Source organism: Coregonus lavaretus (genome assembly GCF_964263955.1).
Source record: "Coregonus lavaretus genome assembly, chromosome: 28".
Taxonomy (NCBI): domain Eukaryota; kingdom Metazoa; phylum Chordata; class Actinopteri; order Salmoniformes; family Salmonidae; genus Coregonus; species Coregonus lavaretus.
This window is the reverse complement of record NC_140015.1, coordinates 29,278,752-29,350,840: the sequence shown is the minus strand read 5'-3', so window position 1 is coordinate 29,350,840 and position 72,089 is coordinate 29,278,752. Positions and strand designations below refer to the sequence as shown.

Genomic DNA, 72,089 nt, shown 5'->3' with positions numbered 1-72,089 from the left:
TCGCAAACACCATCAAGTGCTATGATTAAACTGGCTCTCATGAGGACCGCCACAGGAATGGAAGTCCCAGAGTTACCTCTGCTGCAGAGGATAAGTTCATTAGAGTTACCAGCCTCAGAAATTGGAGCCCAAATAAATGCTTCACAGAGTTCAAGTAACAGACACATCTCAACATCAACTGTTCAGAGGGGACTGTGTGAATCAGGCCTTCATGGTCGAATTGCTGCAAAGTAACCACTACAAAAGGACACCAATAAGAAGAAGAGACTTGCTTGGGCCAAGAAACACGAGCAATAGACATTAGACCAGCGGAAATGTGACCTTTGGTCTGGAGTCCAAATTTGAGATTTTTGGTTCAAACTGCCGTGGCTTTGTGAGATGCGGTGTGGGTGAACAGATTATCTCTGTATGTGTAGTTCCCACCATAAAGCATGGAGGTGGTGTTATGGTGTTTTGCTGGTGACACGGTCTGTGATTTATTTAGAATTCAAGGCACACTTAACCAGCATGGCTACCACAGCATTCTGCAGCGATACACCATCCCATTTGGTTTGGGCTTAGTGGGACTATCATTTATTTTTCAACAGGACAATGACCCAACACACCTCCAGGCTGTGTAAGGGTTATTTTACCAAGAAGGAGTGATGAGTGCTGCATCAGATGACCTGGCCTCCACAATCCCCCGACCTCAACACAATTGAGATGGTTTGGGATGAGTCGGATGGCAGAGTGAAGTAAAATTAGCCAACAAGTGCTCATCATATGTGGGAACTCTTTCAAGACTGTTGGAAAAGCATTCCAGGTGAAGCTGGTTGAGAGAATGCCAAGAGTGTGCAAAGCTGTCATCAAGGCAAAGGCTGGCTATTTGAAGAATCTCAAATATATCTTGATTTGTTTAACACCTTTTTGGTTACTACATGATTCCATGTGTTATTTCATAGTTTTGAGGTCTTCACTATTATTCTACAATGTAAGAAATAGTAAAAAAGAAAAGAAAAACCCTTGAATGAGCAGGTGTGTCCAAACTTTTGACTGGTACTGTATATTAATGATGATTTTATATTCTACTAATACTTATCATTACACCAATATCTCCAAAACAGTTTCTTACCCATTATTCCACTTCAGTCTACGAGCTCACTGCTGAGTAGGGTCTTGCATGATCAGTCTGAGGAAAATTGTAACTATTAATCATTTGTCATCTTTTATTTTGCAAATCAACCACATGATCTTAAAATAGCACTGCTTGTTTTTCTACTGCGTGTTGCTCAGTTAAACATATTTGACATTTAACATAAACTACAAAAGTAGTACAGCATTTAGTAGGCTGTGAATATAAAACAAACCGTTCTTGTGCTGAGTGTTGCAACAGAGGACAGACCATTTTTATGCGCTACGTGCTTCAGCACTCGGCGGTCCCGTTTAGGGCTCTGGCAGTCATGACATTTCGTCAGCCGAAGATTGTCAATGCAACTAACTGCCGGTCTCACGGTAATTAACAAACACATTTAGCATCTCCTGGCTTCTATGCGTCGCCTACAAGCCACTGACGCAGACCTTTGGAACATCTACATTTTAAAAAGTCTAATAAAACCATAGACTACACCATCACAATAAATCCATTATGTATTTTAGACAGGTCTAAAGAAACATGATATGAAGAAAATGTAGTCTATTTCAGATAAACATTATAGCATACGGAGTTGTGTTAGGTCCTGATCTGGCTATGTCGTATGGCTGTGGGCTACACTAGTTGATTTGGCAGACAAGATTTGCTTCGAATTCTGTGGCATTATTTTATATTATGACGAATACAATTGAACATATAAAATAATAAAATAGAAAGGATGTTTTGTCCAAAAGATTTGAGGGAGTGCGCACATGCGGCTATTCTGTGTTGAGCGCTTAACAAAGAAACAGGTCTTCCTATATGCTTAATTTAGAGTTATTTATGCAGCTTTAGTTGTGATCAAAACATATAGCCCAACGTTTATATTTGTCATATATTCTAAGGCTGCCTGATGCGACTAATGATGAATATAATTTTTTTGCATGAAAGGCATGAGCTCTGCTTTGTTATTTGCGCAGGCTGCACACATTTCATCAGTCTCTCATTCACAATTTGACAAGCACTTGATTGTACCTCAAATTTCCCGGCGGCATCAACTTTGTGCGGCCTTAATGCCCCCTTGCAGCCATTGTGCCCTTGGCCGGAATATAATAATTATAATTCCCTTCTCCTGGCTGCATGCTCCGAAGCACCTCTCTCTCACATGGCTCTCTCAGATAGCTCAATTCTTATTAGCCAATGCCTGTTATGTGATCGGGTCTTTCTCACAGGCTACAAGTGAAGACAGACACATCGGGGACGCAACTGCGCGCGTCCTTATCCAATTCCGAGGCGCACATTGAAGATATTGGAAGAACTGTCCACATTTACTTTTCATCAGCCAACAAGATGAGTAGGCCTAATGAACAGCAAAAGCACTAGCCTATGTCAATCTACTATCCCACATAGTACAAAAGTTGACCTATTCTATTAAGTGCAATAAAAAAATATTCCAAACATAGTTCTGGGACAGTTGTGGGATGCGATAGATCCCAAATTAATACAGCCACTAGCATCAAAAAACCTTTTTTAAGCAATGAGGCTGACACAACAGATCAGAATGTTTAGCTTAAAATGTTAAATAAACCATTAGGCTATTTCTTCACATTAGCATTGCGCACACGGCAGTAGGCTATAAGCGCAAATGTTCCAAAATGCAATCAATTAGCGGGAAAACACCACTCTCAAAAGTGACCGCAAATGCGATTATGCATGTAATGCTGTTATTATAAAGGTGTAACTTTATGGTGAAAATAATCTTCCCCAAACTTGAAACTCATGCATTGCATATGTATGCAAGTTAGGCTCTACACCCGTTGTAAAGTGGATGAATGTGTTTAATTGTAAGAAGTTATTTGGCCACTTTAGTTGTGATAAAACCTTATCAAAACATTTAGAACTATGGGCTAGGCTACGTGAGGTGCGCGACAACGATTTGAAAAAGTCACAAAAAGAAAAGTGCATGCGCTGTTTCTTGCCTTATTGCACACAAGCTAGGCATCATTCACAAGTGATAATATACACTACATGGCCAAAGGTATGTGGCCACCCCTTCAAATTAGTGGATTCAGCTATTTCAGCCACACCCGTTGCTGACAGGTGTATAAAATCGAGCACACCGCCATGCAATCTCCATAGACAAACATTGGCAGTAGAGTGGCCCGTACTGAAGAACACAGTGACTTTCAACGTCATAGGATGCCACCATTCCAACAAATCAGTTCGTCAAATTTCTGCCTTGCTAGAGCTGCCCCTGTCAACTGTAAGTGCTGTTATTGTGAAGTGGAAACATCTAGGAGCAACAACGGCTCAGCCGCGAAGTGGTGGCCACACAAGCTCACAGAATGGGACCGGCAAGTGCTGAAGCGCATAAAAATAGTCTGTCCTCGGTTGCAACACTCACTATCGAGTTCCAAACTGCTTCTGGAAGCAACGTCAGCACAACTACTGTTCATCGGGAGCTTCATGAAATGGGCAGAGCAGCTGCACACAACATCTAGTGGAAAGCTTTCCCAGAAGAGTGGAGGCTGTTATAGCAGCAAAGGGGGGACCAACTCCATATTAATGCCCATGATTTTGGAATTAGATGTTTGACAAGCAGGTCTCCACATACTTTTGACCATGTAGTGTATCCTTCACAATTGATAGGCTAATATTGTCACCCATCCGACTGTTCTTGATTTGATCTTGTCTTTACATATACTAAATAATATATGTGTGAAATTTGTTTTGATTTAGAATGGACCATTATCATGCACCTGTATTAAAACAGGGGCAGGGGGAAAAAATACATGTCATCTATGCACTTAAATAGTGAATGGAGGATGGTTTTTGCCATGGTTAACTTTCATGCCAGCCTGGTAGGCTATACTCCTGTTGTAAATATAAGCAATGTGCTTAATATTAGGAAAGTTGTGAAATAAATATAGTAGGCCTAGCCTATAGAAAGCTGATGGGATCCTCTTTTTAATAGAGGCCATCACTCTGTTTTCTCACGCAATTGCATAGCCTATAGAAATGTTGCGCAACATGAGCTCATGGGCTCTCATTGAGTGTTTGATTACATTTTCGATTAAATTTGCATTGATGTCAGAGTGATTAAAGCGAAAATAGAGTGCTGAGTACCAGGCAGTTAGCAAGTTTGGTAGGCTACTAATGATCAAAAGCAGCATCAGAACTTGGAGAAGCCTAATTACAGTGACTAAACGGTCAAGTGGAATTTGGCTGCTGTCATGACTCGTGACCGCCGGTGTGTCGGTAATACGGTCACCGTAACAGCCCAAGTCCCGTTCTGTGAGCTTGAGTGGCCTACCACTTCACGGCTGAGCCGTTGTTGCTCCTAGATATTTCCACTTTACAATAACAGCACTTACAGTTGACCAGGGCAGCGCTAGCAGGGTAGAAATTTGACAAACTGACTTGTTGGAAAGGTGGCATCCTATGACAGTGCCACGTTGAAAGTCACTGACGCTTCAGTAAGGCCATTCTACTGCCAATGTTTGTCTATGGAGATTGTATGGCTGTGTGTTCGATTTTATACACCTATCAGCAACGGGTGTGGCTGAAATAGCCAAAACCACTGATTTGAAGGGGCGTCCACATACTTTTGTATATATAGTGTAACTAATGCCATTACCGCGATTCATTATTTTAATCGTTTGACAGCCCTGAACAAAAAAAATAAAAGATACGTATTTTTACAGATGTTGAAAATGTATTTTCAATGTCCAGCAGTTGTCTTTTTAACATGTGTAAATTATGTCTTTTAAACTTGAACTTAGAACTGAAAATTAACGTGACTGCTATGTCAGACAGAGAAACCTTTTCAATGTCTTTTCAACATAATCTCTCTCATTGGGGTCGGTCAAAAAATTATAGTAAAAGACAAAAAACTATGCCTATGTTGGTATGAATGGTGCAGATCTCTTGTAAAGGGACACCTTTGCACAGTGCCCAAGACGTTAGCCAAACCTCTGGTGGAATGAGCCCCTCAGACCGTCCGGGGGCTGTAAACCCTTGCTATTATAAGCATATAATAGCCTCCACTATACAATGGGATAGCCGTTGATGAGAGGGGCCAACCTTTGCAAGGGGGCGCCCAGGAAACGAAGAGTAGGTCACTCTTTCGCCATGCGCTCGTTCTATCCACGTAGTAGCGCAACACGTGTACTGGACATAAATGATGGAGACGCCCTTCTTCTGTAGAGTAGACGGGCGGCGGGTGGAAATCAATAAGCTCCAAGGCGATACAATTGTAATTGCCGCTGACCTTAGGCATAAAGGCGTGCTTGGGTAACAACGTTACTTGGCGGAACCCCGGGGTAACTGTAGGTATGAATGGTGGACTGGAGTACATGCAGCTCCCTCACTCGCTATGCGGAGGTAAGGGCAATCAGCAAAGCCATCTTGAAGGAGAGGCTTTGGGTAGTCTAGAAGACTCCGAGAGCCATGTCGCATTCAGATTTTCCTCCTCACAGGCCATGCCTGACGGGCCACGGTTTCCTAGAGGGTGGAAAATCACTCTGCATGCCTGGGTCAAAAGATCCCTGCATAATGGTAGTTACCAGGGATCAGAGTCTGGTCACCGCTATTTTACGATTGAGGGTGCAAAGGCAAATATAGGCAATGGGCCGAAGCCCGATGCCGGAAGTGTCATTCTCAGTGATCCTCTAGGCAGCGATTGGCCACACCTGAGATGGTGGATGTCACCAACCCCAGCATTCAAGAAGGTAAGCATTGAACGTGACCGAGTGCCCCCTGTTGGACAGGGAGAGGTATAGTCTGAACGACATGCGGTCTTCAGATGGTGTAGCCCAGTGGTCACCAACCAGCTTGTGGTTAGCCCACAGCGCCGCTACGCTCATATACATTTCCCGGAATTGCTGACAGTGTTTCATGCAAAACTGACAGACTTAATTCACGCTTTTCTGTCAAAATAGTCTCATTATGGTAACAGGGCAGACAATACGACTGTGGTGGCATACATTAATCGCCAGAGTGGCACTTGCTCTTTACAAGGCATTCCTATTCGATCACCAAACATTCCTGTAGAAAAAACAATGATAAAGGGTTGCTCTCCTTTTCTTTACTGTGTTGTGCTGTTGGCGTTAGGTGCACTTGATTCAGAAGCCCTGCGCACCGGGTAAGCAATGTGTCCCGTTTTTTAACCATTTAATTTATCTGAAAAGACTAAACTCTGCCTACCAGGCGATCTGTGGCTAAATCGAGTGCGTCTACTGCGCTGGCCAATGGGATAACTCAAATCACCTTGCCTTCAGAGCCAAGTTTGATACTAGCCTACGTTAGATTGAATAACTTTTAAAACCATGACCACAGACAGAATACAGCAAAGAGCTGCTGTTTTTGTGAGTTCATGTTTAAGTTATTCAGCACTGTCTTTATTCAACAATATTTCATAAAACGCACTTCTCCCTAGTTCCACTCGCGCTGCAATACATGAGCAGCCAAGTGTATTGATAGACATGCGTTTTATTATTATTAGCGTCGTGTCTATTTTAATATCAAGGAATATTTCACTTCCTCTGGTCTTAGGAACAACATGAATTTGTGCATGAAGAAGATGCAATACTTATCGACTTTCTCTGGTCAGTCTCACCCGAGGAAAGGAAGGGAGCAGGGACCGTGGGAGATCTGACTGGGGGAAAAAAAATTTGAACAGTCATCCAACTCGGAATTCCAAGTCTAAATACCCACATGCAGGAATGCACCGAATTGCGGGCTGTAGTTGCACCCTATGCAGGAGAGGGGCTCGCCTCATTCGCCACTTGACCTGTGTCTCCAACAGACGCTGTGTGATTGGTTACTTTTAAAGAGTGTTGCCATGCCCAGGCGTATCCCAATAGTGAGACATTGAAACTAATATTTGAAAACCTATTTCAAGATAATGAAGCTGTTAAAATGTTTAGTTGATTAGAAAATCACAAGGGAATTAATGCAGGCTGGGCACGGTTCCAACTAAAAGGGCTCAAGCCTATTGGTTATATTTAATAGATAGTATTGTAAAATGTAAGAAATAAATAAAAATGTTAAACATAAATAAATTCCGTTTAATAAATTCCATCTGTAGTCTCCAAGAAAAGTAAATATTGGTCTTACCAATGGGCGGGTGAAGATGAACCAAACGTTGGCGGGGATATTTCCTCTTTGGAAATAAAAAAGAGGTTTGAAACAATGTTAGGTATTCATGCCTCGTTTTTTCCGACAGCAGATAAACTCCAACAAAAGTGTTTCACCTGACAGAAATAAAGGGATAGGAATATATTTTGCACTGTTACAACACTCTCGACAAGCGTAGACTACGGTTGGTATAGTTCTCGTCAGAGTGTACCATTGCGTACAGAAATTATGTTTAGCTCTTAATACGCCTCACATCGTTTGTTTTAGAAGACTCGGTAAGATAGAAAGGTAGCCTAGCGGCTAAGCGCGTTGGGCCAGTAACGAATCCACGAACAAGGTTCTTAATTTAACCCTAATTGCTCCTGTAAATCGCACTAAAATCTATAGAAGCCTCCTCTTTCCACCTGGTAGATTTCTGCTGCTGTACTAGAGATGGGTGGTGTCGAATGCTAGAACGTTCCGTCCTTCCCGGTGGGTGCACCCGATAGCGGAACTGTCTCACATCATAGGAACGACGTCATGAAGGGGCCGCTTATTATGGGTAAGTTTCGTTTAGGAGAAAATGAGTTATCGGTGCCAGCAAGGCAGCCACTGGCAAGGTGGCATGGACCCCCCTCTGGCTTGCAGTGGAAGTCAGTTACATAACAGGCAACACTTGAATTTATTATGTTTGCTTAGTCCCAAGAAGAACTGAAAAATGTAAAGTTCAAAGTCATTTTCACTCAAACAGGAATATTTTGTTGGCAATGCAAAAGGAACATAAACTGAACAAAAATATAAAAGCAACATGCAACAATTTCAACGATTTTACTGAGTTACAGTTCATATATTACAGTTCATATAAGGAAATCAGTCAATTGAAATAAATTCATTAGGCCCTAATCTATGGATTTCACATGACTGGGAATACAGATATGCATCTGTTGGTCACAGATACCTTTAAAAAAAAGTAGCGGTGTGGATCAGAAAACCAGTCAGTATCTGGTGTGACCACCATTTGCCTCATGCAGCACCACATCTCCTTCGCATAGAGTTGATCAGGCTGTTGATTGTGGCCTGTGGAATGTTGTCCCACTCCTCTTCAATGGCTGTGCGAAGTTGCTGGATATTGGCGGAACTGGAATACATCGATCCAGAGCATCCCAAACATGCTCAATGGGTGACATGTCTGGTGAATATGCAGGCCATGGAAGACCTGGGAAGACCATTTTTCAGCTTCCAGGAATTGTATACAGATCCTTTTGACATGGGCCATGCATTATCATCCTGAAACATGATGGGTTTTATTTTTTAATTGGATTTGTATGTGATGAATAGCTTGGAAGGAATGCATTAATGAGGAGCACTGTACTGATATGGATTGTTTCACATAACAGGCTGATAAGAACACTCTCTCTTTGTTGTCTGTGAAACTGTCCTTGAACATGGCTACAGTGGATTTTGTGTATTTTCGGTGCTGACTCCGCAGGTTATTATCATAGCAACTATGCCTGGTAACAAATGGAACGGATTGGCTGAAATGGAGTCTGGACCACACTCAGTCCTTTGCTCTGGTTGGCCAACAGAAGAAGTGGAGGCTTTCTGTCAGAGTATTTGAAGAAGAACTTAGAACAATGGATTAGTTAACTGAGTGCCCTGCGTGGTATTTCAGTGGACCCGTATATACGAACCTTCATACTTATCATACATACATTTTGCATATAATAAATTAAGCTTGGATTGAAGATCTCTTGATTCTTATTCCAATACCAGATTTGAATTACGCAATTTCTAACAATTGGTGACCTCCGACTGTGATCTGGTAGCGGAACTTCCCTTCGCTGGAATTCACCCAGCCTATTGGACATCACTGTCATCGAACCGTGTTTCACAAATTGCCCGGGCTTCTATAAAGGTAAGCAAAACACCTATTGTAATATAACTGAAGTTTTGCACATTGGCTTTATCCAAATTAATTTTGTGAAGCACCTGTTTGATGTAAGTGAACCCTATTCTACTATAAATAACAATTACAGTATACTACTTCGATTTCATAATGTATTATGCAAATGTTTGATAATTGTGATGGTTAAACCCATGGGAATTAGAGGAGGCTGTGTGCCCAAATAGAGGAGGCTGTGTGCCCAAATAGAGGAGGCTGTGTGCCCAAATAGAGGAGGCTGTGTGCCCAAATAGAGGAGGCTGTGTGCCCAAATAGAGGAGGCTGTGTGCCCAAATAGAGGAGGCTGTGTGCCCAAATAGAGGAGGCTGTGTGCCCAAATAGAGGAGGCTGTGTGCCCAAATAGAGGAGGCTGTGTGCCCAAATAGAGGAGGCTGTGTGCCCAAATAGAGGAGGCTGTGTGCCCAAATAGAGGAGGCTGTGTGCCCAAACAGAGGAGGCTGTGTGCCCAAATAGATTGTGTGTCGATTGTAAGTGTGTCATTTATGACTGTGTGACATATTTGACTGTGTGATAGGATTATGACTGTGTATTGTGAGTGAGTGTGATAACTGTATACTACGTTTAACTGTGTAATAACTGTGTACCATTTTGGCTGAGAATACAAACAATCTTTTAAAACAGTAAATAATGAGAATTACAATTAGGAAATAAAGTATAAATTGTACGTTAACAAAAGACACCCATAGGAGGTACTTTAAATAAATAGGCAGTGCGACGCTATGGCACATATCAGTTCAGACTAGATATGACTAGGTTCAAAGGAGACACTTAAAATTCTTTAAGACAGGGGTGACGTATGCATGAGAGTGTGAATGATAAACCTGTATACCTTGATAGAAAACTAATTGTGAATCAAAGACGTCTGTGCCTGTCCAAATTGTATACATTTGGGGATAACTGTTGGGTTTGTGGTTGCTTAAACCATATAACCCGTTAATAACAATTAGGAACATAAAGCTAAAGTGATGAATGACTAGTGTGACTGAACTGAAACGTTTGAGCTGATATGATTGAACTGTGGCGTTTGACCCTGCAAAATACTGGTTAAACAATTAGACTGAAATAATTTGGTTTATCGTTTCAATATAAACATGCACCAACTTTAACTAATTAGGTGGGAATGATTTGATTTAAATAAATAGATTAAAATACTTTAAATAACGGCAGAATATTTGGAACACCAAAATGAAAAACAGCTCTTCAAAAGAGCCTGCTCTCACTGAAAGCTGAAGAGAGAGTTGCGAGGGGAGGGGCTGGAGACAGCGAGAGTGTGGCTTTTGAAGAGTCAGGAGAGAGAGAGAAGGGGGGTGATTTAGATTGATACAAACAATTATTGATGGGTTAGGGCTGGGGATATCTGTATTTTGTTTTATGTGTACTACCATCTTTAGATAGATAAAGTAGAGAGTATTTATATTTGTATTTTTGGTCATTGAGTTAAATTCAGTGGTCTAATAATATTACCTTTACCCATTTGCGTTTTAAACTAAAAATATTAGACCAATAACATTAAAAGCACTTTTTATACAAAATATTGGAGTCAGTAAGGTTTTAAATTACAATTAAGAATAAATAATAAAGTTCTTAAAACAAAAGTATAGATACAACAACATTGGCAAAAATGACAGATAAAGTAATTAAAGTGTTGAAATCCACCCTCGAGATAAATGGGGGAAAAGACGGGAAGGAATGGAAGAGGAGAGGAGAAAAGTTATACAAAGAATGGATAGCAGATGGATGGATAATGGCAATGAATGGAATCCCAGGGGAAGGAGAACCGAGGACAATACTGACGGCCCTGAAGAAGAGAACAGAGAAGGCAGTAAGTGAGTGGAAAGAGGAAGGAGAGCCCCTCAAAGGGAAGTCCAAAGACGCGATGGAGAAAGCCAGGTTAAAGGAGCGGATTGGTTTGGCTATGTTGGAGAAACTAAAGAAAATGTGGGAAGACAAAGCACCACCAAAGATAACAAATCGGTTGTATCCAGCCCTGCCATCGGCCCCACCACCGTATGAAAACCCTCCAAAAACAATGGCACCAGTGATGGAACTGACTGGGCAGGTACAGTATCAGCAGAAAGACGGCGTGCTGCAGGACACATGGGTGGGTGAAGAAGAGGTGAATAGACGAAGAGGTGATATCGAACAGATATTGAAAACTGCACGAGAACTGAAAGAACAGATTTCTCAGCTGAGTAGACTGGATAAAGAGGAAGAAGACTCAGAGAGAAGTACAGAGTACCGGGACTTGTGTCGAACCGGAGCAAGTGAGAGAGAGAATGAGGAAATAGGAGGTAGAAGCACAGCCAGTTCAACCATTTATGACAACAATGCAGAATTAAAAAAGGAACTGAAAGTACTGGAAAAGCAGGTGAGAGAAGACAGAAAGGAGCTGGCACTCACATCACTGCAAAGAACACCAGAGCCAAGGGGGGGCCATTGTATTGATTTGGGAGAAGAAGAGGAAGAGTATGAAGACGTAAAGCAGACAAAAATGCTCAATGGAGCTTTTCAAGGAGATATTTGGGATGAGGAAGGGCCTGCACAACGCACACGGGCCAAAACTCAAGGGAGAGGGGGTAACTGTGGGGGTCAGTATCCTCTGAGAGAAACAACAGTGGGAGCTTCAGTATACAAACCCTGGCCACACAGGGATGTGCAAACTCTGGTTGACAGTTTACCCCAGCCTGAAGAATCAGGACACAGGTGGGTGAAGGCTTTTGAGAGCCTTACTGCAGCAGATGAACTCACCATAGGGGATATGGTGGCAGTGATGAACAGGTGCATGGGAGATCATGAATGCAAAGAGATACTCATACAAGCAGGCCTGAGAGGAATAGTAGGAGCAGCAACTGGTTTTGATCGATACCGAACTGTCATATGGGATGCAGTTAGAAGGAAGTATCCCACTCAGGCAAGGCCAGATCTCATGAGAACACTGACGCCGAATGATGATGAAACCATACCAGCCTACATGAAGAGGGCAAAGTGCCTCTGGAGACAAGCATGGAATGAAGAGCCCACCAAAAATACAATGAGTCACCTCTTCCTTGCAAACTGCCTGGGGGGACTCCCAGACCAGGCCCGGGTAGAGTGTGAAAAGGTTGTGGCACTCACAGCAAAATCCATCCCAGAGTTCACAGAGATAGCCCAACATCATGTGGAGCGATGGAGGGAAGGCAAGAGGAAGGAGGAAGATGAACTAAAGCAGCTACAGAAGAAAGTTTTGAAAAAACAACTAGCTGAAGACAAAACAGGCAAACAGATGGTTGTGACCAGTACCCCGAATCCACAGGGTGTGCCAGGTATTGATCCAGCTGCAGCCGCGGCTGCTGCAGTAGTACAGGCAATGGCTGGGATGATGGCACCCCAGATGATGGCTCCTGTGGGGCCAAATGGGTATTTCTCTGTCGGGATGTACACAGAACCAGATTTACCCCAACATCCTGGCTACGTACCCCATCACAGGAGGTGTTTCAACTGTGGCAAGAACGGACACATGGCTAGAGACTGTTGGTCACAACCCTCAAACTTCAAACGACCAAGAGGACGAGGTTATGGAGGACAGCAAGAAGGGGGTGGGCCCAGATACCCAGGTCAAAGGCCAACCTGGCAAGGCGCCCAACAATTCCAACCACAACCAGCACCCCAATATCCTGGAGGGTCAAATATCCAGCCACAGCAACTACCCAACCCTGAAATGCTGCCAAGTATGTCATGGATGGGAATGCAACACCCCAACCAGGACCCCCAATGAAGCTGCCAAGAAACCCAATCTAACCACACCACCAACATCTACTCATTTCCACCAGGGTTAGAACCGGTAGTGTTATGTTTAATTGGAGGAAGCTATTTGTGGTTGTTTTTCAAATTGGTTTTTCAAACAAAAAACAACACACCTAGTATGATATTTATAAAGCCTTGTTGTTTAAATTTTGGGGGGTTTCAGCAGGTCAAGGGTGATAGGTCTTGGAGGATCACGCACAGTGAATTTTATGGAGTTTTTTAGCTTTTGGCTGAGTTTGGGGTATATATGATTTCTTATGAGAATGAATGTCATGAGGATTTAATGAACACTTGGGATAGCTAACATTTATGAAATATTTAGAATAATGGTAATGTTTAGTATACTATGCGATTAAACAGTTCGTTAAATGATTTCAATGGCCTCTGAACTCTGTTTTAACATTCTGGTGTTATTTTAATCATCCACACTAGTAAATTCTAAAGGCATGAGAGGAGGACTTTAAGATAGTTTATTTTACTAAGTTGAGGGTAATTTAATATTGACACATGGCCAAATCATGTGTCAAAAAGGGGGATGGTTGGATTAAATATTAAATATATACGAAGGAGAGGACAAAATACTTTTTAAAAAAAACAAAAAAACATGTATGATAGTTTATTAACCACACCTGTATGTCAGAGGTTTTGTGCCCCATAGGTGAACTAAAGGAGAAGGTGACCCACTCTATCTAACCAGGAGACTGAAGCAGGCCTGGCGGGAAGGGCCCTACCAAGTACTGCCTTTGCCAGCAGAATAGCTGAGAGATCCATTTGGGTGCATGTCACTCACTGCAAAAAGGTAAACCCAGCTACACCTGACGAACAAACACAGAGTTAGGAGAAAGATCCGATCACCACTAGGGTTCGGGGGTTGGCTCCTTAACGAAGATTCCCTTACCCTGTCTGATCATCCCTGTGTGAGTTCGATAGAAGGTAAAGCAATGGGTTGGCCTCTGGCATCTGACATGTTCTCAGGGCGAGGGTGGGGATTCACAGGTCTCCCGACGGTAGGTAGCTGTCTGATTGTGGGGGCCATATTCCTAACACACACGGACCCTCCTGTTTCAGCCAGAAGTAGTAGTTAACCTAACACAAGTTGAAAAGGCATAGGAGACAACTAGACGTAGGGAAAGGGGAAATACTAGGGACTTTAGGGAAGGACATCACCAATCTCCATACACAGTTTAGGGTTGTGAAAGTAGGGAATTATCAGAAAATGGCAGTGCGACCCATATGAGGGTAGGTACTGTCTGAAAGTCTGAATTATGCTAAAACAGATTACAGACCTGACAAGTGAGATATCTTCTTCAACTGGAGAGTCTTATGGTAACTTGCACTATCTGTTTCCCCCGATAACAAAGTCATCCCGACCTGGGTTGCCTCAGTTTGAAGTCACAGGGGATTCTAATTGTTTTTCTAGGACTAGTAAGACAGGATACAGGGTAGGGCCTCTTAGCTCCTGCTCCCACACAGAGAATGTCACAATTAAAAGAGACCATGACTAATCTCTCTTCTTTGTTGCAGCCAGAGGATTTTAGGAACCAAAACCAGACCCGTGCTGACATCTGATGGATGTGTGGTGATAACTGATTGTGAACTCACCTACATATGTAAACAATCAAATGTGTCAGAGACTGGTGAGTTGTCACGTAGAAAGTAGGACCTCCAGGAATCCTTTGATGAAAGGATATATATTGATGGGATCCACAATCAGATCGCAGCTGGGTTTGAATCAAGTATTTTCTGGTGGTCAACAATTAATAAAAATGTAGATTGGATAAATTATATTTAATATAACCAGCAAAATATTTATAAACCACACTCGTGATGCAATAAAGGGATTGGCTGAGCAGACAGCGGCAACCAGCTTAATGACATGGCAGAATAGAATAGCTTTAGATATGCTTTTGGCTGAGCGGGACGGGGTTTGTGTTCTGTTTGGATATATGTGCTGTACTTTCATCTCCAACAATATAGCACCGGACGGGCCCGTGACCAAAGCGCTTGAGTGACCATCACCACGCTGGCGAACGAACTGGTTGAGAACTCTGGTATTGATAGCTCCATAAACGGTTGGTTTGATAACATATTTGGTAAATGGAAAACTATTGTTGTGACTATTCTGGGTGAAGTTATAGCTTCTATGGGTATACTTGTTCTTTGTGGATGTTGTCTTATTTCCTGGCTGAGTGACTGGTTTGGTGAGTACTCTTCTATGGTGGTTACTGGATTTCTGACCCTAGTAATTGTGTTTTTGCTGTTAATGTGTTGTGCTGCTTGCATCGTCCCCTGTCTCAGGAGGTCAGTGGTAGGAGTGGTGCAGGCGTCAGGTATGATGCTGTTGTTACCGGCCCAGGATGATGCGGGTGACTCTGCTACTGACTCTGAGACCAAGCTGGATGATCCATGGTTTGCCTAGTAAAATACATACACGCATTTATTTTCAGTTCTTGCTCATTTATTACCTTATGTTTTTACTAACCACTGTGATTGTTTATTCTTCCTGATGTGAAGGTAAAGGATAAAGGATATTTTTTATTAACATTAAATGTTGTGATTTAATTTCCATATCCTGTTATTCTTAAGGGTGATTATACTCTGTTTAGAGTGACACCATAAATGGTGTCAAAAGAGGGAATTCTAAAATTTCCCTTTAAAAATCTTTAATCACACCCTAGAGTTTTAATAATCTTGTGTTTTGTGTTCACTCTAGGGATAATCCTGTGTTTTATGCTTTATTAATCAAGTTAACCATGTGAATGTTTGTCTTCCTTTATGTGATGGTTTGAACTTCTTTGATGACTGGTAACAGTTTGCAAGTTGGGTGTCGATGGAAGGACTGAAGGACTTTTATTATCAAATTGTCTATTAATAAAAGTGTTTATTTTTGTTTGTATTGTATTTTAATGAGTGACACCCTAGAGGGTGTCAAAAGGGGGAATTGATGGGTTTTATTTTTTAATTGGATTTGTATGTGATGAATAGCTTGGAAGGAATGCATTAATGAGGAGCACTGTACTGATATGGATTGTTTCACATAACAGGCTGATAAGAACACTCTCTCTTTGTTGTCTGTGAAACTGTCCTTGAACATGGCTACAGTGGATTTTGTGTATTTTCGGTGCTGACTCCGCAGGTTATTATCATAGCAACTATGCCTGGTAACAAATGGAACGGATTGGCTGAAATGGAGTCTGGACCACACTCAGTCCTTTGCTCTGGTTGGCCAACAGAAGAAGTGGAGGCTTTCTGTCAGAGTATTTGAAGAAGAACTTAGAACAATGGATTAGTTAACTGAGTGCCCTGCGTGGTATTTCAGTGGACCCGTATATACGAACCTTCATACTTATCATACATACATTTTGCATATAATAAATTAAGCTTGGATTGAAGATCTCTTGATTCTTATTCCAATACCAGATTTGAATTACGCAATTTCTAACAAACATGAGGTGATGGCGGCGGATGAATGGCAAGACAATGGGCCTCAGGATCTCATCTCTGTGCATTCAAATTGCCATCGATAAAATGCAATTGTGTTCGTTGTCCGTAGGTTATGCCTGCCCATACCATAACCCCAAGGGGCACCCTGTTCACAACATTGTCATCAGCAAACCGCTCGCCCGACAATACCATACAGGTGGTCTACGGTTGGACGTACTGTCAAATTCTCTAAAACATTGGAGGCGGCTTATGGTAGAGAAATGAACATTCAATTCTCTGGCAACAGCTCTGGTGGACATTCCTGCAGTCAGCATGTCAATTGCACGCTCCCTCAAAACATCTGTGGCATTGTGGTGTGTGACAACTGCACATTTTAGTGGTCTTTTATTATCCCCAGCACAAGGTGCACCTGTGTAATGATCATGCGGTTTAATCAGCTTCTTGATATGCCACACGATGGATTATCTTGGCAAAGGAGAAATGCTCACTAACAGGGGTGTAAACAAATTTGTGCACAAAATGTGAGAAATAATACTTTTGTGCATATGGAACATTTCTGGGATCTTTTATTTCAGCTCATGAAACATGGGACCAACAGTTTACATGTTGTGTTTATATTTCTGATCAGTGTAGTATGGACAGTACAAAATATCCACCTTAAAAAATAAATCAAATATTAACAAACTATTACAGTTAATAAATGTAATACATTAAATACCTATTCATCTGTCATTCAACTTACAATGGATATGATTGAATAAAACATGTTGCGTTGGATCATCATTAAGGAATATGGGATGACAGAAAAATATATAATTCCTCCATCAAAGAATGGTAAAAAAAACTCAAGCCCATAACCCAGAATGTAAGGTGAATACTTTCTGTAATCATCCTATCACGACTTCAGGCAGAACAAGTTTTAAATGCCTAGTGTGTCAGAGATCAAGCAAACAAGACTTTGGGTGACGCCCTGCAATAGAAACACAATCAGATCACATATTGCCTTGTGCCCGATGTACAGCACAACGCTAACAGAGACTAGATAAAAGTAGAAAAGATACATACATTATGTTTTTACCAGTGTTCAGTTCAAACACCCTTTGGACTATCTGCCCTCGCCTGCACAGGAAGACAGGCACTGAAATGGTATTGATTCAAGAGAGACAAGCCGTCACTAGCAGCAGCAAGCAAAACTATTTCAGGGGCGTCTACCCTCAGAGCTCACATACATAGCACAGTGTTATTTAAAAAGGCACAATGGCCACATCACAATTATCAAGTCATTATCAAGTCATCTCCTATACAAAAATATACACCTCTTTACAGTGAAAAGGCTCATTAAGAGAAATAACAAGATTCCACAGTAAAACTACCATTGTCAACTTTTCTTCCAACAACATCAACAGAAGAATTCCTCCCTTGCTTTGCCAAGTATTTTGTGCCCAACTATACTTAAATACCTCACAATACTTGACATTAGGAGGGACTCCATTGCAAATAAAACTGATTATCTCTGTACTACACAGTACGGCCCCTCACTAGTTCATTTCCACGCTGGCTTCTTGATGCTTCGAGGGACCTTGGGACTTGGGACGGTTCCATTCGGAGCCATTTTGTCTCAGTTGAGCAGGAAAGGCACTTGGTTTGGGCTGCTTCTCCCCCTGTCGGCAGCTCCCAGGCACTGCAGGCCTGGTCCTCACCAGCACAGGAAAGAGCAACAGAGCCCCAGTATATGTCCACTCATAAGGCAACGCTCCTCTTTGCCGCACCCATCCATCACCCCTCGTTGGCTCTCAGGCAGGCTCCGTGTCCTGTGTGGCTGGATGTGGCTCTGGCAGTACGTGTGGTCCAGGTGGGACAGGATCTGTAAGGGGGGTTTCTGACGGTGTGGGGGGTTCTGAGGTCTGGGTGGGCAATACTGTCTGTGGAGGCAGGTCTGGCAGTGTGGACGAGGGTGGGGGTGATATAGGCAGTACTGGTTGGACTGATAATGATGTGGGTGATACTGGCTCTACTGGTAATGTGATTGACACTGACTGTGTGGGTGTTGTTGTGATTGACACTGACTGTGGGGGTATTGTTATGATTGGCACTGACTGTGGGGGTGTTGTTGTTGTTGTTGTTGTGATTGACATTGACTGTATGGGTGTAGAGTCTGATACGGTCACTGACTGTAGGGGTGCTGTGGATGGGATTGTGTTTGACACCATCATAGGCTGTGAGGGTACGGTGTTTGACGGTGTTGGTTCCTCCGGCTGCAACGTGTGTGTCTGCAGCGGGGGTGTGGCCTTGGGCACGGGGTGTGTGCGTGGCCCGGGGTGTGTGTAGGGAGTCCGTATCCAGGTGAGCTGCTCTGAGCTGGGGTAGTAGGGAAGGAAGGACCTCTCGTGTGCACAGGTGTGCATGGCCAGGTAGGTGTGGCGCAGTAGGTGGGGGAAGCGGGAGGTGAAGTAGGAGACAAAGTCATCAGGGATGGAGCCCAGAGTCTCCTGGACCTCTGCTGGTAACTCCCTGTAATGGTGCTTCTATAGGAGGGACAAAAGAGTTTAAGATTAATATAAACGTCCATCTAAATCAGTTACACACGCATCATTTAGCTGGAAAGACACCCATACCTTGTTTCTCATGGCACGGAGAAGATCTCTGACGGACCCTCCTTTATACGACCGGAATTTGCGTAGATCTGCCAAAAGAGACAATACATGCAATGACTAATCCACACAGTACATTCTAATCATTTATCCTAAAACCTGCAAGACACACCAATCCCCTATTCAAGTCTCATAATGCAGCAAGATTGAAATACCTCACAATGTCATGGTTTAAAGTTAGATATCCTATAAATATAGGCTACCTGTCAGGAAATATTCGGCCTACTAGTTCTCCACAAGGCATTAAAACTAAAACATACCACCAAGCTAAATAGTGAAATGACTGTATTATGCAAATTAGAAAAGTAATGAATGCAACAGTCACAGTGAATCTTCACACACCATTTCTTTCCCATACAGTAGCATATTAAATTAGCAAATACATTTGGAGACACTCATTTGAAGATTAGAACAACCCTATGAAACAGCCCTATAAAGATTAACACTCAACAGGAAGCAAAGCAGCATTTCAGGTTGAGATGAGCTGATTTTCCGCACCACGTGCTCTCACCACTGGTGTCCCCCAGGGCTCAGTTCTAGGCCCTCTCCTATTCTCGCTATACACCAAGTCACTTGGCTCTGTCATATCCTCACTGGGCTCTCCTATCATTGCTACGCAGACGACACACAACTAATCTTCTCCTTTCCCCCTTCTGATAACCAGGTGGCGAATCGCATCTCTGCATGTCTGGCAGACATATCAGTATGGATGACGGATCACCACCTCAAGCTGAACCTTGGCAAGACGGAGCTGCTCTTCTTCCCGGGGATGGACTGCCCGTTCCATGATCTCGCCATCACGGTTGACAACTCCGTTGTGTCCTCCTCCCAGAGTGCGAAGAGCCTTGGCGTGACCCTGGACAACACCCTGTCGTTCTCCGCTAACATCAAGGCGGTGACCCGATCCTGTAGGTTCATGCTCTACAACATTCAGAGAGTACGACCCTGCCTTACACAGGAAGCGGCACAGGTCCTAATCCAGGCACTTGTCATCTCCCGTCTGGATTACTGCAACTCGCTGTTGGCTGGGCTCCCTGCCTGTGCCATTAAACCCCTACAACTCATCCAGAATGCCGCAGCCCGTCTGGTGTTCAACCTTCCCAAGTTCTCTCACGTCACCCCGCTCCTCCGCACACTCCACTGGCTTCCAGTTGAAGCTCGCATCTGCTACAAGACCATGGTGCTTGCCTACGGAGCTGTGAGGGGAACGGCACCTCCGTACCTTCAGGCTCTGATCAGGAATACCTGGGATAGGATAAAGTAATCCTTCTACCCCCCCCCCCCCCCAAAAAATTAAAAAAAATAAATAAAAACGTTGTAAAGGGGTTATCCCACTGGCTATAAGGTGAATGCACCAATTTGTAAGTCGCTCTGGATAAGAGCGTCTGCTAAATTACGTAAATGTAATGTAAATCTAAATTTAAATGCTGCAGTCTGGATTGACAGGAAATGCTAACCACATCCACAGTCACTGCATTTTATCAGTGACTAGACTCATATCTCTTCTGCACTCTAGAAACATTAACCGTAACTGGGCAACTATTAATCAGGCTTCAGTATGAAACTGTAGTAGGTCATATAATTTCCTAACTCATTAAATATATACCCTTTCATTTATTAAAGGCACTAGCATAGTAGCAGTGTTAAAACTGAACTCAGACCAGTCTCTTTACCAGTCTACAATGGCACAGCGCACACTCATGACATGGACAAAGTCTTGTAAGAGCAGGTATGTGTCTGTAGCTATAACGGATCTCAGGCCAGTCTCTTACCGGTCTGTAGAGGCACTGTGATGTGTTCCCTCCAGTCCAGCTTCACCACGGCCCGCCCCCCTCGCTCCAGCTGCCTTACAATTGGTCCGTCCAGCGGCTCCTTCTCTATCCTATCACTCACGTCCTACAAGGAAACAAGATTCAATTTGGGTTTTTATTTTTAAAATAAAATGCCGTTATTGGAACATGTTGCACATATTCATCGATGTGAGTTCACAGTTGCATCTCTAGTGCTATATTGATTTATGTAAAACAGCTTTAATAGAAAAGTATTGGATTTGATTGTGACCTGGAAGAACTGTAGCTGTTTCTCCAGGCTCCAGAAGAAGGGGTGTTTGAGCACGCTCTCAGCAGAAGGCCTCCTCTGGGGCTCCATACTCAGCATCTGTTCTATCAGGTCTGTGGCCACGATGTCCTCTGGGAAAGACAAGACCAAACACTCAGTCACTATGGCGCGGTGTTGTGGCAGAATTGGGGTGAGCTGTTGTCACTTCTCAAGGGTTATGTTATTGTTCTGTGTTGGACTGTGATGTTCTGCATTTCATTGACTCCTGTTATGTCTGCACCCTAAAACAAGGCCATTGTGTTCCGGAACTGTTGCTTGTATAAATAACTGTTGTGTAACAATATGATTGTACCTTCCACTATATAAGGGACATACTCTTGGAGCTCCTTCCCTGACTGCGATCAGAGGGATCTACCTTGCAGCTATTCGTCTGTATTAAAGATTCACTATTATAATTATAAATGAGTCTCTGCCTAATCTTTGGATCGAGTTTTCCACAACAGCGGTCTCTGATGTGAAACAACGGATTGGCAATGTTTGGGTTTTGCATTTACACCAAATTGCAATAACATCAGGACCCTATCTATCTATAATAACTCTAATACAGCCTTTACCAAAACTACCAAATGTAAACTTATCGCTCTCTTCTTTGTACTTTCAAAGGCTGAACTGATGCTCACTAGCAAGAAACCACTGTTTCTTAGGCAGTCAACATCCTGGTTTAAATCAAATCACTTCCAAACCAATCCTACACCAACTTTCCCTCACCGCCTTCCTGTGGGTCTGAGAACAGGAAGTGATGTCCTCACCATGTTTGTCGGGCTGTAGCTGGTCCAGGCTGTAGGCTCCCAGCAGGATGTTGGCTTGCCTCTGCAGAGACTTGCCAAAGGGATGACATCCCCGGGACACCACATAGTAGAACACACAGCCTGCAGAGAAGATGTCCACCGTGCACGTCTACAGAGGAAGAGAGAGAGGTTAGGAGTTCATATTTCAATGATGGCATTCTGTTGATGGCTAGAAATTAATGTATTTGATAAAGGCAATATAAGTATGTAACAGTGAATTGCATTCACACCAATTGAAATTAGTATCAGACAGTGTCAGTCACACAGGCCTGTCTTTCATGGCAGCTGCTATCTGTAAAATCAGGACCAGTCATGTCTCCAGTAGAGAGAGAGGGACCACTCACAGGGTTGTCCTTGCAGTCCTCACTGAGGACCTCTGGGGCGATCCACCCCTCGGTGCCGGGCACCCCGGACCTCCTGCTGAAGCTGTGTCGGCCCACCGCCAGCTTCTTACACAGGCCAAAGTCGGATATCATGGCCCGCACCCGGCTGTGGGCGTTGGGCATGGACACCAGGATGTTGTGGGGCTTCAGGTCTCTGTGCACTGGGGACAGGAAGAGTGGAGAAGATCAGATCAGGCTGGAAGAATAATCTGTAACCTAGGGATCTTAGATGTTTACTGTACCTAGTCCAGGTGCAGTAGTCTTGTGATTCATATTGAAAATATTACTGTATGGGTTTGCCCTAACTGTAACTGATATTGAAAAATGGGAGGTTAACCTTTGTTATCTTCATGAAAACCTATATTAAAACCTAGTGGAGGTGCACATCTTGTGATTATTACCTATATTAAGGGAGTGCAGGTGTGCCAGTCCTGACATGGTCTGCTGCAGCAGCATCACAGGCTCCAGTCCATGGCGGTCAAAATCCTGTCTCTCCACATACTGAAAAAGGAAACACAGAGTCCGCAACCAGTGAGTGAGTAAAGGTAACAAGAAACAAGTTTAAGAGGATGAATGAACAAATGAATTAATAGAGAGCGTAAGCTGATAGGTCAGGAAGAGAGAGGCTGTTGTAGTACATAAGACAACTTTGGAGGGCCAGATACATTTGGCTTTGGGCCGCATTTGGCTCGTGGGCCGGGTGTTGCAGACCCCTGTGTTTGGTGGTCAGTGAGGCTGCAGTACCTCTTGCAGTGAGGCGGTACACAGCTCTATGGCGATGTACTGGAACTGCCGGTCCCTCTCGGTGCAGAAGTAGCGGATGACGTTGGGGTGCTCGTCTGACTCACGTAGCAGGTCCACCTCACGGTCAGCAAAGCTGAAGCATTCTGGGAGGATCCTCTTGACCGCCACGGCACGGTTGTCAAACTGACCCCTGGGGGACAGAGCAGGGGAAGGTTAGTAGAACACTCCTAAACAGACACTTTACAAAGAAAGGTTGACGTATTTGTAAAACTTAACATTTATTTAAAATAAAATAAAAAAAGGGTCCCAGTTCTCTAGCCCTCTGCTGAAGTGTGCACTTGCACAGAAATAATGGGGATGCGGCCAAAGAGTTTCCAGAGAGTCTTTATGACCAGTAGAGGTGATTGAACGACTGACTGAGCAGACCTAAAAAAGACACTTCATTTTGTTACAAATGTAGAAACATTAGATTGGGTTGAGACTTACTTATACACGATGGTTCCCTCTGCACCGTGTCCCAAAACATTTTTGGGCCGGAACGTTATCTTTCCAACTCTGACCACGTCAGAGTCCTCATCTGATTAAGCATAAAAAACACATCAGATATTGGAATCAGAAGAGTATCTTACTCTAATTTTCAAAACAATACCCAGGCATCAAGATGAATAGAGCGTTGCTAGACCTAATGTAAGTGTGAGTGTCAGTGTATGTGAATCATTGCGTGTGCCTTTATCAATGTGTGTGTATCCACTTGTGTCCTCCATACCTCCGTCCTCATGCTCATTGGCGGAGCTGCCCAGCTCGGACACAGACAGGTTGGAGTGGTTGGATGCGCGGGGGGTGATGTTGGGGGTGCCGTTGGGGCTGCTGTGGTCTGAGTCAGCGTCCGGGGCCAGCAGGGGAAGGTCGGTCCCTGGGGGAGGGAACTGCTGTCTCCTCAGGAGATCCAGCCTCTCATCCAACTGCCTCTGGAACTGTTCATGCTGCAGCTGCTGCTGCTTGTGAACACTCTGGGAGAGGAGAGATGGAGAGGAGAGGGTATGAGTGTGTGTGTGTGTGTATATAAACCAGAAAACAGGGTCCATGTATAAGTGAGCGATAGAGTGTTCATGTCATATCAGGTATGTGTTATATCTATAACTCAACATTTCAACTAAACTGTGGCCTTCCTTCCTACATTTAACACAGAGCCTACCATCATACTGGAACTAAACTGTGGACTACATTTTCCTCACTCTCATTTTCAGCTTGTTGACTGACAAGTCTGTCCAGCCAGGCAGTAACAGCCACAACCATACACCAGACCACCACTAGGTGTCAGCGCTCCCTCACCTTGGGGTAGATGATGATGAAGGCTACCCAGCCGGCCAGGAGGAAGGTGCTGAAGATGATGGTTGCCATGTCTTTAAGCATGGAGTCCACAGGGGCCTCTACTCTCACCGGTGTGGTCAGCCCCGGCTGCTCCTGGATGGAGGTGACCGCCGGGGGGCTGGGGCCCACAGTGGGGCCGTCTCCCATGTCACTCTCATTCACCTTCTAGGGGAGGACGGGGGGGGGGGGGAAGAGGGAGAATATATTTTTTATACCCCAACAAAATCAAATCAATCAAAGAGGAGAGGTTAGTTGGCATGCTGAAGGACTGACACACACCTCCTCTATGGTCTTCTCTGTGGTGGGGGGGATGACATTGCCCTGCTGGCGTGGGATACTGTCAGGGAACTTCTCAAGGATCTTGTTATGGGCATCAGGAGGCGTCTCATGATGACCTGGGAGAGAAACGCATCCAACCATCATCAGCATCATCACTATGATGATATTCCACATTGTGTGTAATAACATCTATATAACATCTATGTATCTATATAACATCTATGTATCTATATAACATCTATGTATCTATATAACATCTATGTATCTATATAACATCAATAACATATTCTGAATCCTTTAATCATCATCATACTGACATCACTCTCAAAACCACCTTCCATCCTTATTCTACTGCCACAACTGCATTGAAGTGTATGGACAGTGTTTGTGTTCCACATTTGACAACTGACTTTGAGCATCTAGCAGAGGGCACTATAATTACACAATGTGGTCCTCTGTAGCTCAGCTGGTAGAGCACGGCGCATGTAACGCCAAGGTAGTGGGTTCGATCCCCGGGACCACCCATACACACAAAAAAAAACATGTATGCACGCATGACTGTAAGTCGCTTTGGATAAAAGCGTCTGCTAAATGGCATATTATATTATATTATAGACACCGGAGGGCGCTAGACACCGGAGGGCGCTAGACACCGGAGGGCGCTAGACACTGGGCAATGCAAGAGAGGAGTGTTTTCTACCTATGAGGAGCAGGTGGTTCCTCATGAAGTTGATGTGGTTGCGTTCCCTCAGGGCAGCGTTTAATTTGACGCTGGTCCTGTGAGTGATCACACACTCCTCCTCCACGGTCACCTCCTGGCTGTTAGGGCCCTCCAGCATGGGGAAGCTGCTGCCTCGGGGCTACAGGAGACACACAAACCACTAGATTATTATGGATATTTTATTTAACCAAGGAAGTCACCTTGTGATTGACATGCTAACATAGTTTAATGTTGTTAAATGTTGACAGACATGACTACCTCCTTTACTACTTAGAAGGAAACTGAAAATTATTCTCAACATTTTATTGTAAATAGATACAAAATTCCTAGGTCCATTCATAAGGGGTCTTGCTGATACTATCCCATGTTCCTCTGTGCTGCAGTGACCCAGGCCTGAGAGGGGCATTGTGACCTGGGTTGTGGCCAGGTAAACACCCAAACCAACACTAGTGCAGGGTCCCTGTGACTCTTAACACACATCTTTGATTTTGGGCTGTGATCACCTCCCAGAAGCATCCAGTTGTTTGGTGATGTTCTAGATTCTAGATAGATTGTCACGTTTTGTTCTAACACAGAAGAGCCTAGTGTCACTCACCACGACCGTGATCCCATCATGCACCAGGGAGGGCGATGCGTAAAGGCTGGTGGAGTGCTTTCCTACGTAGAGTGTGGCCCTGTGAAGACAACAGAACAGGATAGCCTTAATCTTAGCCTTAAACATGGTTGGGTTAAGAGAAGCCTAATCGTCTACCTTAACCAGGCCATTTATAATAGGGAGATTCTCTATTATACTGTAGACAGCTTTGATTTGAGTCAGAAAACTACACTCTTGGTTACAAACAGACAATTTCACACACACACTACAAGATCACCCACTGAAACTCTTATTTCTCGTATCTTCTGAAAGCTGGTTTAAATAGAAGTACAGAACTGTATTGTGAAACCACGACTGAAAGAGTCCATCTGTGTTGGTTGGATGTGCATCATTTGTTCATAAAGTGATACATCTCTGCAAGTCCTGACTACACCACCACTGGCTTGTGCAATCATCAAACATAGATATAAAACGGATCTTCAATACCCCATCAATGATTCAGAGCCCTGGAATGCATATCAAAGCTCTAACATGACTGGTAGAGTTGGGGCCAACCCCTGTTCTCAGGATGGGGAGATCAAATACTGTAACACATGCTGCTTGCAACATCAACTTATTCAACCCCATCTTACATTACTTGTCAGACTTCAAGAGTTCAGCAAAAGCATTTTCAAAGGGGCCGTTTACAAAAAAAATGCATTGAAGGAAAACAATCAAACAGATTCAGAGTAAATTATTTAATTAATCATCAAAGAGAGATTGAAGTGGCTAAATAAGCATGATAAACTACTTCAATAGGAGTCAAAGGAGAATGGTCTTGGCTGAAATGCTGTGGCAAATGCTCAAGGGGAGAGGCTCTGCTTGGAGCCTTGCTGAGCATAGACTGGAGCTGATAGAAACAAACATTGTGTATAGAAAAGGGCGGGGCTACTGTTCTTAACCAATATATATATATATATATATATATATATATATATATATATATATATATATATATATATATATATATATATATATATATATATATATATATATATATATATATATATATATATATATATATATATATATATATATATATATATATATATATATATGTATATATATGTATATATATGTGTGTATGTATGTATGTGTGTGTGTGTGTGTGTGTATGCACATTCAATGCCCATGGCTATGGGAAGATTTGCATGAAAGTTCAAGCTAAAACAGTAGTCAGCTCTACACTTTAAAATACCCATCCCCTGGGGTATTTATTCTAGAAAAACAATGACATGAGGGTAAAATAGAGACTCTTCCCTGTCGAAAAGTGACAATGAAAAAGTTTCATCCTATTGTCTGTGTTTTTCTATGAAAGCATAAGCCACATACAAAGTAATATCTTAAGTCAAGCCTCCATAGCTGAGTAACTAAAGGGGAGCCACTGTCGTTCACACGGTCTACTTACATGAGCTTGTTCTTGGGCTTCTTCTCCTTGGGGAAGGGATACTTCCACTGCGTGATGCGGCCCACCTCGCCTGACATGAAGGTGAGGTAGCGCAGCGTTTCCACAGCGACGTTGGTGAGCGGCACCTTGCGCAGGCCCTCGCGCTGCCAGATATACATGCCCACCACGGGGGAGTTGTAATTCTGCATCCACTGGACATCACCCGACTCACTGTCCACTGTCACCACCAGCCCGTCACCGTTGGAGACAAAGTGGGCCATCTCTATAAGGAGAGGGGGAGAGGAGGGGGGTGTAAACTGGGTGTACGTATTGCATCAGTACAACTATGTGAACGATGACGTGAGGTGGATAATATATACACATATATAGAAAGAGGGAGAGAGGGGAGAGAGGGAAAGAGAGATGGAGATGTGAGGAGAGAGACGTGAGGAGAATCATATTTAATATTGGTTTCCTTAATATTGGATGATGTTCTATAGTAATATGTTGAGGATTATGACAGTATAAAATCATCTCCCTGGATCTATGTAGTATGAGAAATGCCTTCAACCAGAGAGCAGGGCCGGGACGATATCAGTACCACAATACTCATTAGTATCACGCCTCCCGAGTGGCGCAGTGGTCTAAGGCAGTGCTAGCTGTGCCACTAGAGATCCTGGTTCGAATCCAGGCTCTGTCGTAGCTGGCCGTGACCGGGAGACCCATGGGGCGGCGCACAATTGGCCCAGCGTCGTCCAGGGTAGGAGAGGGAATGGCTGGCAGGGATGTAGCTCAGTTGGTAGAGCATGGCGTTTGCAACGACAGGGTTGTGGGTTCGATTCCCACGGGGGGCCAGTATGAAAAATAATGTATGCACTCACTAACTGTAAGTCGATAAGAGCGTCTGCTAAATGACTAAAATGTAAATTTAGGAAAACAGCCCGATTGTTGGAAACCACCATCATTATGTTGTCATCCAGAGTCACATTCATTTATATTCCAAGCTATTATAGCACACAATATTTTACATACAGCAGGTTTTTAAAAGGACCAAAGAGTGATCTGCTTTGTGTTTTCATTTTTGCCATAGAAAATATATTGTGATACTGGTATCATCACAGTCCTACCAGACAGCATATCTCAAACAACGCAGTCTCTCTCACACACTGCCTGCATTCACTGTCGCTATAGAGACTGTCACTATAGAGAAGTAGTATAAAAGCATGTCTTACTGTATTTGGTGTCATCGTCAGGCAGCGTGGCGGCGTAGTCGAAGTAGGTGGCATTCCAGCGGAGCTCTCTACTCTTGGTGTCGTACATGGTGATGGTGTACTCTGGGGAAGACAAAGGGACAACATTATATACTGTAGCCTAAAACATGTAGGATATGCCAGAGTAGTGAAACTAAACCCCACAGGACTCAACCCATGGTGATGTTGTGCTTTGGGAAGAAATGGTGAGACCGCTCATTACAACTATACAGCCATGCTAGCTATGGTGACAAAACTGGCCAACTTAGAAAAACACAGGATAACATGACAGAAGTCCAAATTCATGTTCCCCCGACAGAGTTATCCCACGTCTCCATGTCTCAAAGCATTCATAGGCTACTTCTTGGACTGCTGCACTGGCAGCCTGACCCTTACAACTGCCATAAATATCTACAACAAGCCACAGACAAGTCATCTAAAGTGACACATAAAAATAAAGTGGATGCCATAGGACACAGGGTATGACAGATCACCAAGGATGGCAGGTAGCTTAGTGGTTAAGAGCGTTGTGCCAGTAACCGAAAGGTCGCTGGTTCTAATCCCCGAGCCGACTAGGTGAAAAATCTGTCGATGTGCCCTTGAGCAAGGCACTTAATCCTAATTGCTCCTGTAAGTCGCTCTGGATAAGAGCGTCTGCTAAATGACTAAAATGTAATAATAATATAATAATAATATGCCATTTAGCAGACGCTTTTATCCAAAGCGACTTACAGTCATGCGTGCATACATTTTTTGTGTATGGGTGGTCCCGGGGATTGGCGTTACAAGCGCCGTGCTCTACCAGCTGTGCTCTACCAGCTGAGCTACAGAGGTCCAGTGGGAGTACAAACGGGCATGGGAAGTAGCGTAGCATTTCCAAGGCAGTCAAGTTGCCCCTAATCGCAGATCTTGGGTCAGATTCACATTTAATGGTTAAGGTTAGGATTTGGGGAGCTGATCCCAGATCTGTAAAGGGGACGTGAATGAGGTGTGGAAAACGAAACCCAGTACAACAGGATCCTGGTTAACATGTCAGAAAGAGAGAAAAGAGAGGCTTTGCATCGACGCCTGACTTTTACATAAGTGCCATTAGCAGGGAGATCTCTCATGTGTCTGATAATCATGTCACCCCAGGTGTCGGGACGGGGGAGGAGGAGTGGGGAAAGAGGGCCTATCCATTGGAACGAATAGACAGAACACATCTCTATGAGCCTGGGCCTAACTGAACCTCATAGGTATTACACAGTGGCTAAAGGGAGAGAAGTGAATAATATGGCGTGGAGATGTTTAGACCCCATGCCAGCCAGCCAGGTGGGTGGGTGTGGTGTGAGCTACAGGGGCCTACCGGTGCGTCCCAGGTAGAGCAGGGAGGAGGAGGGACACAGCATCTCAGCAAAGGAGGATGTGAGGGTCTGCTGCTTCTCCCCTGTCAACAGGTCCACCACGTACCACAGGTCCTGCTTCTTACCTACACACAAACACAGATAAAAAACACAGACATAAGGACATCATGAGGACACAAACACATGGACACAATAGGGCTGGGTGTTTTTATTGGCGTTGATGTCCGCTTCTCATGTTGTCTTTTTGGTCTGGTCTCCTTCTCTCCTGCTGTGACCGTGCACCTTCCCACTGACACACACACACCAAGCCCCTCCCCCTTCCACTCACAACAACAAAGATGAGAGATCACTTCTTCCTCTAAGACAAGCGTTTTCAACTCGCTATTTGCATTTTGAGGTCTGGTCCAAAAGAAATCAGTCATATGGACACCGAAAGACATTGATACAGTAAAATTATGTAATAGATAAGTTAACCTTTCTAACAACACCCTTTTTATGTCTCACCTCCCCAAATTGCACACAGAGCAGACACTACTAAAACAGGAGTATCAACGAACATTGATTCTGGAAAATTCATGCTCAGTTTCTGTCGCTCGCAGCATTGCGTACCGCTAGGAGTATTTTAGCCAAAGACTATTATACAAGCTGTCTAGTCTGTGTTTTTATAAATATGCAATAAGCATAAAACACAAATATATACGGAATTGGCAACTCATTCTCATTCTGAGAAATTAGGTAGGCCACTTGATTTCAACATCTGAACAAAGTGGACAGGCTAACATGCTGTTCAAACAGTTATGGGATGGACAGAAGGGTGTGTTCATAACAACTAAACTGTTCTACCTTGTTAGCTAGCAAATAGATCCAAGTTGGCTAGACTTGAAATATAATGATTAGCTGGCTACTAACTAGCACGTGGGCTTGTGCTGTGAGATTGTGTATGAGACCCGTGTTCATTTTCTATAATGCCTGCTACAAGAAGTTCCTCATCATTCCATTAATGAATGTGCATTATGCATGGCTCTTTTTAGGCCATGTCGCCCAGCCCTAGGAAACACAGAGCAGTCAGCCTAATAACATTGGAAAAACCTACTGGTCTCTGGTCTGAAAGCAGAGCCATACATGCAGTTGAACCGCATTCAATCAGAGTTGTTTATTATCCTTATTATACTTTGAGTGAATGGGTGGGACAGTTAAGTAAAAACACAAGTGGGCTAGACATGCACCCAGCATTCTCCCAGATGGTATTGGGTGTTTACCTACCTATAGTATGTTATTAAAAACACCCCCATGCCCTAGTAGTGCACTGTCTCCCTATTGCGTTGTTGAAGGGAGTGACAATAATAGTTATTCTGGCTGGACTATAATAACTACGTCTGATGGATTACGAAACAGTGGCCTATCTGCAGTGCTGGTGGCCCCACCCGTGAGTAGGATGTTGTTGGCTGAGCTGTTCCTCAAACTGACTCTGCAGGGCGGCTTTAGACTGAAGATTACAGTTGTTTGTCTAGCACAGTGTGAGGTGAAAATTGCCATTGGCCAACAGGTTTGACAATTAACACAGAACATTCTCCCTTTGTGCTCGCAGTGGCTTCAGTGAATGGGTGTGAAAACTTCTACAGGACTGACTAGAAACGTGACATTCATTTTCTCCGCTGAACAATGGCACGGCAGATAGGTTAGATAACGTTAACGCCTTCGGGCCGCAGTATATTCAAAGGAGCAGGGGTTATGATGACCGTGAGGTGAACGGAATGCTAATGTAGTGTAACGTCTTGTAGTTCTAACAAGATTAGATTCATTCATTAGAGGTCAGCCTGATCGGGACTTGAACGGTTGCCTGGCTTGGTAGAGCAGGTATCCATGACAACGTAGTCCAACCTGTTCCTGGTCTGTTCTAAATGTCTACATGTTATGTCAGTGTGTGTCATATACTCTAGGTCTGAGAGCTGGAAGACTTACCCATGTAGAGGATCCCGTCAGAGCTGCGGCAGGGCGACGCATGGACCAGCTCAGGTATGGTGAAAGGCAGTTTCTGTGGAAAACAGGGAAACGTCAGTTGGCCCACTCATAAGCATGTTTACTGTGAATGTATCAATATCAAGGGGTCAATGTTGAGCAATGCTATTTCATAATAAACCACATACACCATGCCCATACTCACAATCTCACACAGACTCTGCTACTACAACTATGGCAAAAACAGAAACATGATGCGCGCACACACACACACCGATGTGCACTACATGTTTTGCATGACTTGCTTATCACCTGTGGTGGGCAGATATGCAGTGGCCTTCTAGAGAAAGAGGAAACTGTCAGTTCCTCTCTAGTGATGGTGACCTTGTTAGTCTAATAAGGGGGTTCAGTGGTTCTTCTCTAGTGAGGGGTGACCCTGCTAGTCTAATAAGGGGGTTCAGTGGTTCCTCTCCAGTGATGGGTGACCCTGTTAGTCTAATAAGGGGGTTCAGTGGTTCCTCTCTAGTGATGGGTGACCCTGCTAGTCTAATAAGGGGGTTCAGTGGTTCCTCTCTAGTGATGGGTGACCCTGCTAGTCTAATAAGGGGGTTCAGTGGTTCCTCTCTAGTGATGGGTGACCCTGCTAGTCTAATAAGGGGGTTCAGTGGTTCCTCTCTAGTGATGGGTGACCCTGCTAGTCTAATAAGGGGGTTCAGTGGTTCCTCTCTAGTGATGGGTGACCCTGCTAGTCTAATAAGGGGGTTCAGTGGTTCCTCTCTAGTGATGGGTGACCCTGCTAGTCTAATAAGGGGGTTCAGTGGTTCCTCTCTCTTACCGTCAGTCCCTCGTTGTTCTTCCCTCCTAGAGAGTACAGGCTGCCATCGTTAGGGTCAGGCAGAAAAGCTGGTCTACGGTGAGAGAGAGGGATGGGGGAGATAAAGAGAGAGAGATGAGATGGGGGAGAGAATGTTAACACTCAGACAGATCATACATAATTCAAGGTGAAGTGTGTTGTGACACCTGTGCACTATAGGCCTAAATAAAGTTGGATTTGATTGTTGGATAGGGCTTACACATTGTCAGATCAGTCATCAATGAACCCTGTTGTATTTTGAATAGAGTACAGTCTTATTCCTCAAGCAGAACAGGACAAACACAGCTATGCATGCTCAGCAGATTGTGTATTGAGAGCAACAGGAAACTGACACACACATGCACACACAAACTGACACACACGTACACACAAACGCAAACTGACACACACATGCACAAACTGACACACACATGCACAAACTGACACACACGCACACACTGATACACACATGCACACACTGATACACACATGCACACACTGACACAAACTGGCACACACACAAACTGACACACACACGCTTGATGATACTTACTCTGCCACATGCGTTGGGACCTGAAGAACAGGATCTGTCCACAGAAGAAAAGGGAAGAAAATGTGCCTTTCAGTCATCAGTGACATGACCAGTACACTACAATACAAATGATGCGCAGTACCGGTTGATCAAGAGTCAGCAACATGTTTACAGTACACAATATGAACCACTACACTGATGTCTCTCCTGTCTGAATATAAACCCCATAGTTCTTCAGTTCATAAAAGATTACTCCCACACACAACATTAACTCAGAAGGTTTACTGAAAACTTTTCAGTCAGGGACCTTTCACTCTCTTGTCTTGAGAAAGGGTGGTCTTGAGAAAGGGTGGTCTTGAGAAAGGGCACCAACCGAGACATTGACAGTAATCATGCAGATGTTGTGAGTGGAGAGTAATAATAATATTTTCCAACGAAGGCTACAGTACACAATCTCTCTCAAAAAAGGGATCCATCGAGACAAAAATGCTATCACAGAGGCACTTTACAGTCTCCTTGTCTCTTGACCAACAATACACCCATTCCTGGGAAAGCCATTGCAGGGATCTACAGTGAGACCATTTTACTTGCATATGCGCCTAAATATTTTGTTGTGCGACCTGGAATTTAAATTTAGGAGCACCCGTCCGCCTAGAAAAATTAAGAAATCTAAGGATTCATTGTGCTCCTCAATTTCTTTGCGTGCACCTACATTTTTCAACTTACGCGCACACGTGCTCCTTGTAAAAATGGTCAGCATAGACCCCTGCAGTGTTGGTCTCAGGTTAAAAAGCTACTTAAACCACACTTGCCCTAACTCCTAACTGATAAGACGCCAACGCCCCTTATTTGCCTAATGATGTCAGCATAGCCTAAATAAACAGTGGCCAGTAGACCACAGGGGACTTATTAATACTCACTGTAAAGACCCAGGTTGTATTCTGAACTTCGCAGATAGAAATGCATTGTATAGAGCGGACATGATTCCCTATCCTACATGATAGACAGAAGCAGGTCTGATCTACATAATATATTTATATCTGAATGTCCTGTAATGTTGCAACACGTTGAATGCGACCCAGCACCAAGGCCACCCTGCCAAACAGGCGCACACACATGGCCAGGGCGTGATGACACATTACTACTACTAGACAAATGCACACAGCGGCAGTGCGAGTACACAAGGTCAGCCAGATGGAACCTCTGCTCTGACTGGAAAGGGTCTGGCTGGGTGGAATACCTGGAACTGCGTTTACACAGGTAGCCCAATTGTGATATTTTTTCTACTAATTGGTCTTTTGACCAGTCAGATCAGCTTTGAAAAATATCTGATGTGAGAAGATCTGAATGGTCAAAACACAAATAAGTGGGGAAAAATAAATCTGAATTTGGCTGCCTGTGTAAACGCAGCCTGTGTCACAGATGGCTGTATTACCAAGGAACATTCAGTAGGGAACAACACTCAGAACATAGTAGGTGGAACAACAAAGCCCACCCATGATGTATACAATGATTACAATCCTGACTGGTGGTGATGACGACATATTTTACGGACGACCATGCTGGAGATTTATATATTTTTTAGTATAACGTTTTCTCCATTTGTCATGATAGAGAGCCCTGTTCTGTGATCTGACCTCAATGTTCTTTCCCTTCACTGAATATGCGCCTCACCTGATAGTATAACTGTTTGGGAGGACACACTGAATATTAATGTGTGTGTGTGTTGTCGTATGAAAGAGTATATTTGGGCCGGTGTGTCCATACATGTCACTGGTAGATGCATTAGGGTCAGGACAGTAACATAGTCCGCGTCCTTTTTATCCACGCCAAACTTGGTGCAAAACCACACCGACAAGAAACCTAGCAACATTCAAAGCCGCGCTGATTGGTCAGAGTTCGGTTGTTCCTGCGTTTTAAAAGAACGAACGCTACAGACGGAATCCCCACCAAAACATTGCCATCCATACCCTGCATTTCCCCCTAATTTGGATATGAAGTTGCATTAAACAATGTAGCTTTTTAGTGAGTGATTGCAGCCAGCCTGATTGACCAGATGGATAGCATCGACATCATGGATAGTTGCATTGTTTTTGGCGGTAAGTAAGCTGTGAATTATATCAAGTGTTATCGCTAGTTTACAACGCCGATTGGGCTGAAGCTGTCTAGTATTGTGTTAACCACACTAAGCTATCTAAGTGTTTACGAAAGGCCTATTAAGATACTTAGCTACATGACATTTGTCCTAGTTGCCAACAAAAATAGATGCTGCATAGTTAGCTCTAGCTGAATGGGCAAAGCTAGCTCCAATGGTTCACCATTACTGACAATCATGTAATGTTAGCTATCTTCAGTCACTTGTTGCTTGCCTTTCCTTTAGCTCATTTCAAAACGAGGCCGCAAAACTGCGCATCTCCGGCGGTTCGTGGCATGGCAGGCACTCGTAAACTCCGAACCCTTCCTCTCTCGCGCGCATTTACGTAGTCACAGAGTACGTCCGAACTCAGACCAATCACCGCGGATTTGAATGTTGCTAGGTTACTCGTGGGCGTGGTTTTGCACCAAGTTTGGCGTGGATAAAAAGGACGCGACAGGACCAGGGATGGGACTCACTCCATTATGCCAACCCTGGGTTGGGCCCTACCTGCTGGGCCCGACTGACAGGTTCCTAGCTCCCTCCTGGCTCCTTCTGTGGGAGTTAGTCAGTTAGGCCTCAGGGAAGACCTGCCTACCTCCTGGCTGTGGGCTTTAGTTAGTTAGGCCTCAGGGAAGACGTTTATTAATGATGTTGTATGGTATCAGGTGTGACTCACTGGTTTAACTTTTGACATGAAAGGTCATCCATTTGTGATCCACCGTGTCATTCTAACCATGTAACCTCAGACAGGATGTTTAGATATGAAAGTGTGTTTTTCTTGTCACGTGCGCAAACAAGTACACCGAAATACCTTTCTTCCAAGTGCTTTTCCAACAATGCAGTAATCAATATCAGCAGTACTATAAAATAAATCAAACTGGGTGGTTCGAGCTCTGAATGCTGATTGGCTGAAAGCCGTGGTATATCAGACCGTATACCACGTATGATAAAACATTTATTTGTATTGCTCTAATTACGTTGGTAACCAGTTTATAATAGCAGTATGGTACCTCGGGTGTTTGTGGTATATTACCAATATACCACGTATATTACTAATATACCACAGCTAAGGGCTGTATCCAGGCACTCCGCGGTGTGTCGTGCTTAAGAACAGCCCTTAGCCGTGGTATATTGGCCATATACCATACCCCCTCTGGCTTTATTACTTAAGTAAAGTCGAACAAAAACACACGAGAAATACAAATACAGCAGAGCAGTTCACCCCTGCCTACAATGGCTGACCATGATTAAAGACTATATCTGTCCCACTCTCTCCCGGTTAATGATTACCAGGTTAGCATGCGTGAGCAAAGCGTTCACTGCATTTACTCATGTGCCGGGAGAGCAGAAAATAGAGTGAAAACATCCACCATTATCTAAAAACCCAGAAATGCTTCAGAAATGCCATTAGTCAGTGAAAAATGATCTGTCAATACATCCCTTTATGAAAGGTAGCCCTGAGAATGATAACACACCTACCGTAGTTTATGACCGACAGTCTACTCCCACGGTTACCAGAACGGAACTAGAACAGTGTTGACTTCTCCAACCATTCAGTACCTCAATAGCTGTATTACAGTATTAGTACATGCAATGATACGCAACGGAGGTAAAAAAGTAGGCTGACACGTGCACTCCTCCCCACTGCCTCGTACACTTTGTGTGATTAGTTACATCTCAAAATAATGTTTCTGCTCTGAATCTGGTTTTCACCATTCAACAAATGACAAAACACAGAACTGGTCTTCACTTTCACAAAGTAAAGGGGTCTCAATTGTGATTCCTGTGGAACACCACAATGGCGCTTTGTTTCGCAGGTGTAACCCGAACACCTAACAGCGCCTCCAGATTGATAGAGACAAACAAACAAAGGTGCTAGTGCTATTACTCAGGACTCTCCTCTTCTTCCTTACCTTCTTTCAGTGTCCATTTGATAGAGCCTGACTTCTTGCTGACGGCGTGTAGGTTTCCATCCAGGGTGGACACAAAGAGCAGGCTTTCAGGGAGGGAGACGGTGCTGGCTCGGCAGAAACTCTGCAAGACAGAACACAAAATACTTAAACCACTATCTATAGGGGAACAGAAGAATGTCTTCTTTAGTGGTATTCCTCCCCACTGCCCCCTGTAGCTCAGTTGGTAGAGCATGGCGCTTGCAACGCCAGGGTTGTGGGTTCGATTCCCACGGGGGGCCAGTATGAAAAATGTATGCACTCACTAACTGTAAGTCGCTCTGGATAAGAGTGTCTGCTAAATAACTAAAATGTATTCAACATGAGCCAAGGACCTACTCTTAGTATTCACCTCTTTCAAAAATAGTTTAATCTACAGCCAATGCAATTACATTCTGTCGACCAAAGAGTTCTGGCCATATCAGCCCTGATATGGCCTCTATTGCTAGACACAAAAAATAATGGAAACTATAGCCATATCAGAGACAAGGTGTGCTGTTGCATTGTAAATGTGAACGGTTGCTACTAATTAAAATGTGGTATTATTGAACACAGATTCAAATCAGTTTGATCATACATAACTAACTTATGTATTCATAATCACAAAATAGTCTACTCTACATAGGAATACAGGCAAAGTGCTGCCATAACAGAGAACCATAGTACGTTAAGAGCATGTGATCCTCTCTCCTGCAGTTTATATGGCCCCAGAGGAATGCCTATCCTGAGAAAGAGGACTGTTTCCCTCATTCATTGAATGCATATCCTGAATACTACTACTAGACTGGGGACACCGGGGTAGGGGGGATGAACTGAATGGACTGCAGGGATGCCAGAGGGTTAACTGCTCCCCCATATCGCCAAACATTACCCCATCTCCAAAATGGCTGTGTAAAACACTTAGAGGCATATGAGGAGTTTGGTCTTGCTAGCTACCTGCCTGAGGGGGAGTTAAGGGGGACTTAAGGCTTCTGCATGCTTCGGTTCGTCTGCTCGCATAGTCCCTTAAAATACATTCGCTTGAAAAATAAGAAAAAAGCATCAATAGTACTGTTTGTCCATCTTGAGACACCTCAAAAGTCAGAATTAATCTATGATAACTCCAGAAATCTGTCATTAATTTGGACATTTTTGCCAAGGTGATATTCTTTGCACCTAACTAAGATGTTAGGTGCAGTATTTCAAGGAAAACATTTTGCATAAATGATTTGTCTCTCATTGAATGACAAACACCTCATTGAAGAATCCCTACTGTTGACCAATCACAGATGAAGGGGCGTAAACTTCGGCTACAGACTTCAGCTTGCCCCTGAGAATGTATTTATTTAACTGTTTTGGATAGGAAGCACGCAGACACCTTTAGCCTAAAAGCCCATTTATGCTTGATCTGAAAATGTGCTCAGAGGCTTCGTATGGAGGGTGTGACACAATTGCGGAGCCTCTGGAGGGATGCACAGGCCAAATCAAGCTCCGCATCGCTGTGCACCTCACAAATGTGGAGGGCTCCGTATAGCTCCGCTTTGACATGATTGGTTGATGGTAGGTGGGGGCGGCACGTCCTGTATAAACACAAACTTCCTTCACAATAGCGCTTCTCTGCTCCGCTAAGCACAAAAAGTATGAAAGCCCTGAAGTCTGTGGAGGCTGCATCGCAGGAAATGCTGTATGGCCACTTCAGACGTCAGATTGACCATGCAGAGCCTTTAACTGAACACAGTTGTTTTAAAAAAGGAGTCTGTGATAAGAGTGGGAAGGAAGGCTAGATAAGGGGTTGGGACTGGGAGACTTAAGAGTGCAGCTAGTGCACAAATGGTATGAGGAGGTTCTAAAGGAGGAGGCAAATATTCTAGAAGTTCTGCAACAGAGCCACGCTGCCATCTGCCCAGCCACCATATCAGGCTGATAAAGCAAGCATGGTCGGCGTGCTTTAATGTGAAACTCGGGGAGAAATGTGTTTCTCAGTCACTGCACAGACGAAGAGTGGGCTGAGGTGGACATGTGAATGTGTTTCTCTCCAGTCCTTCTCATATCACTCTCTCTGGGAGAGGACGCAAGCCCACATGGGCAGACTTAGACTGGGTTCAGTAGCCCAACATGTGGTGGAATGGACAGCAATTTTGGAGAGAGAGAATGAAACAACCAGAGAAAGAGGGTGAGGAAAGAAATATGTATGCATGCATAAGTGGGCATATGCGGCGCTTGAATCACTGACCACACTTTTTTAAGCTCTGACAGAAGCCGGGTCAAGCGAAGGGGGTGGTTCTTTCCTTGGAAGTCTCTGTGGTCAGTGAGTGCAAAGGAGTTTTTAAAAAACATCACACTGATAGGCGATCTGTAGTCTTCATTTTGTTTTTGGCACAGGAAGAGGCCGGGTGGGGGTGTCTGTACTGTAGAGTGCACTCGCTGCTCAATGGTTTTGACAAGATGGGATTAAGCTTTTCCCTAGCAGGTTAAGAGAATTGGGTTAAGGTTAGGAAAAAGGTTAACTAAAATGCACCCATTTTTTTACCTTTTGACGTTAATTTCACAAAAGCTATATCCCTTATAGCCATGACTCAGCTAAAGGAGGCAGCTAGGGCCAGAGTGAATCTTTATTATATATTTTTTTGTATTTTACCCCCTTTTTCTCCCCAATTTCATGGTATCCAATTGGTAGTTATAGTCTTGTCCCATTACTGCAACTCCCGTACTGACACGGGAGAGGCGAAGGTTGAGAGTCGTGCGTCCTCCGAAACACAACCCAACCGAGCCGCACTGCCCGCTTAACCTGGAAGCCAGCCGCACCAATGTGCCGTACACCTGGTGACCAAGTCAGCGTGCACTGCGCCCGGCCCGCGCTAGTGCGCGATGGGACAAGAACATCCCTGCCGGCCAAACTCTCCCCTACCCTGGAGGGCGCTGGGCCAATTGTCCACCGCCCCATAGGTCTCCCGGTCGCGGCCGGCTGCGACAGAGCCTGGACTCTAACCAGGATCTCTAGTGGCACAGCTAGCACTGCGATGCAGTGCCTTAGACCACTGCGCCACTCGGGAGTCCCCGGGCCAGAGTGATTCTAGTACCATGGCTGACCTCTGTGTACCAACCTACCCCACCCCCACTCCTCCAGCCGAACCCAAGTTAGGACAGTAGAACATAGAATTGAATGTCTTAAACTACTTGAGACACGGATTTCGTTTCTAACTCTATGGGATGAAACATCCCCTCCAAAAGGGCCATCAGGATAGTGTAACTAGCCCCTGCTGTTTCTGTTAGAGGCAGATCACTGATCTATAATTACTAGAGGCCCTACCCAGCACTCAGCCACTTATGAGGGAGAACTAGGCCTAAGTGCTGTTAGAACAAGCGAGCCAGGGCCTGAGGAGCACATGGCATCCAGAACAAACAGAGCACACTTCAGTGAATCACCCCTGGCCTTCTATGAATCAGACAGCCTTGTTATGTTGTCTTCCTCCCAGCTGTCTACAGTCTACCAAATGGACCAGACCAAACACACTCAGCCTCCTGGAGTAACGAAAGAAAACCAAGGTTACTGTATGAAGCTAGGCGTATCTGATGAGCTCAAAGCAATAATAACCTAACCACTTCACTTAGGTGCTGTTTGCTAGCTACATCTCATTTATTTAGCAGTATTTCTTAAAATGTCTTTGGTAAAAAAAAGGAAACGTGTATGTTCCTGGGTTTGTTTGCGCAGTTAACCCTGCTGTAATCTTAGCCTACACACCGGAGAGAGCTTGTGTCAATACTGGACACCTGTGGCTGTTCCCACTGCTTTGTCACCGCATAAGAACTGTACCAGGAACAGTAAAACAATAACCATCAATGTCAGTTTATTATTATTCATCCCCACAAACCTCCTGCCTGCTCTGTTTCAAAATCATCAACATCTCTGGAACATCTGCTGGACGGTTGGAGTTTGTGAGAATTAGCACTGTTCGAAACAACGTTTAACACCTTCAGGCCTAAAAGTACATCCTTGGGACATCTGTACACGGTTGTTAGGTATGATTGATAGTATAGGGGAGGGGAGTTCAGTTCTATACTGGTCTGTATCTGGCAGAGGGAGTAGAGAGAGAGGGTCATTGGAGCGGGGCCCCGTTTGTTTTACATGTTCTAATGCTTTTTACAGGGGAAAGAAGTCAGACATTGCGTAACACTGCTAGGGTTACATAATGTACCCAAACTTGGCGAAACAAAATTATTGGCAGGTTCTGAGCTTTCACTCTGCCTCTCTCCCTCTGCAATGAGGCCATTTTCTGTTAAAGAGATAGGGAATGAATGTGCCTAAGAGTTCTGGTGCAGTGATATTGTCATTGTGCTCAACACCATGTCATACACCCCATGACTGGAGTTGTCCTCAGGTACATGTGATTGGCAGGTTTCCCACCATTAGTCAATGGGAATCAAAGCCTTCCAGGGAAGAGGGAACACAAAGGAGGGGAAAACAAGTACTTTTTCAGTGTAATGTGATGCTACTGATGCTTAGAGCTAAAGTTCTCACTGGTAGAGACTGGTGAGAAGTTTATTTTTTACATAGCATCTAGGCTTAGACCTAAATGTGTTCAAATGTGATACAAAGTAGGGACCAGATGTATGCTAGTTCTCAACCACTGTAATCACTAAGTGAGACACTAGCCTACGAAATTCATAGGCCTAATCAAAAAAATAGTGGAAAAACATTGACGCTAGATGCACCCTCCAGAAGGGGACATAGGAGAACAGAAACCGGACACAGTACAAGCTGCTTCGGAAATATTTAGTGGAACTGAATGTAGAAATGAGCTTCTGACCCTTCATCGCCACATCTGCAGGTTCCCTGTTAATTTACCTACTATATAAGATTATACCATTGCCTAGAAGGGGTGTTATTGACAGCAACTTTTACAATTTGAGTTTTTTTGTCATCGAGAATAAATCCTCAGTACAAGGTATTTACTGCTTCACTCTGTCAAGTGCTTTATTTAAATGCCTCCATTAATTCACTTTCAATGGAAAGTTTCCAAAACGGTCTGAATGTTTCCTCCCTACTTGCTGTAGTGCTCAGTTTGTGTGCAGGCATGAATTAACACAGGAACTGATGACGATCATTATCATCTCACTTCTGGTGACCACAGATCAAAATCAAAGAGGAAATGTTTTTTGGGAAGGTGAAGAAATTAAACTGACATGGTGTACAAATGGCCATGCATGACTAGGTTATGTATATTTTGTGTTGAACAACCTGTGTGTCCTATCTTGAGCATATTGCCCTCATCACCACCTTGCATTAAATTTCACGGTGGATTTCTTTTAACCGTCTACTTATTTTGCCCACATGCAATGCACACGTAGGCAGGTCGGATGGCCAGATATTAGTGTGTGCAGAGACCCCAGGGAGACTTAAAACATCAAGCATGTTTGTGTTGTGATTTTTCTGTGCACAGGTATTTGAGCTTCCTTCCATTCGTCAACATTCACAGTGGCACTGTCTCTGCCGCATGTGTAGACCCTAATACAACCGCACAAAGTGCCTGCAAAGCCATTGGCCTTGTGCTAAGATAGGGCGCACACACACAGTCAAACACAGAGTATACACAGACTGAACTCTGTCTATATGCACATGGTTAGCACTGCCTACAAGTATAGCTGGGCCGATAAACCGAAAATGATCAACACCAATCAAACCGACCACTTATCGTGGACATTTTTCTGATATCATTCATTACGATAAATACCCTATAGGGCCCTACTAGAGAAATTCAAAGTTTTAAATGTAAATAAGTTTGCTAATATGGCTGATTGTTGATGGGACAACTGATAGCTACAACATTAAAAGTAGTAGAAGTATTAAGGATAATATAAAAATATAACTGTGGTGCACATTAATGTTATAAACTTATCGTTCAATTTATCGTTATGATAATTCAGTCAATTTATCGTTATATGAATTTTTGTTCATATCGCCCAGCTCTATCTACAAGACTGACAGCAAGAGTGTGAGCACAACCAGAACAAGCATGCTGAATTACTAGCTCGCAGAGTGTGTTAAACAAACATCTGTGCACTGCTATTCATAAAGCTGTATGTTGGATAGAATCCATCTTCCATGGTAAAAAGACACCATGTCCTCCTGTCATAAATTGGAAATTTTTTGCATGGTCTGTATTAGCCATCCATTGGGTATAAAATCGTAGGTGAAAGTTACATAGATAACTACACAGGCTATGTATGCCTAGCCTATATACTGTGGTGTGGCTAATAACTATAAACCTATAATTGCAAATGCTGAACCAGCAAGCTATGGCTTTAATCTCCAGCAGCTCTTCCTCACACCTCTGTCTGGGGTGGGAGTTAATGACTGTAGCTAGGCAGATCGAGACAGTGCAGTATTTCACTGGATTGATAACTAGGGAAAAGGCAAGAGGCCAACATGGAATGGACACACCTTTTCTAGTTAATTTTGAAAGCACTATACACAATATTTTCTTTGATGGTTTTTCACAATTTAGAAAGAAACATTTTACACAGAGCAATGGGCTTGATCCAGCAACCAGTTAGCCGATGGAACTTCAACTGATTGGTCTTTACAGACAGACTCTTTACATGGGGGTCTAAAGTCTAATCTTATCAATTTTGCTAGGGTCCCTAACCTGGCTCTAATGCCTTGGCTTCATCTATCTTATGGCATGATTTGATTAGCCAACTAGTGTGACTTAATGGCTAGCTAGCTTGTTGGATAAATGTTGTACAAGAAGACATTATCTGTAAACTTTTTATAAAAAGTAACCAATGTTCCCTACTACAAAAACAGGAGACTAGCTAATACTACAGTAGCTACTTCAAGCAATTTAGTAACAACATACAATATTGGCCTTAGTTGGAGTTGACACAAGTTAGCTAGGCATAAAATACATTAGTGGTTATTAGCTAGCTAGTATCATGACCGTAGCTGGTTGCTAGCTAGCTAAGTTAGCTAGCTAACCAGCATTTAGCCCAAAATATCAGCTAGTTAACTAGTCCTAAATATTAGCTAAGTGGTGCCATTCCCGTCTTTTCTCTTGTTAGTTAACCCCTAAACCCATTAGCTAACTAGCTAGCTAATAGGCCAATTCCTCCCACTAAGGTTCAGTATCGTAAGTTAGGTTAGCTATCTACTTACCATTTGAAGTGGGTCAATACTACACAGTAACGTGAAAATGCACCACACTAGGGCCCGACTGCTAACCGTCCAGTCCATCATACAGTACAACCGGGGTAGTACGAGTTACATAGAATACAATGCGTCGATACAACCACGTTTTAAATAGGCTTTCCCAAAGAGTTAAGGTATCAAAACATTTCAGTTTGTCTGTGGCGTTGCTATTCTTCTTGCTTCGGTTCTCAAGTGTATCTAGCACTGTGCCTAGCCAACTTGCATCTTCCTGAAATGAATATGTGGGGGTTGGACTTAGATTGCGATGTCCGAAACAGTGGAGGAGGGGGAAATTCTAGGATGTCTCTCAACCAATAAGTACACAGTTAGCTACCGGATATGCTTTGCAAGCAAGTATAAATTATTCGGGGGGTCTTCCGGCCACATTACATTTCATTAAGCAAGAGGGACATGGGGCATGTGGCTTATTGCAGATGCATGTATCAAACTGCAGACTAAACTCTAATTTTGTTTACCCGCATTGTTTGATGGACGCTAAAAGATTATGCGTTGAAAACTGTAGTGAGGGAATGTCAACTAATCTTTATATGCCATTTGGCAAGGAAGTTAGTAAAAAGGCCAGGAGCTAATGGCTAACTTGCTACTTACGACTTAGTTCGAGGTACGGCTCATTTATCGACATCTGGATTGACTTTAAACATCCTTGATGCCAAATATTTTTTGTTTGTTAATGTTTTGATTCTATTCCTCAGGAAATCGGAGGCCATTACAGCACAACAATAATGTGCGGAGACTGCGCACGTGGCCAGCAGCATGGCCCTCTTGAGTCCACGTTGTACCATGGAACCCCTGGTGTTCTCTTGAGGTAGTTGCATGCAATGGCAATCCAATATCCATGGTTGATTGAATTATGTTTTAACGCGTTAGACTTATGATTGACAGTGAAGTTAACTTTTGTTGTTCTGACTCATAACCCAGGCATTGAGATTAATGTGGTGGTCTCCTGCCTTGGTGAAATTAACTGACTTCTTGCCTATGTTTCTTTGCCACTTCAGGGAATCTTCAAGTTAATGTGGCCCAAGTCTTGGAGTAGGTGACTGAGCCGTTAATAGTTTGGCTCCTTTCCACGAAGGAACCCTGCATCATTCGGTGTTCCCTCAAAGATGTGGAGGTGAATACTGTGATCTTGACTTCTGTAATGTGCAATTGGGGTTATGAATGATGTTTTACGCGTTAGACTTCTGATTGACGGTGAAGTTACCTTTTTGTATTCTGACTTAACCTATTCTCAGATCAAACTGACTGTCTGCGTTTGAAATAGTAGGCTTATGTGTGCATCTTTTCATGGATCTAGATGCAGTGATGGAATAAGTCCAGTGTCCAACGTGGCATGTGATGGAAAACGAATGATACCATGGAGAGACTTCAACTACTACAACTCAATTTATTGAACATGATTAAATTGTCGAATAAAGTCACATTTGTAGTGGAATCTTTTCTTGTCTTAATTTCTATGGTAACTGTATGCACTGTCTTTGAACCTGCGGAGCCCTCTCCATGGCTCCATAGGCCAAGCTACAGCTGCAAGAGCAAATCAAAGGCTTGTTATAACTGGGGTTACTTGGCATTTCATCCCAAGTTTCTCTTTTAAATGCAACTCACATCTAATCATGGATATTTTTGTCACGGCGTGTGCGACTTCTGTTGCTGATTAATGTGAATATACTTCCTAAGGCTTTGGGTGACTTGAGGTATCACCCCCCCCCCCCCCTGTTTTTGAGCTAGAAGGAATAAACCAGTATACATATTGTTTATAGGCAGATTTGATCACCAATTTTTATTTAGTTTTACCTACTACTCATGGGTATGTTTTACCCTATTGGGCGAATGTCACTAAGTCAAAAACGAAGTCCTATGCCCCGAACTAGTACACATGTAGTTTGAAAGAGCTTATCCTGGCCTAGGGTGCTCAACTACCATTGTCAAAGTATGACTAGTTACACAAAAGCAAGCAAAAAAAATGTTTTATTGATCAGAACTGTCTTAACACTGAAAACTGCAATGCCTGATTATTTTTCTTCACTGCAAATGTAACACAAAACAGTAGCGCATGAGAAAAGATCAAGGACATAGCCTCACGCACACAAATGGCATATAACTTAGCTTAAAACATATTTCATAACCAACTTGAGGGGAATGTCTGGTTATTCAAACTGCACTTCTGCCTCATACACACAGCTTTCCAACATACACAAACATTTGAACAAAGTTGTGGCAAACAAAACCCAAATATCACCTGTAAACAAAGTAGTTATTCTTGGCAAATTTCATGAATCTGAAATGTTAAAAACATCTATGCCAGTCATTGCAACTTGTTGTTCATATGTACATAGACATACAGTGAAGTATTTCAAGACAGGAAATAGATAAATAAGAAAAGCAGTCATTGTATTTACTGAATGGCTCACATTTCCATTGGCTGAGCGGTATGGCTGACATTAGTTATGGCCATTTGAATCACCAGCTACAGGCATCTAAACGACATGTTCAGAATCTGAGTGTGTGAAATATGTAAATGTGTCGTAGCTGGCAAACGTGGACCTCCGGTCCCTTGGATGGATGTCTGACAATTAAGTAATATAGCGCAGTGGTGCTCCAAGGAGGAAAAACATAGCTTTGCCAGTAACTAAGCAAGCCTTGTCCGAACTAGAATGGATCACAGGGCAGGAGCCTATCTCTTGTTTCTGTATCGTGAGACTTGCTGTACAAGTTCACCCCCTGAATAAGACACCAGATTTGCCAGTTGCTGGTACAAAAAAGGTTGAGAAACAGTTTTAAAAAGAGGTGTGTGAAAGTGCTTCTTGGCCTAGAAGACCACAAGAGACAAATGCATTTTAAAACAGTTGATAGAAAATGAACTCAGGAAATATCTCCTACCACTGCCAAAGTAATGACTAGATTCAATCAGATCAAGCGTTAACCGCCGATGGACTACACCAGGAAAAGCTGATGTTTTGGCGGTGTCTGAGGTGTAACTGCGTTGGAGCTGTCAAATCGGTGAGCAGCTGCTCTTGTGATCATTGTCACAAAGCCACACCGTCCCACCCATTAGAAGTTTAGAATGAGTAAAGTCTATAGAAATAATGATGCTCAAATTCAACATCATTAAACGAAATTATGAAGATTTCTATCGGCCTAATCAAGGTGTAGAAAATATCTCACATTCCAGTGTTCAAACTTGTAAACGAGGCTGCATGAGATTTCTCTTAATGCGACTCCAAGCAGCCAATGGCAATGTCTGCTTTAGGTATAATTCCAGAAGCCGCTTTTGGATTTGACATCTCTAACGCAGTTCCACTTCCGACACCGCCAAAACAACCGTTATGCGGATGTCGTCTAAAGCGGACCTAATTGAATCGAGCCCAAAGTCAGCAGTCTCATTAGGGTCCTTTATATTTTAACCAGTTAGGGAACTGCCTGCTTTACATGTACAGGTACATTCATTAGACCTTGTGTCTCCAGTCTACACACATCTCGTTTGACATCATAGCTCTAAGACCATTGTGAATATACATAGATTTATGGTTGGTATTTGCACACCTTGTCAACAATGTGGTGTGACTTTGAGTCAGAATGGCTGAGGCAATGGTGGACAGAAGACACTGAAGGCCTTATGCGTTTGATGAAAGCTCCCAAGCTATACAGTCAGTAACTACCATATGTAGCCTACATCTGTGACCTACCCGGGCTAGAACCCCGGTTTCATACCCATGCCACAAGAGTGCGTGAGCATGCTGAGCTAAAGCTTAGACATTATCTTCAGGATCCAACACACATCTTCAGGTCTCAGGCAAGGTTTCATCCCAGGCTATTTAGTAACTACCACATGAGCCTGCCTTCTGCAGTATGAGTTCTTTTGGGGGTAGGATGGTGAGGGGTTTCAGCTGGTATTGTTGATCGATGCACAGTGGCGTTGACCTGTTTGCATAAGGAATGCCACGCGATGGATGACACAGGCAGAAAAATGGAGGGAGAGGGGGCGGAGAGAGGGATAGACTGTCTCACAATGCCCATAAGTGCATTAGATGATGAAGCATATGACAAATCACTCACACACAGCATTCTCTCTAGGAGCATCTACACCCATCCTTTTTTCATGGGTTTCGGTCTGAAACTCAATTGAAAAAGAAATGCAGGGCATATCAATGACTCAGATTACTACACACACATTTCATGTTCGTCTATGATGTTTGGTGCAGCTGCTGTACATCACAGGTAGTGTGGTTCTTCAGTTTACACTGCACTGCAATTTGTCTGACCACACACACTTATAATCCAAATGGTCTGTCTGTCTCCAGGTGAATCCATGTCCATGACCTGTCTGATTGACACCATCCTCTGATTAATATTCCCTCAAACCAATGATGCAGTATGTCCCAACCAAGTGAGAAGTAAGCAGGTTGTCTCTCTCTCCATCTCGCTCTGTCCCTTTTCACTTCCTGGTAGAGTAGCCACAGTCTGGAGTGGCTGTGGGATTGGCCCACTGTCCTGAGGGGAGGACAGTAAGCCCCGCCCACCGCGGTGCTGGCACCAGTGGTTACCGGGATGGCAGATCGCCTGGGCCTCCCTGTCCTATCACCATGCTAATGACTTATCCTTAGCAACACCCTGGAAACGGAGAGTCTTGTTGTCTTCACATGTCAAAGAGCTCAGGCTCCGAGAGGTCTGGGTCCCTCAAGGCATCGGTCGTTGTTGTCACAGTAACCAGGTTGGTGTTGGAACGGGTGTCCATGGCAGAGTGCATGATGGGTAGCCAGAGGTCGTCCATGTTTGGCATCACAAATATTTTCTGTGAGAACAAAAATGAGAATTTGAGTAACTAGGTGTAAAACTGAAAACACTTAAAGCTAAAGGGGTGCTAAGAATATTTTATTGCATTTATGATAAGCCTTTTGTCTGCATGTTTGAGTTCTAGGAGCAGCCTGATCATTAGATTAAGACAGAGAGCCACATCACACTGTCTTTGAAGAACAGCTTGGTGGGCTGCTGTAAATACATAACGCACCACTTTTCTGTTGTCCCATTCCCATCATTGTCTAACACTGGGAAGACATTCACTTTTTTGACAAGGGAAGAGATGCAAAGCTAAGAGAAATGCAAAGCTTTCGACCCATACTGAACTAAAAAGTTACATTAATGTGATGATATGATTAATCAAATTTTTTTAACAAATAGTTAGGGGGGGCTTAGATCTTTCTGACCAAGAAAGACTATAGAGCCCAGAGATGTTCCCAGGCAGATCCCGTGTTCAGGAAAAACTCAGTCAAAGCTCCTGGATTTCAGATCACACACTACAATTATTACATAATCCAAGTAGAGAGACGTTATTGCTCTACTCTCCCTGGTCTCAGTTTACCTGAAACTCCTGATCCAGTTTCTTCTCGATCCAGTCGGTGACGTGGGCCAGCGTGACCTCCCTCTCACCCAGCTTTGGCCGGGCTTTCAGCTCCAAGTGGGGGGGACTCCTGAAGCCATACCTGGAGGGGGAAGGTTTACTCTGTTACACCCATTGGCTTACTGTATACTAATATCCTGGGGAAGGTTTCTCTTACACCCATTGAACTAGTAAGCTACTAGTCTAGTCTTCCTGAAAGTCAAAGTAAGTAAAAACAGCTCACTTAAAATAAAATGTTTGAAATCTTGAATATATTTTTCATAATTAAAAGTTAAATAAATATAAAATACATTTCGGTGGCAAATAATGCTTTGACTCCTCTACTTAATTTATATGACCAGCAGAGGACATGTGGGCTACTGTGTCAACAAGCCAGGCTAAGCCCTGCTATATCTCTATAGATGAATAACCTGAATATTCATACTGGATATTCAATATTCAGACCTTACCCCTGGAGTGGAACGTACCAAATTCTGTCTGCGGGGGGAGGTGTTATGTATACTTTGTGAAGGTGCCGGGGCGTTCCATATCCTAATAGTGGGGGGAGGTGGTATGTAACTGTATGAAGGTATTGGTACGTACCATTATCCTGTCAGTGGGTGAGGTGGGCATGGACGGAACGTACCATATCCTGTCAGTGGGTGGGGGTGGTATGTTGACGGCCAGCGTCCCGCGGCACTCCAGCACCTCCACGGTGAGCAGCAGGGGCGTGTTGGACACCTCCTCGATCTTCTTCTTGATGAACTCTGTCTCCGTGGCCTTCTGGAAGTACTTGGACTTGGCGATCTTGTCCACAAACCGCATGATCTTACTGGGCCGGTGGCCTCCGACGAAACTGTGAGGGAGGAAGAAGAGGAGGAGATGGAGGAATAGGAGGAGGGGGAGATGAGGAGGAAGAAGGGAGAGAAGGAGAGGACAAAGAGCAGAAAGAGCAGGAGAAGGAGATGAGAACGAGGGAGAGGAGGAGAAGGAAGGATAAGGGGAAGTGAAGGAGGTGAAAGAGGTGTCGGAAAAGGAAGAGGAGGGAGTGAGTCAGCATCATCAGTTATTCATCAGTCTCTCTCTCCTCCCACGATACAAGGCAGTGAGTGGGTACATTCTGTCACTCTGGGCCGGAAAGCAGCTCCTGCCTGTATCTGTTTGTGGTACTTAGGACAATACCTTAAAACGGGCTGTAAAATAAAGTGTAACCGACAATTGCTGCACAATTATTAGCCTACATAATTGACTGTGTTCTCTGTAGCTTCTTCATTGTAATATTCTAACAGCTAAAATGAGATGCAATTCACCAATTAGTGCTATAAAGAGTCTCTAAAGTCGATAAAAACACACTAATGGAAAGAGAGACAGACACAGTCTGATGCTAATGATGTTCTCTCACCCCTCCGCCCCCAGCATGTCCATGGGGATTTCTGGGGGATCCTCTTCATCAGACGATCCAGCACTGGAGGACTCTTCATCACTGTCCGCCAGGCAGTAGGCCCGAGGTCTGGGCCTGCACAGACACATAAAACATGAGAACAAAGGTGATGAGTATTAGTCAGCTTTAAGAAATGGAAGTGGAAAACAGATGAAAATGAGGAGGAACATTTGTCTATTGTTATTGGGGAGCAGTGTTGGCAGCATTCGTGCCTAGGAAGCCCTCAGCAAATCCAGTTTGGACACAGCAGCTTGTTCAAATCGGTCAAAGTTGAGGTATTGACAGTCATTCAGTCCTGAACTGGGGACTAACATTTAACATTTACCCAAGACTAAAGCCTAAACGACTCCCATGTGGTACAGCATGAGCAGTCATGTTTCTGCTCACAAGGCCATCCCCACTGTTTGCAGAAGGATTTTCTTCGCTTTTCGTCAAACCAAGTACACTCAGAAGAGCATTTGCTAAGCAGCTCAAAGACGATCAACAAATCCCCTAATAAGAACGATCCCTCAGAGGCCTCGGCTGGGAAATAGCCCACATCTGTAGTGCTGTCTTGCCAATTCCTATGGTCATTTGCAAGCCATAGGACAGTGGTCACCACCTATAGGCCTACCACTGGCCAATCAGATAGCTCAGATCACTGTGTCTGCACAGTTTCCTCAAGCCAGACTATAAAAAAAAGCCTTGAACGCACAGCAAAGTTGATACTGTGAGATTTCAAAAGGTTTAAAACCATGACTAGAGAGAGAGTCAACGAATACAGCAAAGAGCTGCTGTTTTTATGAGTAAGTTCACGTTTAAGTTGTTATTCAGCATTGTCAACACTTTAACCAATAAAATCTTCGTCCTCCCTACTTCAACTTATGCTACAACTAGCATTGCAGCTGCATTGAAGCCTATAGCAAAGTGTTTCCGATAAGCTTGCATTGTTATTATTAGCGGCTTGTGTCTTTTATATCTAGGAATATTTCACTTTCTCTGGTCATAGCAGTAACAACAAATTGGTGCATGAGGCAGAAATAATGCAATGCGAGTTTCGCCATCAGCTGGAAGACTGTCCCCTTTCCTCCCCTCAGACTGACCATCAGATGCAGGCCATCAGTCCAGTAAAAATTGTTTTATAATAATTGTTATGCTCACTCAGCTGTGCCTTACAAGTAATACAACAAATGATCTATTACCAGTGTGATCATATACCTGAGAAAGTGATCTTTACTCAGAAAAGGTTGGTGACCACTGCCATTGAAGATGGCAAGACAGCCCAAACAAATCTGGGACCAGGTGACTTCCCTGCCAAGGCATCTAAAGGATCGATTGGCTTGCAGGGAAGCTGATTCCATGAGACAAAAGAGGGTGAAATATGAGAAGGAAAAAAAAGAGGGATGATTTCAGTACACCAGGCAGAAAGAAAGCTTTCCCAAACTCACCAGCAATAAGACATCCACAGAGGTCAGAGGTAGAGTCCAGAGAGAGAGGGAATAAAGGAAAGAAAGAAGGAAGGAGAGAAAAAGAGACAAATGTGACAGTTAACAATGCCTCTCATTCAAACCCAGTGTTTTCAATCCTACTCATGCGGTGCAGGGTTTTGGTCCAGCCCAGCACTAACACACCTGTTGTTGAATCATGTGTTGGGCTGGAACAAAAGCCTGCAAATCCTATTAGTCCCCATGACCAGCATAGAACAACACTGAACAAACCCTATCAATAGTAATTCAGCTATTAGCACATGCTCAGTGCTGTGTGCTGACAAAGCCATGCTGTTGATCCTACATTTACAACAAAAAATGTTACTTCTCATTATCCCCTCCCAGCCTCCACTAATTGACTAATTGCATTATTGTTGGAAGTCAAACAAAACACTTTGACAGTTCCAGATAAACTCAGGCAGTGAATGGAGCCATTAAGTATTTAGAAAAGGTGTTGCTAAACCACTCTGTTCATGATCATACATCCTGAATGGCACTAATTTGTCATATGTGATTGCCTACATAACCAAAAACAATGCACATACTTTAAAGTACTATATAAGTAAGTACTTGATTTTAAGATTTGATAATAACCTCCCGAGTGGCGCAGTGGTCTAAGGCAGTGCATTGCAGTGCTAGCTGTGCCACTAGAGATCCTGGTTCGAATCCAGGCTCTGTCATAGCCGGCCGTGACCGGGAGACCCATGGGGCGGCGCACAATTGGCCCAGGGTAGGGGAGGGAATGGCTGGCAGTAGGGGTGTAACGATTCGTTTTAACAACGATTCGATTTGTATCACGATTCGTGGTTGTCGATACGATTCAAGGACGATATTGGTTCATTTAGAACGATACGATCCGAAACGATTCAGTGACTTGAAATCGATTCAGTAACCTTTTAGCCAAAAATTCAACCAGTGTGACTGAAACTGTGTCTGACGTGCTTAAATCCAATGGGTTATTTCCTAGTATCGATACAATCGATTTATTACATTTTAAAACGATGTTAGATTGATATATGTTGTCCAAAAGGCCAACTCGCCGAGCACAGATCGATGTAGTTGGATCATAGGAATATAAAATCGATACATCGATGTAGTAGATGGATCGTTACACCCCTAGCTGGCAGGGATGTAGCTCAGTTGGTAGAGCATGGCGTTTGCAACGCCAGGGTTGTGGGTTCGATTCCCACAGGGGGACAGCATAAAATAATGTATGCACTCACTAACTGTAAGTCGCTCTGGATAAGAGCGTCTGCTAAATGACTAAAAAAAAATATATATCTCCTTGAGTGCTCTCTTTTAACCACATACAGTATGTAAATAGAACATATTATATTCAGTCTATCTCTATGTCCTTACCCCTCTCTCCCCTGCTCCCCCAGCCCCTCTCCCTCCTCCATACTCACCCCTCTTTCCCCTGCTCCCCCAGCCGCTCTCCCTCCTTCCCCAGACGGGCCAAGTTCATCTTGGTCTCCAGGGTCATGATGAAGGAACCAGCATAGGACACCTCCAGATCAAACCACAGACCTAGAAAGAGGAGGGAGAGAGAGAGGGGGATAAAAGAGGGATGGTAAATCATTACTAACATACCATCGTTGGCACGACAATAGTGGAATAATGATGCACAACTGTTTTCACACTTCCTTGCAATGAAAACGTTCTCCACCGTTGAACTACACACCCATATCGGATTAGTTACCACAAAAGCACAAAACTGTATAGCTAATGCTGACGGTATATAAAAGCTCTTGGTACTATGTGTAAGTGGATGAGCCTCCCGAGTGGCGCAGTGGTCTAAGGCCCATGGGGCGGCGCACAATTGGCCCAGCGTCGTCCAGGGTAGGGGAGGGAATGGCTGGCAGGGATGTAGCTCAGTTGGTAGAGCATGGCGTTTGCAAGGCCAGGGTTCGATTCCCACAGAGGGTATGAAAAATAAAAAAAATATGTATGCACTCACTAACTGTTAGTCGCTCTGGAAAAGAGTGATTGCTAAAAAAAATGAAAAGATTAGTCACTCACCCACTCTAAGGCAAAGAGCAGTAAGAACTCCCTTAGTTTTATCCCACCTGGACTACTGCCCAGTTATATGGTCAAGTACCGCAAAGAAAAACATAGGCAAATGACAGTTGGCCCAGAACAGAGCAGCACGGCTGGCCCTTAAATGCACACGGAGGGACAATATCAATAACCTGCATGTCAATCTCTCCTGGCTCAAAGTAGAGGAGAGATTGACTGCATCACTACTTGTCTTTGTGAGAGGTATTGATGTGTTGAAAGCACCAAACTGTCTGTTCAAATGGCTAACACACAGCTCAGACACCCATACATACCACACAAGACATGCCACCAGGGGTCTTTTCACAGTCCCCAAGTCCAGAACAGACTCTGGGAAATGCACAGTACTACATAGAGCCATGACAACATGAAACTCTTCCACATCAAGTAACTCAAGCGAGCAGTAAAATCAGATTGAAAAAAACAGATAAAACAGCAACTCATGGCACAACGCGGACTGTGAAGAGACACACATATACACACAAACACGCATATGCACACACACTCTACACACACACACAATGCAATGTTGTGGTATTGTGGTATTGTGGATTTTATATTGTAAATATTGTATAATAGAGTAATAATGTATTGTATGATGTATTGTGTTATTGATGATGTAGGCTGTTGTTGTGTTTTGCTGTGATGTAATTGTTTTAACACTGTTTGGACCCCAGGAAGAGTAGCGCTAATGGTGATCCTAATAAATACTCTCAATATCTCTCTTTCACTCTGGTTACAATTTTGTAACGGACCGTATACGACGCTCCGTCGCTCTGTTTCGTGAAGTGTGTAGCGGCCTTAAGCAGCATCACCTCTGCCTTTGGGGCACTCTGCTCACTAGCAGCCCCTGGTGGGAGCACACATGAACATCATTTAGCAGACGCTCTTATCCAGAGCGACTTACAAATTGGTGCATTGAATACTAAGCTCTTATGTTATTCACTGTTTGATGTAATTTCATGATAATTAATTCAGCGTTGTTTGCTTTGGCCCTGTATTAGTACTATTGTAAAACTCTGTTAAACATTGCATGTCTCTAAAGAACAAATGTGAACAAATGCTAATGTTGTTTTTGTGGACTAACCAGGGGTTCCCCACCTGACTCCTAATTGCAGTGAAGCCACATGCTGTGTCCGACTGGCAGGAAGTGGAATGATCCTCTAGTAAACACACCAAAAGGTCAACTCTAGGGCAGCCTCTCTTCTGATTGGCTCAGAAGCTGGCAAACTCACCAGGCTTCTTCCTGGTTTCGGGTGGGAAAGCTCAGAACCTAGCATTTTTTTTTGGTGTATATGTGTGTGTGTATATGTGTGTGTATATGTGTGTGTGTGTGTATGTATGTATGTATGTGTGCACACTAGTGAAAATCAGCTCTTCAGTCATATCACATCTCTCTATATGGGGAGGAAATATCAACCTGTTCCTTAGTAAGAGACTTTTACTCTTCATCTCTTGCTCTCCAAATCCTCTCTATCCCACACAATGAAAGTGGAGAGGGATTACTGTGACTAACTCTCTGGAAACTCTTCAAATGATAACAGTTATAAAGCCCTTAACTTATATTGGCTTCATCATCCAGACTCCTGGAATAGAGCACAGAGCTGCTGAGCAGTAATCCCCATTGGGCTCATTATGTGCAAGCATCAGCTGGTAATGCCTGGGGGGAAAGCCCATGGGAGCTGTGTTGTGTAGGACAGTGTGCAATAAATCACTCTCTGGACTGAGGAGCTCAAGGGAAAGGGGATACCTAAAAATAAAAATAAAATAAAAATATGCCATTTAGCAGACCTAGTCAGTTGCACAACTGAATGCATTCAACCGAAATGTGTCTTCCTTTAACCCAATCCCTCTGAATCAGAGAGGTGCGGGGGGCTACCTTATCGACATCATCCGCGCCCGGGGAGCAGTTGTTGTTGGGGGTTAACTGCCTTGCCCAAGGGCATTCAAACCAGCGACCTTTCGGTTACTGACCCAACGCTCTTAACCACTAGGCTACCTGCCGCTTCTACTGTAGCAAGACAACAGAGCAGTATTTCCCAAACTCGGTCATGGGGCCCCCCCTGATTATTTGAATCAATCAATCAATCAATTTTATTTTATATAGCCCTTCTTACATCAGCTAATATCTCGAAGTGCTGTACAGAAACCCAGCCTAAAACCCCAAACAGCTAGTAATGCAGGTGTAGAAGCACGGTGGCTAGGAAAAACTCCCTAGAAAGGCAAAACCTAGGAAGAAACCTAGAGAGGAACCAGGCTATGAGGGGTGGCCAGTCCTCTTCTGGCTGTGCCGGGTGGAGATTATAACAGAACCATGCCAAGATGTTCAAAAATGTTCATAAGTGACAAGCATGGTCAAATAATAATCAGGAATAAATCTCAGTTGGCTTTTCATAGCCGATCATTAGAGTTTAAAACAGCAGGTCTGGGACAGGTAGGGGTTCCATAACCGCAGGCAGAACAGTTTAAACTGGAATAGCAGCAAGGCCAGGCGGACTGGGGATAGCAAGGAGTCACCACGGCCGGTAGTCCCGACGTATGGTCCTAGGGCTCAGGTCTCTCAGTTGGCTTTTCATAGCCGATCATTTAGCTGTGTAGTGCTAGGGCACCCCTTGGGGTCCCCAGGAACGAGGTTGGGAAACGCTGCAGTACAGGCTTAGGAGTTTAACCATTCACCTTGAATTGAATATGGAAAGTTTCCCAAATTCCAGACTGTAGCTTTCAATGCAACCATTTTTTATCTCAATATCAAATCATTAAGTACCTTACTGTGATTGTTTTCAATTAAAATTGTCCCCCCAAAAAAAGCTTTTTAGCAAAAAACTATTTCTCAAGCAATGATTTTGCTAGGACTGTGGGAGTGGTCTGAGTGGGGAGGGGAAAACTGAAAACTAGCTGGTATTGTCAGAGAGGTTTAGAACTATCTTTGTTATTGGTCTATTAAAACATATACCGCCTGTTGATGTCACCAGGTAAGCCAAAACTCCACCCATTACAGTGAGTTTCATCATCTGTATGATACAAAACAGAGGAAAAACTGCATTTTGACTGCACTGGGCCTTTAAAGAGAAGTGAACCGTTAAAGTGAGACAGTGAGACATTCAAGCTTAGCAATGAAAGGTTTTTCAGGTAAAACATGAAAAACCGAGCTAAAATTTCAGATGGCGTTGTAACCCCACACCCACACACTCCCAACTGTATCCCCTACATCAGAATATAGTTAAATGACTGGATCAATATGACCTCCCACTCTCCTCACTAGCCTCCCACTTCTCCCCCTCATCCCCTCCCAAAGTCAGACATATCAATGCAGGAATTAATGTGCCTTGCTCTCAGAGTCGTGGGCTGTATTCACATTCTCAGTTGAAGTGCTGATCTAGAATCATTTTTGCCTTTAGGATCCTAATGAATAACATATACAGTGGGGAAAAAAAGTATTTAGTCAGCCACCAATTGTGCAAGTTCTCCCACTTAAAAAGATGAGAGAGGCCTGTAATTTTCATCATAGGTACACGTCAACTATGACAGACAAATTGAGAATTTTTTTCTCCAGAAAATCACATTGTAGGATTTTTAATGAATTTATTTGCAAATTATGGTGGAAAATAAGTATTTGATCACCTACAAACAAGCAAGATTTCAGGCTCTCACAGACCTGTAACTTCTTCTTTAAGAGGCTCCTCTGTCCTCCACTCGTTTCCTGTATTAATGGCACCTGTTTGAACTTGTCATCAGTATAAAAGACACCTGTCCACAACCTCAAACAGTCACACTCCAAACTCCACTATGGCCAAGACCAAAGAGCTGTCAAAGGACACCAGAAACAAAATTGTAGACCTGCACCAGGCTGGGAAGACTGAATCTGCAATAGCAATTATTAGGAAATGGAAGACATACAAGACCACTGATAATCTCCCTCGATCTGGGGCTCCACGCAGGATCTCACCCCGTGGGGTCAAAATGATCACAAGAACGGTGAGCAAAAATCCCAGAACCACATGGGGGGACCTGGAGAGAGCTTGGACCAAAGTAACAAAGCCTACCATCAGTAACACACTACGCCGCCAGGGACTCAAATCCTGCAGTGCCAGACGTGTCCCCCTGCTTAAGCCAGTACATGTCCAGGCCTGTCTGAAGTTTGCTAGAGTGCATTTGGATGATCCAGAAGAGGATTGGGAGAATGTCATATGGTCAGATGAAACCAAAATATAACTTTTTGGTAAAAACTCAACTCGTCGTGTTTGGAGGACAAAGAATGCTGAGTTGCATCCAAAGAACACCATACCTACTGTGAAGCATGGGGGTGGAAACATCATGCTTTGGGGCTGTTTTTCTGCAAAGGGACCAGGACGACTGATCCGTGTAAAGGAAAGAATGAATGGGGCCATGTATCGTGAGATTTTGAGTGAAAACCTCCTTCCATCAGCAAGGGCATTGAAGATGAAACGTGGCTGGGTCTTTCAGCATGACAATGATCCCAAACACACCGCCCGGGCAACGAAGGAGTGGCTTCGTAAGAAGCATTTCAAGGTCCTGGAGTGGCCTAGCCAGTCTCCAGATCTCAACCCCATAGAAAATCTTTGGAGGGAGTTGAAAGTCCGTGTTGCCCAGCGACAGCCCCAAAACATCACTGCTCTAGAGGAGATCTGCATGGAGGAATGGGCCAAAATACCAGCAACAGTGTGTGAAAACCTTGTGAAGACTTACAGAAAACATTTGATCTGTGTCATTGCCAACAAAGGGTATATAACAAAGTATTGAGAAACTTTTGTTATTGACCAAATACTTATTTTCCACCATAATTTGCAAATAAATTCATTAAAAATCCTACAATGTGATTTTCTGGGGTTTTTTTCCTCATTTTGTCTGTCATAGTTGACGTGTACCTATGATGAAAACGACAGGCCTTTCTCATATTTTTAAGTGGGAGAACTTGCACAATTGGTGGCTGACTAAATACTTTTTTTCCCCACTGTACAGTGCCGTGAAAAAGTATTTTTTCCCTTTGCATATTTTTTTATACTAAATGTTATCAGATCTTCAACCAAAACAACAAATAACACAACAATGACTTATTTCATTCATTTCATAACCAAAGTTATGCAACACCCAATGCCAAGACATAATGGGAAACATCTCGTCCAAAAAGTTGACGCAAGTTTGCCAAAAAGCACCAGGAAGCACCTGGATGATCATCAAGACTCTTGGAAGAATGTTCTATGGACAGATGAGTCAAAAGTAGAACTTTTTGGACGACATGGGTCCCATTATGCCTGGCGAAAACCAAACACTGTATTCCACAGTAAGAACCTTATGCCAATGGTCAAGCATGGTGGTGGTAGTGTGGTGGTTTAGAGATGCTTTGCTACCTCAGGACCTGGATGACTTGCCTTAATCGAAGGAACCATGAATTCTGCTGTGTATCAGAGAATTCTACTGGAGAATGTCAGGCCATCCGTCTGTGAGCTGAAGCTGAAGCGTAGCTGGGTCATGCAGCAAGACAATGATCCACAACACACAATAAAGTCTACATGAAAATGGGTAAAAAGCAACACATTGGAAGTTTTGAAATGGCCTCGTCAAAGTCCAGACTTAATCTCAATTGAGATGTGGCAGGACTTGAAACGAGCAGTGCATGCTTGAAAACCCACAAATGTCGCTGAGTTAAAGCAGTTCTGCATGGAAGAGTGGGACAAAATTCCTCCACAGTGACGTGAGAGACTGACCAACAACTACAGGAAGCATTTGGTTGGAGTCATTGCAGCTAAAAGGTGGCACAACCAGTTATTGAGTGTAAGGGGGCAATTACTTTTTCACATAGGGGCATTGGGTGTTGCATAACTTTGTTTATGAAATAAATGAAATAAGTATGTAATTGTTGTGTTATTTGTTCACTCAAGTTCCCTTTATCTAATATTAGGTTTTGGTTGAAGATCTGGTAACATTTTGTATAAAACATATGCAAAAGTAGAGAAAATTAGAAAGGGGGAAAATACTTTTTCACAGCACTGTATGGACAGGGAAGACCTGATCCTAGACATTTTATGAAAACAGCCACAGGGGTAGAGAGTCCTTGTGCTGGGCAGACAGAGTGAGTCACAGTATAATAGACAGAGAGGATGTGGATGTGAAGTTTAATTACTCTGGTCAATAGAGGCAGGAGTATGTGGAGACTGAGACGAAAGGGAGAAGAGAGGGGGAGAGAAAGGAGATGAAAGGAGGAGGGAGAGGAGAAAAGATAGAGAGGGAGAAGAGAAAGCAGAGAGAGAGAGAGTCCTACCTTGGTGGTCCACGGAGGGCTTGGAGGCATGGAGGATCTTGGGAATGGAGAAGCCCATGTCCAGCGCTGTCAGAGCCAGCTCATTCATAAAGTACGGCAGCTGTAACACACAGGACATTTACACTTGAGGACAGTGTCCCTTTTTACAAGTGTGTTTTCTCTGAGTTACATCTCATTTCCCTCTCGTGTGTTGAGAAGTAAGCGAGGGGAAGACGGGAGGAGAGGACGCATGGAATTTAAAAAGGACTATCGACAAAGAGCTCTCTGGCACAAAGACAGATAAGAGGAATTTACACGCTGACTGTATGTGGAGGCAGAGGAGATAGGATGCCAGTACTCACCCTGATCTTACTGAGCTTCATCTGGATCTTCTTGGAGACCATGTCAGCCCAGTACTTCTCCCCCAGGAAGTTCCAGAACACCCGGCCTATCAGGGCGTTCACCCACGCCTCTGGCACCGCCCCTCGCCCCGGCCGCTCGCACGGGCTGCTGGGTAACTGAGAAGAACAACGTGGGAGTAACAGGTAGTGAGACAAAGGTAGTAAACATACATACGGACAACAAACACAATTTAATTTTATCGATGGCAATTTGAATGCACAGAGATGAGATCCTAAGGCCCATTGTCTTGCCATTCATCCGCCGCCATCACCTCATGTTTCAGCATGATAATGCAAGGCCCCATGTCGCAAGGATCTGTACACAATTCCTGGAAGCTGAAAATGTTCCAGTTCTTCCATGGTCTGCATACTCACCAGATATGTCACCCATTGAGCATGTTTGGGATGCTCTGGATCGACATGTACAACAGCGTGTTCCAGTTCCAGCCAATATCCAGCAACTTCGCACAGCCATTGAAGAGGAATAGGACAACATTCCACAGGCCACAATCAACAACCTGATCAACTCTATGCAAAGGAGATGCATCGCGCTGCACGATCCATGCCCCTACTTTTTACTTTAAAGGTATCTGTGACCAACAGATGCATATCTGTATTCCCAGTTATGTGAAATCCATAGATTAGGACCTAATTTATTATTTAAATTGACTGATTTCCTTATTTGAACTGTAACTCTTTGAAATTGTTGCATGTTGCTTAGTATGGTTGTATAGTTGTATATTGTTACATGCTATTACATGGCCACACTAGCTACACGTCTACATGGCTATCGGATCAGCCTGTGTCAACATGGTCACCCCCATAGAATTACATATAGAATTAAAAAGATCTCTGTGGTCTCCCTCATCAGCCCTACCTTCTTGGTGGCTCCAGGGCTGCCCTCTGTGCTGTGGGCAGGGCTGCTGGCCGGGGGGCTGTCCAGTGGGGGCAGGGGGGTGACGTACTTGGCCATGTAGACGTTGTAGTCCAGCAGCATCTTCTGCCTGACCCCTCCAACCAGGGAAGGGTCCTTCTGACTGGGCTCGTCCATGAGGCTGCTGCTCCTGCTCTCTGCCTCCAGTCTGTGAGACCAGTCTATCAGGCAATGACAACCAGACCTGGGTTCAAATTCTATTGGAAATCATTTCACATACGTTAAACGTCTAGCTAACGTCTCCCTGTCTGTAATCCTCTTAGAATTAGGGTTAGGTTTAAGGTTAGGGGTGAATACTTAGGGTTAGGTTTAGGGTTAGGGGTTAGGGAAAATAGGATTTAAAATGGGAATCAATTGTTGGTCCCCAAAAAGTCTTCACAAGTATAGCTGTGTGTGTGTGTGTTGATCTGAATGTTCCCCTCACCTCCCACTGGACGCTCACTGGACATTTTATTAGCCTCGGACTTCAGTCTGGACGCCACCAGAATCCTCCTGAACCATTCTTCTTTCTCCCGACCCGTCCTCCCGAACAGGAACAGGGTCAGATCTCGCTCCCCTGGGGGTTTCCTGGGCTCCTCTCCACCCCCAGCTCCTCCTGGACACTCCAGCTTCTCCCCCTTCTCGGCCGGCTTCTCCTCCCCAGGCTCGGTCCTCTCTACCTGGGCCTGGGCCTTGGACATGAAGTCCTCCTGCTTGGCCAGCTCGATACAGATTGGGTACTTCTTGTTCCACACGCGCTTCCTGGCCAGGCTCTGGGGCACCAGATGGATCTGGGGACACATTTGGATGTTACACGCTACATGAACCGCTTGGTCTAAAAATACTAGGCTGACTGGACAGATACAGGTATTTCTATCACTTGTGAGGGAGGCCCACTTTAATGTCTGTGTGCCCAAACACACACAGACATACACAAATGTGCACCATATACGGTATGAAAGTGATGCGTCTGTTTCCAGGAAGTAGCCTTTTAGTTTTGCTTTTTGAATGGGCAAAAACATATCACAATGGTCTTCAGCACACAAACTTCAGAAGTAAATTAATCCACAAACAAAATTAATTTTCTATATATCTTAAATGACCGCGTTTTCACTGAGTTTATGATATAGTCGTCAAGCCCATTCAAAAGATTAGGGGACAAGACCCAGAAGTATGACGTAGGACAACGTCACTTGCACATCGTATTCCCTTTCCCTCCCTCTCTCGGTCTTAGACACACACAAAATCACGCATCCCTCCTTAAAACGACCATACAACACGTTCCACACACAGACAGACACACACACCTTGCTGTCGGTGAGGTCGTAGATCTTCTGGCTGATGTAGGTGACGTCAGGTTTGGGCTCGTTGTGCGTGGCCCGCCGGGCGATGTTGCGGTTGGGTTTGGACAGGCGCAGGGTGGAGCCCTCCAGACGTACATACACAGAGTGGGTCAGAGTGGCATGGTACATCTCTAGGTCATAGCTGTACATCTGGTTCATCCAACCCTGTTAATGGGGACAATACACATAGATAACTCTCAGACTGATGCATGGAACAACATGGAGACTAATACATATGTACGCATTACACGCACAAACACACACTAATTGGGGAGTGTGATGGGCTGCAATACAACCACATAATCACAAGGTGTCCAACTTTTAGCTGATACCCCTGGTCCATACTAACATCCTAGTGAGAGAATCATCCAGACCATGTTGATATGTGGCTTCATCTAAACAACAATGATCTGTTCAGTTCTCTTCAGAGACTGGGAGACATTACATCATGAGTTCCATCATACTGAGCAGAAGGGCATGATGACATCATAGCGTGACTGTGGGTGAGAGCTGCACCGTATGACCCTTCCTTTAGCCGGCTATATTGTGTTGTTCCACAGGTGCTATATTGTGCTATTTTCCACGTGACCAGAGAGCCTCTCTCTAGTACAGCTGTAGCCAGAGGCTATTGAGCTCATGTGCCCACACAGGTTCAAACACACACAGGTTCAAACACACACAGGTTCAAACACACACAAGTACACACACGCACTCAAATAAGAACACACACACACACACACACACACACGCTTACATAACCGCTGGCCAACCGCTAAGCGTGTCTCCTCTGTTTCAGTTTCCAGCACATTGACTGGGTTAAAAGGAGAACGTTTGACAAATCACCAGACCATTTAATCTGTGAGGTTGTTTCAGGGCAAACCCCAGAGTAGCTGGAGAGAATGCTTTAGAGGCTCAGTATGTTGTTAGACAGCCCAATGAGGACGTTAGATTAGAGGAGTCATTTAGCAGACACTCTTATCCAGAGTCTTATTACAGTAGTGAGTGCATACATATTCATACTGGTCCCCCGTGGGAATCAAACCCACAACCCTGGTGTTGCAAGCACCATGCTGAGCCACACCGGACTTTGATGTATTTCTCATCCAGCCAATGTTTTTCTATCCCACTGGGAAGCCACCATGGTGAATGCTGCATGAGCATTCAGTAGAGGTTGTACATCCCAATATTTAAGCCAGTGTAATGTTTAATGGTGTAATAACTCAAGCCTACTGAATAGTACTCGTGTGGATATTAGGATTCATGGAAGGAAGAGAATTGTTACCTTGCTGTTTAGCCATTGAAGAAAGGGAAGAAGAAGGATATCTACAGACATATACTGAGTTGCTTCCTGTCCTATCTGATAAACTGAGCAGACATCAGGTTTTAGTCCTGAGCTTTAATGACAAACAGAGAGGTGATATGGAGAATTGGTTAGCATCCCAAATGGCAACCTAATCCCTATATAGTGCACTACTTTTAACCAGAGCCCTATTGGCCCTGGTCAAAAGTAGTGCACTAAATAGGGAACAGGGTGCCATTTGGGACGTAACCTTGGAGATCCTCCCTACTCTCTCTGAGTCCCACTGGGGAAAAGCCAGCCATGTATCAGCTGTTTATCTTGTAGACGCTATCAGCAACATGTGCTCAGCTTGCTAACTCAATAGAAGCTACAGGCTCTGTCCACAGTGATGACAGATACTACTAGGGGAAGGACATGGCCTATCTAAGATGTCAGGCTATCTGTCCACAGTGATGACAGATACTACTAGGGGAAGGACATGGCCTATCTAAGATGTCAGGCTATCTGTCCACAGTGATGACAGATACTACTAGGGGAAGGACATGGCCTATCTAAGATGTCAGGCTATCTGTCCACAGTGATGACAGATACTACTAGGGGAAGGACATGGCCTATCTAAGATGTCAGGCTATCTGTCCACAGTGATGAGAGTGATAGCCCCGTATAGCTCAGTTGGTAGAGCATGGCGTTTGCAACGCCAGGGTTGTGGGTTCAATTCCCACGGGGGGCCAGTATGAAAATGTATGCACTCACTAACTGTAAGTCGCTCTGGATAAGAGCGTCTGCTAAATGACTAAAATGTAAATGTAAAATGACAGGTACTACTAGGGGAAGGACATGGCCTATCTAAGATGTCAGGCTCCTCTCTATGTGATCTGCCTTATACCTTGGTTGTTGCACAGAAAAGTATGACAATATCTTTATTGTTGCATTTATAAATCTATTAGCTATCATCTTGGGTAGAAAGCTTTCTATGTCGTAACCTTACACAAAAAAATACAGGGATAGGATGTTAATAGTAAGACAGTGTTCAGTCACCAACTCTGGTTCTGGAGAGTTGCAGGTTGAGCCGGATTTTCTTCCAGTCTAATACTAATGCACCCTTTACAGTTTTCTTTCAATTGCTTTGGCACTAATTTCAGATGTAAGTAGTCACATTTCTAAATACTTAGCACTAAACTGCTAACACAGTGACCTACCTTAAAGATTCCAGGTTCTTTGATATCCAGCTGGGTCACGTTCCACTGCTCCCCCCTTCGTCTGCCCTGCCTGGTCCCACTGCAGCTGGAGACCTCCGGAGCCGACAGCCACAGCACCAGTACAGCCAGCATGAACCCTGCCGCCACCCCCTGCACCACCGCACACACATAGGGCGGCAGGGGGAGGACCAGGTAACTGTAGACTAGACACATGAGGAAGAGGAGGCCAGTGATGGGCACGTTTGTTAAGTCTTCCTCCTCTTCGTCGGACTCGGCTTCACTGCAGACACCCGTGCTGCCTGTTTGGATCTGCAGTGACCTGGGCCGCTCCCCGTCCGGTGTCTCAGTGTCAGTACAGAGCTCAAAGTCTTCACTGTAGAGCTCAAAGAACTCCTCGTCCTCCAGGCGGACCAGGGCCGACATTGAGCAGTGGCCCAGGGCGAGGGAGGAGGACCTGGGGAGAGGAGGAGGGGAGGAGACCCTGGAGGTCTTGGCTGGAGGAGAGGAGAAGACATAGTCTGCTGGGGCTTCACCAGTAGGGGTCTCCTCTTCCCCATCCTCCTCTCCTTCAGAGTCGCCTCCCTCCTCCTCTTTGATGCTGTAGTTGTTGTTGCTCTCTGCGTGCCCATTAAGGCCTGCCAGGTTGGTGAGCTCCGTGGCACTGAGGGAGAGGGATTTGGAGCAGTGGGTAGCAGAGGTACCCCCTCCTGTACCCACTCCCTCGGCCCCGCCTCCAGCCTCGTCGCCCATGAACTTACTGAACAGCTGCATTGGCTCGCAAATTACCTCTGACAAACGCCTCCTAGTATCCTCGATCCTGGCCTCCATCTCTTGCACCTTGAAGAAACACCTCCCGTCGGCCGGGGAGGTGAGGGGGGAAGAGGGGGCCGTCTTGGAGTCACCACCCCCAGACGTGGTGGAGCCCCTCGGCTGGCCCAACTGCTTGAAGAGCAGCAGGTTGTTGACGCGGGAGTCTGGAGGTGGGCGCTGCTGGGAGAGAGATGGTGGTGAAGGCGCCTCCTGGTGGTCGGGCCTGGTATTGTCTGTGGAGAGAGACTTGACGAACGTCTTCATCAGGTGGTGGCGGTGGCGCCCGGCAGAAGAAGGAGGGGCAACCATCATTTCATTGGACAGGGACCTGAGGCTGAGGAAAGGCTTGGAGGGCAGGGCTGCGGAGCGAGAGGGGGAGGAGGTGGTGGAGGAGGAGGTGGTGGCAGTGTGAGAGATCGTGGGTCTTGTGTGATCTGAGGGCCAGGAGGAGCAAGCAGGGGGGGACTCGAGGGTGGGGTGGGTGGAGGAGGGGAGGATGGGCAGGGCTGGGCTGTGGGGTAGAGTGTTAGAGGACACACCAATGGTAGTGGTGGTCTCAATCCCTCCAGCCTCAAACAGTAGCTCCTCGCTGGCTTCCAAGGCCGTCACGATGGCCTGGTCCTCAGTCCTCCCCTCCATCCCACCCAGCCCTTCTGACCCCTCTCCTGGGGAGGATGATGACACAGACGCCCCAAACCCATACAGCTCCTCGTCCTCATCCTCCTCTTTTCCCAGGGCGGAGAAGTGGATGGTGATGGTGTCTCGGGAGAGGGAGCGCTGCACCTGCAGCTTGGGGCCAGGGGGCGGGCGTGAGGGCGTGGAGGAGGAGGGGGTACTGTCAGCAGCATGGCTGTCCTTCCTGCTGCTGTTGCTGCCCTGGCTGGTCATGACCACACTCCACAGGGCTCACAGCCTGGAGAGGGGGAGAGAGAGGGGGAGAGAGGGGGGGAGAGAGAGAGGGATGAGGGACAGAGAACGAGGGGTGTGGGAGAGACAGGGACAGAGAGATAGAGAGAGAAAGAAATAAAAATATGGGTTCAAGGGTCATTTGGCCAGAGAGTCTATTTTTTGGTTCCAGGGTAAAATGTTTGAAGAAGTGATTTGTGTCGATTAAGAATTGGCTAAAAACACCACGAAGCGATTATTTGAGAGGTACCTATACATTTCTAACAATATATACGTATGAACTTTCTCACCCAAACGTAGACGTACGTCATGGGTGAGAAAGTAGAGAATATTTACATTTGCATTTTTGGTCATTTAGCGGACGCTCTTGTCCAGAGCGACTTGCAGGAGCAATTGGGGTTGGGTGCCTTGCTCGGGGGCACATCGGCAGATTTTTCGCCTGGTCGGCTCGGGGATTGGAACCGGCGACCTCTCGGTTGCTGGCACGGTGCTCTTGGTTACTGTGCTACCTGCCGCCCCATATGAGTTTAAGGTTGTGCCGTTGTTTGATCATGTGATAAGGTTTAATGGGTAATCGGACCATAACTAATGTGGTTATAGAAGTAATGTATAAATAGTAGAGAGCCAATAGAGGGTTCCATTGAACTATTATGTTTTGTTGGGCATTTCAATGGCATAAGGTGAAATCTGTGTGTATGAGTGAATTCAACGGCTGGTATGGGTGGTAACCGGATACTACTGAGTATTTGGTTTGTTGATGTTGAATGGAAGATTTGTAGCGTGGTTGGGGTTAAATAGAAAGACTCACTTATTCAATAGGGAATGGGTGTAGGGAGAGAGAGTTTTTGTGTTGCTGAATGAGGTGAGAGCTAGTGCGATTTTCATTTGGTGACGTCACTTGCTCTATGAACTGGAAGTAGTTGCTTTGAAAGAATCGTTGTAGAGTGACTGGCGATGTATGTAGAGGGTCCCGGGTTCGAACCCAGGTAGGGACAGTGGCTAAAGCTTTCGCATTGGGGCTATGGACCTAGATTACTATGTGTATTAAAAGTTGAATTAGATAGCTTTAGAAGTATTCTAGATAGGTCTATGAAAATATGTTACAAGTACGAATGTAAGAAGGAAGATGATTAGGGCTGGTCCCCGCGCCTCCCCCGTTGTGTTGGAAGGAGCGGGGGGGGAGGGGGGAGAGACAGTTCAAATGATAGAAATGTAATTAAATGTATGCTTATCAACGATAGCAAGTATTTGTTTTATTAATTAGGGCTTAATCAGAGAGAACAGTTAAAGAAATTGAATAGCGAACTGAAATGGTGATAGAGCTGTGAAAATTATTTAAGTTGAGGACAAAGGAAAATAATTTATGGTTCTAGTTCCCGGGTAAAATAGTTGTACTTGCTTGACGGTATCGAGCAAAAGGTCGAATGATTGAATGAAAAGCATTTATTTGACACAGTCTAATGGTTATTACTTTATTGTATAGGTTGGGTAACACCAGTGGTGTATGAAAATAAGTGGTGAATTCTAAAACAATAATTTGGTTTCGTTACGTGAACAATGGGATATCATTTTTACTATTAGGATGATGGATTGAATAAACATTGGTTATAAGTATGAAGTTATTAAACAATAGGTTTATATTTTAAAAACATCAATGCAACAGGTTGCGATGATTAAATTAATAGAAAGGTGTTATAGGTTTATATTAGAAGGTGTAGTGAACTTAATGAAACATGGTATTATATAGTGTCTTCCAAGATTGATGGAAGTTTCCTATAGCATTATGTTAAGGGGATGCCTGGGATAAAATATAATGTCTTACTTACACGGAGTATGTGATTGTATTGGCTAATGAATGAAATATGACATTTACAGGGGCGAAAGGAACAATAGAAGGGGAGACAGATTTTCCTAGGGGGTTGATAAAATAATTGATAATGGATCATTTGAGATGAGATCACATGGAGCAGATTTAGGGGTTCAATAATCATTGTGAGATTAGTTATGAGGAATTAGATTGATACAAACGATTATTGATGAGTTAGGACTGGGGATATCTGTATCATGTTTTGTGTGTACTTACCATCTTTAGATTACTGATGGTAATTGAAGGTTGACAAAATGTATAACCAGGAGAAAGAGATTAGCTTATCTCATTGGAATGTTGGCCAGGGCTAGGGGGAGCAGTAGTGAAGTTAGGCAGTATTTAGATCGTAAAAGGGAGCTACCAAATTAAGTGGGGCCTGGCTATCTTTGATTGTTGTTTTTCAATTGGGTTTTTCAAATAAAAAACAACACACCTAGTATGATGTTTATAAAGGGTTGCTATGTTGAATTTAGGGGATTTTCAACAGTTCATAGGTGGTGTTTACTATGCTGTGGGATGGAACGGTTTGTTGGGTGATTTCAATGGCCTCTGGGCTCTGTTTTGACTTTCTGGTGTTGATTGGTCATCCACACTGGTGGTTCTGGGGGCATGAGAGGAGGACTTTGGGATGGTTTATTTTATAAAATTGAGGGTAATTTATAGTGCTGTGAAAAGTGTGAAGAAGATTATAATTTGGTAATAATAGGATTTGAAAATTAAAATAACAGAAGAGGGAGAGAGCTTTCCCTGAATGAGGGATACCTGTTGCTAGTCAATTGTACTAATCTTGGATTACTTTAACGGGATAGAAGTAAGTTGAGATATTATCAAATATTGTCATTTACATTTCATTTTTATTATGCTTTAATAAACAACAAGTTGGTATTTGAAACTAAATTAATGCAATGAGCTGCAGTAATCAGAGGAAGGCACAATCTAATGCGAAACAGCTATTGCCTAGATCATTGATTTAGTAATAAGATCAGGAAGATAGTAATAATAGGAAGCTGGATAGGATAATTTAAGATAGGGACTAGCTGTCCAGAAATAGATGAAGAATTATGAGCTTTTTGGGAATGATAGACTACTGTAAAGCTTGGGTACTCCATTATGTACTGCATACTGGTAAATTAAGTGATCTTATCTATGGGAAGGCAATGGCAGCTCATGGTAAAATCATTTGGAACTCTGAGGAGGAAGAACAATTTATGAAGAGAAAAAAGTTGCTCACTTCCCAAACAGTCTTAGCTTTTCCTACATATAACAGGGATTTTACCCAAATGGTAGAGAGTAAAGAGGGATATATGACATTGGTCGTGATTTAAAGATGGTGATAAGGGAGGTTTTTTTAGTGGGCTATTAGATATAACTGGGTTAATCACAAACATAGAGTTTTTTTAATTCTTTGTTGCTAGGCAGAAGACTTAAGTGACCTAGGGTCGAAGTGCTTGCTCTTACTTCAATCCATGGCTGTCTTTTGTCTCTCTTCAAACATTGTGAAGGGAGCGGCACCAGGATTAACCAGAGTTCAGGCTAAAACCTGTCTCTCCTTTGCTATCTTCTTGATTGATTACAGCATGAAGGGGGGTTTGTGTTAGGTTTGAAAGATTTAAGTATGGACCTGTCATGTCCAACCATCAGTCTTCAGGTCAAGCCCGGGAGAGCCGGGGTAGAACAGAGTTTGAACTAAACATGAGTGTTTTTACAAGATAAGAGATTGATTGATTGGATTACTATTGATTCTGAACTGAATGAAAGTCGGATTTAGCCGCCCTAAAAGACAAAGGAAGTGGGAGGAGCAATAAAGAAGCAAGGGACAGTCTCAAAAATAAATAAGGGATGCAATTGGATGATAAATGACCAATATTACCTAAGTGATTGTTTAGGTAGGTGGTAATATTGACACATGAGCAGAACCATGTGTCAAGAGGGGGGAAGAGGCTAGTGGTAGGATTAAATAATATATGAAGGAGAGGACAAAATACTTTTTTTTTTTTAAACATTTTTTTTTAGATACAGTCTAGAAAGAGAATACTGATGTGAGCGGTATGT

The 72,089-nt window shown here is 44.0% G+C and overlaps 3 protein-coding genes and 1 long non-coding RNA gene across 11 annotated transcripts in view; 1 reads left to right on the top strand and 3 right to left on the bottom strand.

Moving 5' to 3' along the window:
• The window catches only part of samd9l (sterile alpha motif domain containing 9 like), a 13,871-nt gene extending 5,876 nt beyond the window's left edge, over positions 1-7,995 (bottom strand). The window contains exons 1-3 of one of the 8 annotated variants that reach the window (XM_084144886.1): positions 7,226-7,995; positions 6,699-6,764; positions 1,112-1,168 (exon numbers count right to left, since the gene is read on the bottom strand). In XM_084144886.1, the coding sequence (XP_084001012.1) occupies positions 1,112-1,115 (4 nt within the window). In that variant the 5' untranslated portion in view covers positions 1,116-1,168; positions 6,699-6,764; positions 7,226-7,995. Of the gene's footprint in view, positions 1-1,111; positions 6,765-7,225 lie in introns of all 8 variants that reach the window. The other 7 variants (XM_084144885.1, XM_084144888.1, XM_084144887.1 and 4 more) reach the window with 7 other exon arrangements.
• Positions 7,996-16,963: 8,968 nt separating this feature from the next.
• LOC311103741 (serine/threonine-protein kinase/endoribonuclease IRE1-like) lies at positions 16,964-44,890 on the bottom strand. Its single transcript, XM_084145381.1, has 22 exons — positions 44,650-44,890; positions 37,479-37,599; positions 33,450-33,483; positions 32,879-32,951; positions 32,047-32,119; positions 30,087-30,209; positions 28,724-28,825; positions 27,513-27,774; positions 26,066-26,144; positions 25,450-25,609; positions 24,750-24,865; positions 24,432-24,635; positions 23,866-24,109; positions 23,586-23,676; positions 23,100-23,289; positions 22,757-22,856; positions 22,317-22,516; positions 21,934-22,081; positions 21,128-21,255; positions 20,839-20,962; positions 19,031-19,098; positions 16,964-18,940 (listed from the first exon to the last, which is right to left on the bottom strand). Exons 1-22 carry the CDS (start codon positions 44,728-44,730, stop codon positions 18,209-18,211), a joined length of 3,453 nt encoding a protein of 1,150 aa, XP_084001507.1. The 5' UTR covers positions 44,731-44,890; the 3' UTR covers positions 16,964-18,208.
• A 177-nt stretch (positions 44,891-45,067) lies between these two features.
• LOC311103650 lies at positions 45,068-46,135 on the top strand. The gene is made up of 4 exons (XR_014610108.1): positions 45,068-45,304; positions 45,396-45,508; positions 45,699-45,814; positions 45,998-46,135. It is a non-coding gene; the product is annotated as an uncharacterized lncRNA (long non-coding RNA).
• A 70-nt stretch (positions 46,136-46,205) lies between these two features.
• Positions 46,206-68,152, bottom strand: LOC311103351 (testis-expressed protein 2-like; the record flags this gene model as incomplete). The annotated part of the gene is made up of 11 exons (XM_084144908.1): positions 46,206-49,492; positions 50,060-50,180; positions 50,724-50,933; positions 51,480-51,587; positions 54,391-54,511; positions 61,320-61,419; positions 61,661-61,816; positions 62,577-62,794; positions 63,058-63,403; positions 63,920-64,120; positions 66,455-68,152. The coding sequence occupies 11 exons, from the start codon at positions 68,150-68,152 to the stop codon at positions 49,337-49,339; spliced, it is 3,435 nt and encodes a 1,144-aa protein (XP_084001034.1). The 3' UTR covers positions 46,206-49,336.
• Between the last annotated feature and the right edge of the window lie 3,937 nt (positions 68,153-72,089).

Bases quoted from the DNA above. Each gene is read 5' to 3' on its own strand.
- LOC311103741 (XM_084145381.1), bottom strand. From the start codon at position 44,730: ATGATGGACTGGACGGTTAGCAGTCGGGCCCTAGTGTGGTGCATTTTC. The intron at 25,610-26,065 runs GTGAGTGACACT...TGTCTCCTGTAG, and splicing joins ATGATGGGATCACGGTCGTG to CCCCGAGGCAGCAGCTTCCC. The intron at 18,941-19,030 runs GTATGGGTGTCT...TCCCTCCTATAG, and splicing joins TCCGTGCCATGAGAAACAAG to AAGCACCATTACAGGGAGTT.